Source organism: Salvelinus fontinalis, chromosome 12 (assembly GCF_029448725.1).
Source record: "Salvelinus fontinalis isolate EN_2023a chromosome 12, ASM2944872v1, whole genome shotgun sequence".
Lineage (NCBI taxonomy): Eukaryota > Metazoa > Chordata > Actinopteri > Salmoniformes > Salmonidae > Salvelinus > Salvelinus fontinalis.
Window position 1 is genome coordinate 23,940,983 of NC_074676.1, and position 63,516 is coordinate 24,004,498.

The 63,516-nt window shown below is 45.0% G+C and overlaps 2 protein-coding genes and 1 pseudogene across 3 annotated transcripts; 2 read left to right on the forward strand and 1 right to left on the reverse strand.

Moving 5' to 3' along the window:
* Window positions 1-23,423: 23,423 nt before the first annotated feature.
* On the forward strand, window positions 23,424-28,129 carry LOC129867029 (proteoglycan 4-like). The gene is made up of 2 exons (XM_055940134.1): window positions 23,424-23,586; window positions 26,450-28,129. The coding sequence occupies exon 2, from the start codon at window positions 26,457-26,459 to the stop codon at window positions 27,330-27,332; it is 876 nt and encodes a 291-aa protein (XP_055796109.1). The 5' UTR covers window positions 23,424-23,586; window positions 26,450-26,456; the 3' UTR covers window positions 27,333-28,129.
* A 4,656-nt stretch (window positions 28,130-32,785) lies between these two features.
* terb1 (telomere repeat binding bouquet formation protein 1) lies at window positions 32,786-44,382 on the reverse strand. 2 transcript variants are annotated; one of them, XM_055940117.1, is made up of 22 exons: window positions 43,457-44,382; window positions 43,233-43,343; window positions 42,998-43,126; window positions 42,785-42,916; window positions 42,457-42,517; window positions 40,595-40,713; window positions 40,275-40,403; window positions 39,616-39,768; window positions 39,020-39,151; window positions 38,784-38,909; window positions 38,502-38,644; window positions 37,899-38,270; window positions 37,023-37,516; window positions 36,812-36,882; window positions 36,581-36,676; window positions 36,300-36,506; window positions 36,143-36,199; window positions 35,879-36,001; window positions 35,682-35,723; window positions 33,932-34,011; window positions 33,417-33,559; window positions 32,786-33,258 (listed from the first exon to the last, which is right to left on the reverse strand). In XM_055940117.1, the coding sequence occupies exons 1-21, from the start codon at window positions 43,491-43,493 to the stop codon at window positions 33,446-33,448; spliced, it is 2,928 nt and encodes a 975-aa protein (XP_055796092.1). In that variant the 5' UTR covers window positions 43,494-44,382; the 3' UTR covers window positions 32,786-33,258; window positions 33,417-33,445. The 2 variants fall into 2 exon arrangements, with proteins under 2 accessions (XP_055796092.1, XP_055796091.1); XM_055940116.1 differs by having other exon boundaries at window positions 36,143-36,226; window positions 43,457-44,380.
* A 6,503-nt stretch (window positions 44,383-50,885) lies between these two features.
* On the forward strand, window positions 50,886-57,773 carry LOC129867708 (4-galactosyl-N-acetylglucosaminide 3-alpha-L-fucosyltransferase 9-like; annotated as a pseudogene).
* Window positions 57,774-63,516: the final 5,743 nt, after the last annotated feature.

Consider the following 63,516-nt stretch of genomic DNA (forward strand, 5'->3'; position numbering starts at 1 on the left):
CTCGATGTCTAGAGGAGGCGGAGGAACTTCACGCACTTCAGCCTCCTGGAGCGGGCCAGCCACCACCGGCCTGAGGAGAGACACATGGAACGAGGGGTTAATACGGTAATTAGTGGGCAGTTGTAATCTATAACATACCTCGTTCACTCTCCTCAGGACTTTAAACGGCCCCACAAACCGCGGACACAGCTTCCGGCAGAGCAGGCGGAGGGGCAGGTTTCGGGTCGAGAGCCAGACCCTGTCCCCTGGTACGAACACCGGGGCCTCACTGCGGCGACGGTCTGCGCCAATTTTCTGGCGCCTTATGGCACGCTGAAGGTGGACGTGGGCTGCCTCCCAAGTTTCCTCAACGCGCCGAAACCAATTGTCCACCGCAGGAGCTTCGGTCTGACTCTGATGCCAAGGAGCCAGAACCGGCTGATACCCTAATACACATTGAAAAGGGGTAAGGTTAGTGGAGGAGTGACGTAGCGAGTTCTGGGCCATCTCTGCCCAGGGCACGAACTTCGCCCACTCCCCCGGCCGGTCATGGCAATAGGACCGCAGAAACCTGCCCACATCCTGGTTAACTCTCTCCACCTGCCCATTACTCTCGGGGTGAAAACCTGAGGTAAGACTAACCGAGATCCCCAGACGTTCCATGAACGCCTTCCAGACCCTTGACGTGAACTGGGGACCCCGATCAGACACTATATCCTCAGGCACCCCATAATGCCGGAAAACATGTGTAAACAGGGCCTCCGCAGTTTGTAAGGCCGTAGGGAGACCGGGCAAAGGGAGAAGACGACAGGACTTAGAGAACCGATCCACAACGACCAGGATCGTGGTGTAACCCTGTGAAGGTGGAAGATCAGTCAAAAAATCCACTGACAGGTGCGACCACGGCCGTTGAGGAACGGGTAAAGGTAGAAGCTTACCTCTAGGCAGGTGTCTAGGAGCCTTGCACTGGGCGCACACCGAACAGGAGGAAACATAAATCCTCACGTCCTTAGCTAAAGTGGGCCACCAGTACCTCCCATCAAGACAGCGCATCGTCCGACCTATCCCAGGATGACCAGAGGAGGGTGATGTGTGAGCCCAATAAATCAATCAGTCGCGGACAGCAGACGGAACGTACAGACGACCAGCTGGACACTCAGGAGGAGAGGGCTCTGCACGTGACGCCCGCTCAATGTCTGCGTCCAGCTCCCACACTACTGGCGCCACCAAACACGACTCTGGGAGTATGGGAGTGGGATCCATGGGTCGCTCCTCTGTGTCATACAGCCGAGACAATGCGTCTGCCTTGACGTTCTGGGAGCCTGGTCTGTAAGTAAGCGTAAACACAAAACGAGTGAAAAACATGGCCCACCTTGCCTGGCGAGGATTTAGTCTCTTCGCCTGCCGGATGTACTCCAGATTGCGGTGGTCAGTCCAGATGAGAAAAGGGTGATTAGCCCCCTCAAGCCAATGCCTCCACACCTTCAAGGCTTTTACGACAGCTAACAGCTCTCGGTCCCCCACATCATAGTTACGCTCCGCCGGGCTGAGCTTATTCGAAAAGAAAGCACAGGGGCGAAGCTTCGGTGGCACACCCGAACGCTGAGAGAGCACTGCTCCTATCCCAGCTTCGGATGCGTCCACCTCTACTATGAATGGCAAAGAGGGATCCGGATGAGCCAACACAGGCGCCGAGGTAAACAGAGCCTTCAGTTGTCCAAAATCCCTATTCGCCTCGGCCGACCACTGCAAGCGCACCGGTCTCCCCTTTAGCAGTGAGGTAATGGGAGCTGCAACCTGACCAAAACCCCAGATAAATCTCCGGTAGTAATTGGCAAACCCTAAAAAACGCTGCACCTCCTTTACCGTGGTTGGAGTCGGCCAATTACGCACGGCTGTAATGCGGTCGCTCTCCATTTCCACTCCTGAAGTGGAAATCTGATGCCCTAGGAAGGAGATAGATTGTTGGAAGAACAAGCATTTCTCAGCCTTGACATATAGATCATGCTCCAACAGGCGACCAAGCACCCTGCGCACCAAGGACACATGCTCGGCGCGTGTAGCAGAGTATATCAAAATATCATCGATATACACCACTACACCCTGCCCGTTCAGGTCCCTGAAGATCTCATCTACAAATGATTGGAAGACTGATGGAGCATTCATCAACCCATATGGCATGACCAGGTACTCATAATGACCTGAGGTGGTGCTAAATGCCGTCTTCCACTCATCACCCCTCCTAATACGCACCAGATTGTACGCACTCCTGAGATCCAATTTTGTGAAGAAGCGGGCCCCGCGCATTGACTCCATTACTGTATTGATCAAAGGTAGCGGGTAACTATATTTTACCGTGATTTTATTAAGGTCTCGATAATCAATGCACGGGCATAAACCGCCATCCTTCTTCACAAAAAAGAAACTCGAAGAGGCGGGTGAAATGGATGGCTGAATGAACCCCTGACGCAGGGATTCAGAGATATAATTATCCATAGCCACTGTCTCCGCTTGCGACAGAGGATACACGTGACTCCTGGGATATGCAGCGTCTACCAGGAGATCTATCGCACAATCCCCCTGTCGATGGGGTGGTAATTGAGTCGCCTTCTTTTTACAGAAGGCGAGTGCCAAATCGGCATATTCTGGGGGAATGCGCACGGTGGAAACCTGGTCTGGACTTTCCACCGTAGTAGCACCAACGGAAACCCCTACACACCTACCTGAGCACTCTCGCGACCACCCCGTGAGAGCCCTCTGTGGCCAAGAAACAGTGGGGTTATGAGTAGTTAACCAGGGTAGGCCTAACACCACAGAATACGCAGGGGAATCAATAAGGAAAAGACTAATCTTCTCCTTGTGACCCTCCTGCGTTATCATAGAAAAAGGTGCGGTGACCTCCCTGACCCTATTGGTCGACTATCTAAGGCATGAATAGGGAAAGGCATATCCACAGAAACAATAGGAATCCCTAAACTATAAGCTAAGTTTTTATTAATGAAATTCCCAGCCGCGCCTGAATCTACTAGCGCCTTATACTGGGAATGCAGGGAAAAATCCGGAAAAGTGACAGAGACAAACATAAGTGCAGCAGAGGGCTCTGGATGAGTATGGTGCCTACTCACCTGGGGTGATGCCAGAGTGCCCTGCCTGCCTTCTCTATTCCCAGAGGAACCAACCCGGCACCGATCAGCAGTGTGATCTCTGCGATCATAGATGGTGCTCGAGCGGGTAACCCCTCCGGTCTCCCTGCGCACCATCCCTCCCAATTCCATAGGTTCGGGAGAGAGAGTGCGGGAGGATGGAACAACCAGACCCCGATCTAGACGTCCCCGAGTAGCCAGCATGTTGTCCAGCCTGATGGACATATCCACCAGCTGGTCGAAGTTGAGGGTGGTGTCTCTACAGGCCAGCTCCGGACGGACGTCCTCGCGTAGACTACAACGGTAGTGGTCGATCAGGGCCCTGTCGCTCCATCCAGCGCCGGCAGCCAAAGTCCTAAACTCCAAAGCGAACTCCTGAGCACTCCTCGTCCCCTGCCTCAGATGATAGAGGAGCTCACCTGCTGCTCTGCCTTCGGAAGGGTGGTCGAATACCTTCCGGAAATGGCAGATGAGCTCCTCAAAATGGTCCAACGCCTTATCCTCTCCACACACAGCTGGCCCACTCCAGGGCTTTCCCGGTAAGGCATGAGACGAGGACGGAGCTTTTCTCACGGTCTGATGGTGCTGGAGAGACCGTGGCCAGATACAAGTTCAGTTTTAGGAGAAAACCCTGGCAGCTGGCAGTATCTCCATTATATCCCGTGGGTAGGAATAACTGGATCCTGTTCTGTTCCGGAGGAGAAAAAGCGTTCAAAGGAATTCCAGGTGATGGTGGAGGTGCTGGAAAAGCTCCCTGTCTCTCCCAGCGGTCCATATTCTGGACAATGCGATCCATGGCAGCGCTCAGACTGTCAATCTCCTCCGCTTGTTCCATGACGCGTTCCTCAACCTCCATTAGTGAAGTGCCTCCTCCTGCTGACTTCATTTTTATGGTCAGAGATTCTGTCAACGTCGTGTGTATAGGTGGCAGGGAAGTCAGACGCAGGAGAGTAAATGAAGTGTAGATGGAGACTTTTAATAAATCACCATGACATGCTCCAAACACGAGAAATATATATACATTAAATAAAAATGGGTACGAGGACCCGTTGCGCACCTATACACCAATCAAACAACACTTGACATAAAACAATCTCTGACAAACACATGAAGGGAAACAGAGGGTTAAATACACAACAGGTAATGAATGGGATTGACAACAGGTGTGTGGGAAGACAAGACAAAACCAATGGAAAATGAAAAATGGATCGATGATGGCTAGAAGGCCGGTGAAGTTGACCGCCGAACAACGCCCGGACAAGGAGAGGCAACGACTTCGGCAGAAGTCGTGACAACAATAAAACAATGACTGTGCAAGAATTGGTGGGAGACAACTCAGCGCATTACGGAGAGCTGAGCGCATTCAGGAGCGAGATGAGCCTATATCTTTGCCATACACCCCCATCCTGTTCTTCTTGTCTCAACATTTCAAATTATACTGAAGACACTATCTTTACACATATTTTAGATGCATTGCTTTTCACTGACAGCCACATCTCAATAATCAGCCAGGCCCTTCCCTTATTGCCACGCACGCTGCCCAAACTGTGTATATAGGCCTACACACTTGTGATTTGAAACAATCCACAGGGTAGGAGGGTAGGAGTCCAGCCATAGGGGCCACGACGGCACAACATTCTCAGGATGGTTATTCAGACCTCTGTGGAGCTGGCTCAGATCATAGTCTGGAAAGAGACAGTCTGGTAGATTATAAATTAAAACCCTTTAACCCAAAAAGGCCTGTGATGTTGATAGTATCCTCAATGAAATTATAAAATATACAGACAACAAATTCCAATTGGCTATACTTAAACTCTTTAACATCATCCTTAGCTCTGACATCTTCCCCAATATTTGGAACCAAGGACTGGTCACCCCAATCCACAAAAGTGGAGACAAATTTGACCCCAATAACTACCGTGGGATATGCGTCAACAGCAACCTTGGGAAAATCCTCTGCATTATCATTAACAGCAGACTTGTACATTTCCTCAGTGAAAACAATGTACTGAGCAAATGTAATGCTGGGGAGTCCTCGAGCGCCAGGGGGGAAGAGCGAGAGCAGGCGTGACAACAAGGGTGTTTGTTTTTCACTGATTGCCCCTTTCTTGTGGCAACAGGTCACAAATCTTGCTGCTGTGATGGCACACTGTGTCACGCTCCTGACCTGTTTTCTCTTGTTTTTGTATGTGTTTAGTTGGTCAGGGCGTGAGTTGGGGTGGGCATTCTATGTTATGTGTTTCTATGTTGGGTTTAATGTGTTGCCTGATATGGTTCTCAATTAGAGGCAGGTGTTTGACGTTTCCTCTGATTGAGAACCATATTAAGGTAGGCTGTTCTCACTGTTTGTTTGTGGGTGATTGTCTTCCGTGTCTGTATGTATGTTCGTACCACACGGGACTGTAGCGTTTGTTTCTAGTCTGTACCTGTTCGTGCGTTCTTCGTGTATTTGTAAGTTCTCATGTTTTAGGTCAGTCTACGTCGTTTATTTGTTTTGTAGTTTGTTAAAGAGTTTTCGTGTTTCGTCGTTCTGTTAATAAATATTCATTATGTATTCATCACCCGCTGCGCCTTGGTCCACTCATTCACCACAAGACGACCGTTACACACTGTGGTATTTCACCTAATATATTTGGGAGTATATCAAAATTGGATTTGTTTTCTAATTCTTTGTGGGTCAATGTATGTGCCTCTAATATGATCATACATTTGGCGGGAGGTTACAATGTGCAGCTCAGTTTCCATCTCATTTTGTGGGCAGTGTGAAATAAAAATACATTTTTTATTTAACCTTTATTTAACTAGGCAAGTCAGTTAAGAACAAATTATTATTTACAACAACAGCCTAGGAACAGCGGGTTAACTGCCATGTTCAGAGGCAGAACAACAGATTTTTACCTTGTCAGCTCGGGGATTTGATCTAGCAAGCTTTCGGTTACTGGCCCAACACGGTAAGCTACCTGCCGCCCCAACATAGTCAGATCTGGCTTTCAAGAGAAGACAAGCTATGTCGGCCTCTCTCAATAGTAAGACTATGCTCTCTCCTTTCACCTCTTCCCCGTCCTCTTCTCTCCTTCCCCCTCTCCTCTCTTCTCCTCTCACCTGGTAATCCTCTCCTCCCCCTCCTCATCACAGTAGTAAATGTTGTCTTTGACTTCCTCTTCCTTCAGCAGGACGTTCTTCTTCACTGGTCCCCTCTTCCGCAGGAACAGCAGCAGCAGCAACACTGAGGGGGAGACAGATTACATAAATGACCGAGCACACTGTATAGGCAAACATGAAATCACTACGGTTGTTGAACTGTCAACATAGCCTTCTCTTCCAAAGGGAAAAATTGTATTTTCCAACACCCAATTCTGTTAAATAGACAATAACATGCGTGTAAAAGAACGGAAGCATTACACGGATGTCTACGGTCCCCCTGCACTGACATACCTCTTCCTGGTAGAGCATCTCAGAGATACACACTCAGCAACACCTGGTACTCCCTACGCGACTACAGTCTCTTAGTGCTCAGGGTTACCACATCACCTGACAGGGAGGCGGGGTCAATACACCTGACCACAACTTGTGTGTGTGCGTGTGTGTCCCATATGTGTTTCATCACACTCTGTTTGCGACCTACACTACCGGTCAAACGTTTTAGAACACCTACTCATTCAAGGGTTTTTCTTAATTCTTGCAGTTTTAATAGTGAAGAGATCAAAACTACTAAATAACCCATATGGAATCATGTTATAACCAAAAAAGTGTTAAAATATATTTGAGATTTGAGATTTTTCAAATAGCCACCCTTTGCCTTGATGACAGCTTTGCACACTCTTGGCATTCTCTCAACCAGCTTCAACTGGAATACCTTTCCAACAGTCTTGAAGGAGTTCCAACAATATGCTGATCACTTGTTGGCTGATTTTCCTTCACTCCGCGGTCCGACCCATCCCAAACCATCTCAATTTGGTTGAGGTCGGGGGAATGTGGAGGCCAGATCATCTGATGCAGCACTCCATCACTCTCCTTCTTGGTCAAATAGCCCTTACACAGCCTGGAGTTGTGTTGGGTCATTGTCCTGTTGAAAAACAAATGATAGTCCCACTAAGCCTAAACCAGATGGGATGGCGTATCGCTGCAGAATGCTGTGGTAGCCATGCTGATTAAGTGTGCCTTGATTTTTAAATGAATCACAGACAGTGTCACCAGCAAAGCACCCCCACAACATAACACCTCCTCCTCCATGCTTTACAGTGGGAAATACACATGCGGAGATCATCTGTTCACCCACACCGCATCTCACAAAGACACAGAGGTTGAAACCAAAAATCTCCAATTTGGACTCCAGTCCAAAGGACAAATTTCCACTGGTCTAATGTCCATTGCTCGTGTTTCTTGGCCCAAGCAAGTCTCTTTTTCTTATTGGTGTCCTTTAGTAGTGATTTCTTTCCAGCAATTTGACCATGAAGGCCTGATTCATGCAGTCTCCTCTGAACAGTTGATGTTTAGATGTGTCTATTACTTGAACTCCCGCGAAGCATATATTTGGGCTGTAATTTCTGAGGCTGGTAACTCTAATGAACTTATTCTCTGCAGCAGAAGAAACTCTGGGTCTTCCTTTCCTGTGGCGGTCTTCATGAGAGCCAGTTTCATCATAGCGCTTGATGGTTTTTGTGACTGCACTTTAAGAAACTTTCTAAGTTTGTGACATTTTCCGTATTGACTGACCTTCATGTCTTAAAGTAATGATGGACTGTTGTTCCTCTTTGCTTATTTAAGCTGTTCTTGCGATTATATGGACTTGGTCTTTTACCAAATAGCGCTATATTCTGTATACCACCCCTACCTTGTCACAACACAACCGATTGGCTCAAACGCATTAACAAGGAAAGAAATTCCACAAATGAACTTTTAAGAAGACACACTTGTTAATTGAAATGAAATGCATTGAAATGCATTCCAGGTAACTACCTCATGAAGCTGGTTGAGAGAATGCCAAGGATGTGCAAAGCTGTCATCAAGGCAAAGGGTGGCTATTTGAAGAATCTCAAATATAAAATATATTTTGATTCGTTTAACACTTTTTTGGGTTTCTACATGGTTCCATATATTTCATAGTGTTGATAATGTAGAATGTAGAAAATAGTAAAAATAAAGAAAAACCCTTGAATGAGTAGGTGTTCTAAAACTTTGAACCTGTAGTGTATGTCTGCATCCGCAGCTCTATAGTTGGCTACAGCACTCCTCACAGCCACCAGCACCAACAGACTGAGCAGAGCAACACTCTCATAAGACTGCTGAACAATTAATCAAATGGCCACCGGACTATCTACATTGACACCCCCCCCATTCGTTTTGTACACTGCTGCTACTCGCTGTTTATTATCTATGCATAGTCAATTCACCACTACCTACATGTACAAATTACCTCGACTAACCTGTACCCCCACATATTGACTCGGTACCGGTACCCCCTGTATATAGCCTCGTTATTGTTATTTTATTGTGTTCTTTTTTTACTTTAGTTTATTGGTAAATATTTTCTTAACTCTATTTGAACAGCACTGTTGGTTAAGGGCTTGTTAAGGACTTGTATTCGGCGCATGTGACAAATAAAGTTTGATTTGATTTGATTTGATTGTCCAACTCCTGGAGAGAGGAGAGAGAAAATGTGATATTAGAAGGCGGTGTACAGCTGTTGTCTCTTGCACTCTTACATGGCCAGAAGATGATGACCATTTGCTTACGTTACATATGTGTGTAAGTGTGTGTGTGTGCAAGCATATGTTTGTATGTGTATTAGTCTTGAAGCTAGGTGGACTGGTTGCTCCTCTATCGCCGCATCTTGAAGCTTTGTCGACTTGTAGCTCCTCTATCTCATCAGGAAGCTAGGTCAATTGGTAGCTTCTCTATCTCCTCATCTTGAAGGTAGGTCAACTGGTAGCTCCTCTATCTCCTCATCTTGAAGCTAGGTTGAGTGGTAGCTTCTCTATCTCCTCATCTTGAAGCTAGGTCAATTGGTAGCTTCTCTATCTCCTTATCTTGAAGCTAGGTCGACTGGTAGCTTCTCTATCTCCTCGTCTTGAAGATTAGTTGACTGGTAGCTCCAGTATCTCCTCATCTTGAATCTAGGTCGACTGGTAGCTCCTCTATCTCCTCATCTTGAAGCTTAGTTGACTGGTAGCTCCAGTATCTCCTCATCCTGAAGCTAGGTAAACTGGTAGCTCCTCTATCTCCTCATCGTGAAGCTAGGTTGATTGGTAGCTCCTCTATCTCTTCGTCTTTAAGCTTAGTTGACTGGTAGCTCCAGTATTTACTCATCTCTCAGCTAGATCGATTCGTAGCTCCTCTATCTCCTCATCTTGAAGCTAGGTCAACTGGTAGCTCCTCTCTCTCCTCATCTGGAAACTAGGTCGACTGGTAGCTCTATCTCCTCATCCTGAAGCTAGGTTGACTGGTAGCTCCTCTATCTCCTCATCTGAAAACTAGGTCAACTGGTAGCACCTCTTTCGCCTCATCTTGAAGCTTAGTTGACTGGTAGCTCCTCTATCTCCTCCCCTTGAAGCTAGGTCAACTGGTAGCTCCTCTATCTCCTAATCTTGAAGCTAGGTGGATTGGTAGCTCCTCTATCTCCTCGTCTTGATGCTTAGTTGACTGGTAGCTCCTCTATCTCCTCTCCTTGAAGCTAGGTCGACAGGTAGCACCTCTATCTCCTCATCTTGAAGCTAGGTGGATTGGTAGCTTCTCTATCTCCTCGTCTTGAAGCTTAGTTGACTGATAGCTCCTTTCTCTCCTCATCTTGAAGCTAGGTGGACTGGTAGCTCTTATATCTCCTCATCTGGAAACTAGGTCGACTGGTAGCTCCTCTATCACCTCATCTCCTCAGTTAGGTGGATTGGTAGCTCCAGTATCTACTCGTCTTGAAGCTAGGTCGACTGGTAGCTCCTCTCTCTCCTCATCTGGAAACTAGGTCAACTGGTAGCTCCTCTATCTCCTCATCTTGAAGCTAGGTCAACTGGTAGCTCCTCTATCACCTCATCTTGAAACTAGGTGTATTAGTAGCTCCTCTATCTCCTCGTCTTGAAGCTTAGTTGACTGGTAGCTCCAGTATTTACTCATCTTGCAGCTAGATAGACTCGTAGCTCCTCTATCTCCTCCCCTTGAAGCTAGGTCAACTGGTAGCTCCTCTATCTCCTCATCTTGAAGCTAGGTGGATTGGTAGCTCCTCTATCTCCTCGTCTTGATGCTTAGTTGACTGGAAGCTCCTCTATCTCCTCATCTTGAAGCTAGGTCGACTGGTAACTCCTCTCTCTCCTCATCTTGAAGCTAGGTCGACTGGTAACTCCTCTCTCTCCTCATCTGGAAACTAGGTCAACTGGTAGCTCCTCTATCTCCTCCCCTTGAAGCTAGGTCAACTAGTAGCTCCTCTATCTCCTCATCTTGAAGCTAGGTGGATTGGTAGCTCCTCTATCTCCTCGTCTTGATGCTTAGTTGACTGGTAGCTCCTCTATCTCCTCATCTTGAAGCTAGGTCGACTGGTAACTCCTCTCTCTCCTCATCTTGAAGCTAGGTCGACTGGTAACTCCTCTCTCTCCTCATCTTGAAGCTCGGTCAACTTTTAGCTCCTCTATCACCTCATCTTGAAACTAGGTGTATTGGTAGCTCCTCTATCTCCTCGTCTTGAATCTTAGTTGGGTGGTAGCTCCAGTATATACCTGTATTGAAGCAAGGTCAACTAGTAGCTCCTCTCCCTATGCTGATTCTGTGTTGACTGGTGGTGTTAGATCAAATGAGCGTATAGCTTTTGGGAAACAAAAGAGAAGGTAAAGGTAAAGTAACTGTTATATGCATATCTGGCATTGAGAAATATGTGCTACACTGCATTTATATCGGCAGACCTAGACCCTGATACACTGAACGAGCCAAGACATCCGACAAATGTTTACGACCTAAATATTTGCCCACAATGTGTATATTTGTATGCGTTGGAAAAAATCTTGCCGTAAGATGGCTAAAATCATACAGTCAGCAAAGGCCTTTAGATAACATTGCAGCAATTAAAGAACACTTGCTACACAAGGAAAAACAAACCACATTTACATGCAGACTCAACCTGAATTCCACTAAACACATTTTGAGAACAAAAATTCAAATAAAATAAAATGTTATTGGTCACATACACGTGTTTAGCAGATGTTATCGCAGGTGTAATGAAATGCTTGTGTTTTGAGCGCCAATAGTGCAGTAGTATCTAACAAGTAATATGCTATCTTTATCAAAGTCAGACAGCTTGGTATTCTGTCTTCAAGTACCTTAGCAGTTTTATGCCACTGTTCAATTCTAGGCCTGTTTGTTTACACAGAGTAGTTTCCTGGTTCAAAGTATTCCTTACCCTCACAGTGCACAGAGGACTACTATTTATTTAGTGAGGGATTCACGCATGAAAAATAGCAAGCACATAAAAGGTGCTTTACTGACACCTGCTAGACATTTGCAAAAATGTCCAATTTTTATATTGCTTTGTCATTATGAGGTATTGTGTGTAGATTGATGAGCAGGAAAAATATATATATTTAGTTAATTTTAGAATAAGGCTGTAACGTAACAAGATGTGGAAAAAGTCAAGGGGTCTGAAAACTTTCCGAATGCACTGTATCTTTAAAACCAAATACTTTTAGACTTTTACTCAAATAGTATTTTACTAGGTGACATGTACTTGAGTAATTTTTTATTAAGGTATCTTTACTTTTACATCATCATTGGGTACTTTTTACCACCATACTTCAAATACTTATGACTTGTTCGAATGGGGGGACCAGATACATGAAATGCTTTTATTATTTCTAAATGGTAAGACATATAATGTACAGTTGAAGTCGGATGTTTACATACACTTATGTTGGAGTCATTAAAACTCGTTTTTTCAACCACTCCACACATTTCTTGTTAACAAACTATAGTTTTGGCAAGTCGGTTAGGACATCTACTTTGTGCATGACACAAGTAATTTTTCCAACAATTGTTTACAGACAGATTATTTAACTTAAAATTCACTACATCACAATTCCAGTGGGTCAGAAGTTTACATACAAAAAGTTGACTGTGCCTTTAAACAGCTTGGAAAATTGCAGAAAATGATGTCATGGCATTAGAAGCTGCTGATAGGCTAAGTGAAATCATTTGAGTCAATTGGAGGCGTACCTGTGGATGTATTTCAAGGCCTACCTTTAATCTCAGTGCCTCTTTGCTTGACATCATGGGAAAATCAAAAGAAATCAGCCAAGACCTCAGAAAAAAGATTGTAGACCTCCACAAGTCTGGTTCATCCTTGGGAGCAATTTCCAAATGCCTGAAGGTACCATGTTCATCTGTACAAACAATAGTACGCAAGTATAAACACCATGGGACCACGCAGCCATCATACCACTCAGGAAGGAGACACGTTCTGTCTCCTAGAGATGAACGTACCTTGGTGCGAAAAGTGCAAATCAATCCCAGAACAACAGCAAAGGAACATGTAAAGACGCTGGAGGAAACGGATACAAAAGTATCTATATCCACAGTAAAACGAGTCCTATATCGACATAACCTGAAAGGCCGCTCAGCGAGGAAGAAGCCACTGCTCCAAAACTGCCATAGAAAAGCCAGACTACGGTTTGCAACTGCACATGGGGACAGAGATCGTACTTTTTGGAGAAATGTCCTCTGGTCTGATGAAACAAAAATAGAACTGTTGGCAAAAATGACCATCGTTATCTTTGGAGGAAAAAGGGGGATGCTTGCAAGCCGAAGAACACCATCCCAACCGTGAAGCATGGGGGTGGCAGTATCATTTTGTGGTGGTGCTTTGCTGCAGGAGGGCCTGGTGCACTTCACAAAATAGATGGCATCATGAGGCAGGAACATTATGCGGATATATTGAAGCAACAACTGAAGACATCAGTCCGCAAGTTAAAGCTTGGTGGCAAATGGGTCTTCCAAATGGACAATGAACCCAAGCATACTTCCAAAGTTGTGGCAAAATGGCTTAAGGACAACAAAGTCAAGGTATTGGAGTGGCCATCACTAAGCCCTGACCTCAATCCTATAGAAAATGTGTGGGCAGAACTGAAAAAGCATGTGCGAGCAAGGAGGCCTACACCCCTGACTCAGTTACATCAGCTCTGTCAGGAGGAATGGGCCAAAATTCACCCAACTAATTGTGGGAAGCTTGTGGAAGGCTGCCTGAAACGTTTGACACAAGTTAAACAATTTGAAGGCAATGCTACCAAATACTAATTGAGTGTATGTAAACTTCTGACCCACTGGGAATGTGATGAAAGAAATAAAAGCTGAAATAAATCATTCTCTCTACTATTATTCTTACATTTCACATTCTTAAAATAAAGTGTTGATCCTAACTGACCTAAAACAGGGAATTTTTACTAGGATTAAATGTCAGGAATTGTGAAAACTGAGTTTAAATGTATTTGCCTAAGGTGTATGTAAACTTCCGACTTCAACTGTATGTATGTAAATTCAGTACTGTCACCTTATATAATTTTATAATATAATTTTTTCTCAATTCCAAATTACTGGAGTAGAGAGCTAAAATTTGAATTTTAGCTTCACTGTTCAAATATACTGTACAAAATATATATGCAACATGTAAAGTGTTGCTCCCATAAAATATAAAATATCACAGAAATGTTCCATACACACAAAGCTTATTTCTCTCAAATGTTGTGCACAAATTTGTTTACATCCCTGTTAGTGAGCATTTGTCCTTTGCCAAGATCTTCCTGACTCATAAACCTCAGGGAGGATGCGGCATTAATGAACAGATAGAAGCGTATAGTGTAGAACCAATATAATTGTTTGTAATGTAGAATCGAGATTCAGGTCAGCTCTATTCATTACATTTCTATCTGCAAGTTCTGAACAGTTTACTCACTGAATACACCCTCCACATCGCTCAGTCTCTCCCTTATGACAGTGCAGACTAGGTCAGTGAGGGTATTTTGGTATTTTATTAGGATCCCCATAAGCTATTGCGAAAGCAGCAGCTACTTTTCTTGTGGTCTATACAAGACATGAAACATGACATATTACAGAACATTAAAAGTTTGAGGACATAACTTGTGGCCACACACACATACACTTCCATTGGTCAGTTTTGTGTTTCATCCATGATGATTAAGGATAGGATCTGGAGAGGGTAACATCATCATAGATCTGATCCTAGATCTGCCAGACATAACAAACAGTCAGACCAGCAGCCTGTTCTTCTCCAGATGTGATTCCTATCATTCCACAGGCTCTGAACTCAATAAACAACACTTCATATCTCCACTCAGAGATGTGGTCACCACACAGAATTAGGGGATGGGCTACTGGCCTATTTTTATTTATTTATTTTCACTTTTATTTAACCAGGTAGGCCAGTTGAGAACAAGTTCTCATTTACAACCGCGACCTGGCCAAGATAGAGCAAAGCAGTGCGACACAAACAACAACAGAGTTACACATGGGATAAACAAACATAAAGTCAATAACACAATAGAAAAGTCTATATACAGTGTGTGCAAATGTAGTAAGATTAGAAAGGTAAGGCAATAAATAGGCCATAGTGGCGACATAATTACAGTTTAGCAATTAAACACTAGAGTGATAGATGTGCAGAAGATGAATGTGCAAGTAGAGATACTGGGGTGCAAAGGAGCAAAAAATAAATAACAACATGGGGATGAGGTAGTTGGGTGGGCTATTTACAGATGTGCTATGTACAGGTGCAATGATCAGTAAGCTGCTCTGACAGCTGATGCTTAAAGTTAGTGAGGGAGATATACGTAAGTCTCCAGCATTAGTGATTTTTGCAATTCGTTCCAGTCATTGGCAGCAGAGAAGTGGAAGGAAAGGCGACCAAAGGAGGAATTGGCTTTGGGGGTGACAAGTGAAATATACCTGCTGGAGCGCATGCTACGGGTGGGTGCTGCTATGATGACCAGTGAGCTGAGATAAGGCTGTGGCTTTACCTAGCAAAGACTTATAGATGACCTGGAGCCAGTGGGTATGGCGACGAATATGAAGCGAGGGCCAGCCAATGAGAGCATACAGGTCGCAGTGGTGTAGTATATGGGGCTTTGGTGACAAAACGGATGGCACTGTGATAGACTACATCCAATTTGTTGAGTAGAGTGTTGGAGGCTATTTTGAAAATGACATCGCCGAAGTCAAGGATCGGTAGGATAGTCAGTTTAAGAGGGTATGTTTGGCAGCATGAGCGAAGGAGGCTTGGTTGTGAAATAGGAAGACAATTCTAGATTTAATTTTGGATTAGAGATTCTTAATGTTAGTCTGGAAAAAAGTTTACAGTCTAAACAGACACCTAGGTATTTATAGTTGCCCACATATTCTAAGTCAGAACCGTCCAGAGTAGTGATGCTCGAAGCATTTAGTTTTGCTTGTATTTAATTAAGAGCGGTTGGAGGCCACGGAAGGAGTGTTGTATGGCATTGAAGCTCGTCTGGAGGTTTGTTAACACAGTGTCCAAAGATGGCCCAGAAGTATACAGAATGGTGTCGTCTGCGTAAAGATAGATCAGAGAATCAGAGAATCACCAGCAGCAAAAGCGACATCATTGATGTATACAGAGAAGAGAGTCGGCCCGAGAATTGAACCATGTGGCACCCCCATAGAGCCTGCCAGAGGTCCGGACAACAGGCCCTCCGATTTGACACACTGAACTCTATCTGAGTAGTAGTTGGTGAACCAGGTGAGGCACTCATTTGAGAAACCAAGGCTGTTGAGTCTGCCAATAAGAAGGCATTGATTGACAGAGTCGAAAGCCTTGGATAGGTCGATAAATATGGCTGCACAGTATTGTCTTTTATGATATCGTTTAGGACCTTGAGCGTGGCTGAGGTGCACCCATGACCAGCTCGGAAACCAGATTGCATAGCGGAGAAGGTACGGTGGGATTCGAAATGGTCGGTAATCTGTTTGTTAACTTGGCTTTCGAAGACTTTAGAAAGACATATTGGAATAGGAATAGGAAGACATAGTGAAAGCTAGCTAGAGTCATATGTAGGCTCATGGTATATTAGACTATTAGTTTTCTGAAGTAAAATAAAAAGGGGCAAATCCTGGTTATCAGAAATACTCTAATATGAATATAATTGAAATCATAATTGTAAAACAGTTCTGAGATCAGAAGCCTCCCAGATAGCACAGGAGTGTTTAACGGAAGTTTGACTCGACATGTTCATCTCACTAATGATCAGAACCAAAGTCCAATTGCTGGTAAAGATCCATATAGCTTTGACATTTACAAACTGTCAGTTTCCTCCTTGTAAGAAAAGTATGAGCTCCTGCGGTCGTTTTTACTGTTGTTTTTACTATGCACTTTCATATACCTTTTCTTCTCCCATTCAGTCTCCTATGTTTCATGCATGTTTAAACCACACTCACACACCCATAGTCATGCATTGCATAAAATTGTATCAAACTAATATCTATACTGAACGAAAATATAAACTCAACATGTAAAGTGAAATAAAATAAATGAAATAAAAGTTCCCCCATCCATACTCACAAAAAGATTATTTCTCTCACATGTTGTGCACCAATTTGTTTTCATCCCTCTTACTGAGCATTTCTCCTTTGCCAAGATAATCCATCCACCTAACAGGTGTGGCATATCAAGAAGCTGATTAACCTGTCTGGCTCTGGCGTTCCGCTAGCGGAACTCCTCCCACATTCCACTGAAAAGACAGAGCGCGAAATTCAAAAGATATTTTTTTGAAATATTTAACTTTCACACATTAACAAGTCCAATACAGCAAATGAAAGATACACATCTTGTGAATCCAGTCAACATGTCCGATTTTTAAAATGTTTTACAGCGAAAACACCACATATATTTATGTTAGCTCACCACCAAATACAAAAAAGGACAGACATTTTTCACAGCACAGGTAGCATGCACAAAGCCAACCTAACTAACCAAGAACCAACCAAACTAACCAAGAAACAACTTCATCAGAGGACAGTCTTATAACATGTTATACAATAAATCTATGTTTTGTTCGAAAAATGTGCATATTTGAGGTATAAATCAGTGTTACATTGCAGCTACAATCACAGCTACCATCAGAAATAGAACCGAAGCAGCCGTGGTAATTACAGACACCAACGTCAAATACCTAAATACTCATCATAAAACATTTCTGAAAAAGCTAATTAAAGACAAACATCTTGTGAATCCAGCCAATATTTCCGATTTTTTAAGTGTTTTACAGCGAAAACACAATATAGCATTATATTACGTGCCGTCCTTGGCCAGCTCTCCTGCTATCTCTCTCAGAATGACCTTCTTGATCCAAATCAGTCAGGTTTCAAGACTAGTCATTCAACTGAGACTGCTCTTCTCTGTATCACGGAGGCGCTCCGCACTGCTAAAGCTAACTCTCTCTCCTCTGCTCTCATCCTTCTAGACCTATCGGCTGCCTTCGACACTGTGAACCATCAGATCCTCCTCTCCACCCTCTCCGAGTTGGGCATCTCCGGCGCGGCCCACGCTTGGATTGCGTCCTACCTGACAGGTCGCTCCTACCAGGTGGCGTGGCGAGAATCTGTCTCCTCACCACGTGCTCTCACCACTGGCGTCCCCCAGGGCTCTGTTCTAGGCCCTCTCCTATTCTCGCTATACACCAAGTCACTTGGCTCTGTCATAACCTCACATGGTCTCTCCTATCATTGCTATGCAGACGACACACAATTAATCTTCTCCTTTCCCCCTTCTGATGACCAGGTGGCGAATCGCATCTCTGCATGTCTGGCAGACATATCAGTGTGGATGACGGATCACCACCTCAAGCTGAACCTCGGCAAGACGGAGCTGCTCTTCCTCCCGGGGAAGGACTGCCCGTTCCATGATCTCGCCATCACGGTTGACAACTCCATTGTGTCCTCCTCCCAGAGCGCTAAGAACCTTGGCGTGATCCTGGACAACTCCCTGTCGTTCTCAACTAACATCAAGGCGGTGGCCCGTTCCTGTAGGTTCATGCTCTACAACATCCGCAGAGTACGACCCTGCCTCACACAGGAAGCGGCGCAGGTCCTAATCCAGGCACTTGTCATCTCCCGTCTGGATTACTGCAACTCGCTGTTGGCTGGGCTCCCTGCCTGTGCCATTAAACCCCTACAACTCATCCAGAACGCCGCAGCCCGTCTGGTGTTCAACCTTCCCAAGTTCTCTCACGTCACCCCGCTCCTCCGCTCTCTCCACTGGCTTCCAGTTGAAGCTCGCATCCGCTACAAGACCATGGTGCTTGCCTACGGAGCTGTGAGGGGAATGGCACCTCAGTACCTCCAGGCTCTGATCAGGCCCTACACCCAAACAAGGGCACTGCGTTCATCCACCTCTGGCCTGCTCGCCTCCCTACCACTGAGGAAGTACAGTTCCCGCTCAGCCCAGTCAAAACTGTTCGCTGCTCTGGCCCCCCAATGGTGGAACAAACTCCCTCACGACGCCAGGACAGCGGAGTCAATCACCACCTTCCGGAGACACCTGAAACCCCACCTCTTTAAGGAATACCTAGGATAAGATAAAGTAATCCTTCTGACCCCCCCCCCCCCCCCTTAAAAGATTTAGATGCACTGTTGTAAAGTGGCTGTTCCACTGGATGTCATAAGGTGAATGCACCAATTTGTAAGTCGCTCTGGATAAGAGCGTCTGCTAAATGACTTAAATGTAATATTAGCTTACTACAATAGCCTACCACACTACCACATTCATTCATCAAGGCACGTTAGCGATAGCAATAGGCACGTTAGCGATAGAGAATAAACCAGCAAAATATATATAATTTTTGACTAACCTTGATAAGCTTCATCAGATGACAGTCCTATAACATCAGGTTATACATACACTTATGTTTTGTTCGAAAATGTGCATATTTAGAGCTGAAATCAGTGGTTATACATTGTGCTAACGTAGCATCTTTTTCCCACAACGTCCGGATATTTTTCTGACACTTTTTCTGACACACATATTCTGACCAAATAACTATTCATAAACATAACTAAAAAATACATGTTGTATAGGAAATGATGGATACACTAGTTCTTAATGCAATCACCGTGTTAGAATTCTAAAAATAACTTCATTACGACATCCAGCTTAGGTATAGCGAGAGAGTACCCAAAATCTGGGCGCAAACGACTAGTACAACATGTTCGACAGATATATGAAATAGCATCATAAAATGGGTCCTACTTTTGATGATCTTTCATCAGAATATTGTACAAGGGGTCCTTTGTCGGGAACAATCGTTGTTTGGATTTAGAACGGCCTTTTTCCCTCTCGATTTAGCAAGCACACTTGCCAAGTGGCGCGAATCTCTCCATCGTCAACAAACTCAGAGAACGGAACACAACAAAACTCCCGGATAAATTTCAATAATCTGATTAAACTATATTGAAAAAACATACTTTACAATGATATTGTCACATGTATCAAATAAAATCAAAGCCGGAGATATTAGTCTTCCATAACGACAGCTTATCAGAAGGCAAATCCAGGTCCCTTCACGTGCTCTCCAGAAAACAGGAAACTGGTGACACGTCATGCCGAGAGCTATTATCCGACACCAGATCAAGTTACACACTCCATTTCTTCTCTCACTGCCTGTCGGCATCTAGTGGAAGACGTATGAAGTGCATCTAAACTGTTAAATATCAAGGACTTTAATAGGCAGGCCCTAGAACAGTGCATCGATTTCAGATTTTCCACTTCCTATCAGGAAGTTTGCTGCAAAAGGAGTTCTGTTTTACTCACAGATATAATTCAAACGGTTTTAGAAACTAGAGAGTTTTCTATCCAATAGTAATAATAATATGCATATTGTACGAGCAAGAATTGAGTACAAGGCCGTTTAAATTGGGCACGATTTTCCCCCAAAGTGAAAACAGCGCCCTCTGTCCTCAACAGGTTAAACAGCATGATCATTACACAGGTGCAACTTGTGCTGGGGACAATAAAAGGCCACTCTAAAATGTGCAGTTTTGTCACACAACGCAATGCCACAGATGTCTCAAGTTTTGAGGGAGCATGCAATTGGCATGCTGACTGCAATAATGAACATGAGAACTGTTGCCAGAGAATGTAATGCTCCTTTCTCTACCATAAGCTGCCTCCAACATCTTTTTAGAGAATTTGGCAGTACGTGCAACCGGCATCACAAACGCAGACCACGTAGGCCAGGACCTCTACATCCGGTTTCTTCAGCTGCGGTATCGTCTGAGACCAGCAACCCGGACAGCTGATGAAACTGAGGAGTATTTCTGTCTGTAATAAAGACCTTTTGTGGGGATTGGCTGGCCCAGCTCCCCAGTGGGTGGGCCTGGCTTCAAAGTCCTTCCAGGCCCAGCCCAGTCATGTGCAATCCATAAAGTGGGGCCTAATGAATTTATATGAATTGACTGATTTCCTTATATGAACTGTAACTCAGTAAAATAATTGAAATTGTTGCATGTTGCGTTTATATTTTTGTTCAGCATACATATGGTGAGGACTGTAAGTCATGGATACTGAGTAAAAGGTGTGAGGATGGGAGCTGATGATTACCCTTACTGCAGTAAACACATTATTGCACAAGGAAATAGATATTGCTACCAGTTTCCATGTTTTCATTCAGACATGATAACAGATCTGTATATAATAAGAAGGTGCTCATAATAAAATGAAAAATAAACCGTTTTTTTTTTACACATACTCCGGATAGGTGCAGTGAAATGTATTGCTTTACTGGGTCAGCCATAGTAATATGGCAGCCCTGGAGTCTCTGCCCTAACAATGGTAGTCGTTGTCCTGGCAGGCAGCAAGCCTTATGTTTAAGTCGATAGAAACACATTGGCCTCATTTTGGCAAGAGATAACCCCCTCACTTCACCTCTTCCTCTCTGATAATAAGTTAACCATCTTCTAGAACCAGGAAATAGATACCAGGACAAACAGGAAGTTAGATTGTGATTGAGCGTACTTTGTATCAGGAAGGCAGGCCTCATGCGTTCAGGGCAATCTTCTGGTACGCTCACTTAGAGGCACAGCACTAACATGGAAGTTACAAAACTTACCCACCCTGCAACCAGAACCACTGGTGTCTAACATAGTGTATGTAACAAAGGTGTTTTGGTGAACCACGTCGTATGATGAGTAACATTGTTTCAGACCTGAAGACTTGTGTTAGCTCCCCCAAGGTAATGGTGGCTTAGCTCAGTGAGCTACACAGTGTTGTGGTGCTCAGATGACCTGGGCTTAAACCTGTTGGTCATATTCTGCAAATGTCTCTGATAGTTAGGGCCAACCACACTGGGCCAAACTATAGTAAATACAGCACTGGAGCATTAGTGTTGTCAACTCAGACCAATCATTCCAGGGTATTACAAGTCAGCCCAAATGTTTATGTTTCATTCATTCCATTCGGTGAAAAATCTCCTGCAATAGCTTCACTGCTCGCCAGGAGACAGGCCAAACCAACTTCTGAAACCCATGTCCTAAATGTGTGAGGAGGCTAGAGACAGAAGGCGAGAGGAGCGAGAAAGACAGAGAGAGAGGGGGGCGAGAGAGAGGAGCGAGAGAGAGAGAGACCTACACATAGAGGACCCACGCCGAGAGGACCTACATCCAGACCACAGCACCACCAGCCACATCCACACCCCCACCCCAACCAATCAATACCCCCCAAACCAACCATGCCCACACCTCATATAGGTCCCCTCAGATCAGACCTATGCCCCTACTGCCCACCCCATGCCCCCCACTCCCGCAAAGAGGGCCTCAACATGAAAGTCACACATACACTCAGGCCGTAAACAGGCAAACAGGCCCAACCCCCACTCTTACACTAGCCCAAGCCAATGGCATGTACCAGATGCTAAGCAGGCTCTGCTCACACTTACTGTTCTGAGGCCAAACCACATGACTAACAACATTGGACACATTAAGGAACACAAAGCCTTCACTATCTCATCCTGGAATATCCAAGGCCTGAGATCATCTGCCTTTGGCCTAAAGAGCAGAAACCTGGACATCACCAAATAAATCAGAAATACAGACATTGTCATCCTACACGAAACATGGTATAGAGGAGAGGGACCCACTGGTTGCCCTCTAGGTTACAGAGAGCTGGTAGTCCCATTCCCCAAACTACCAGGTGTGAAACAGGGAAGGGACTCAGGGGGTATGCTAATTTGGACAAGAACCCTCAGCACACAGGGGGACAAACATCTACCTGGAGGTGACAGCATTCCTTCCCCCATATGCCCCCCTAGGCACAACTGTGTCAACATAACCAACAAAAAAGGGTCACAACTCCTGCAGCTCTATCGCATGCTGGGTATAGTCAATGGTAGGCTTCGAGGGGACTCCTACAGTAGGTACACATATAGCTCAACTCTTGGCAGTAGTACTGTAGACTCTCACAGTGTTCACAGTCAACCCAATGACACCCCTATCAGATCATAGTCTGAGCAATACTCAATCATGAGGCATCAAAGCCAAAGGAACTGAATAATATTAAGAAATGCTATAGATGGAAGGAAAGTAGTGTGGAAACCTACCAAAAAACTATTTGCAAAAACAAATTAAATCCCTTTTAGACAACTTCCTGGACAAAATGTTTCACTGTAATAGTGAAGGTGTAAACTTGGTAGTAGAAAACCTAAACAGTATATTTGACCTCTCAGCTTCCCTTTAAAATCTAAACATTTCAAGCAGACAACCTAAGAAAATGAACAACAATGACACATTTTTTCTTGTTTATTTCACTTTTGTTTATTATCTATTTCACTTGCTTTGGCAATGTAAACATATGTTTCCCATGCCAATAAAGCCCCTTAAATTGACAATTGAAAAATTGAGGGAGACAAACATCCCAGTAAATGTATTGATTTTCAATACCCTAAGCTATTTACAGTAAGCCTTCAGCAAAACTAGAGGCTAGAGAGAAAATGCACTGCCTAGTGCCCACTCCATCATATTCATTAGGAGGAGGTTGTCTATTTGAGAGAAAAAACAACATATATCGTTGTTACAATACTTTTATACAGCATCCTTACAACAGCTCCCAGAACAAATCACTGATCTCAAATGATTGGCCAGGTGAAAGGAAAGATTCCACTTTATTGCTTTCATACATCCAGACCAGTGGATCATTCAAGAAGGAGTGGAAGGTAGGGATGAAATAAGGAAGGAAGGATGGAGGGAAGGAAGGATACATTTATCTGTTGGAACATGGTCACAGTCTCCGGGCGTACGAGCGACAGTGGGCGCGCGCACAAATACTGACATCCCAGACAACACCGACTAAACCTCTGTCCAAACTTTCCTCCCCTTCTCTGTCAGTCTGTGCGTGCCTCGCCAAGTCGTGAGAGCGCAAGAAGAACTCCCCGCTCTCTAGCACGGCTTCAATTCGCGTTTTAATTCCGTTACCAAGGTTGGTAAATATCTTCTCTACACTGCACTCTATAATGTCGAAAAGTCATTGTATTTATGTATTTTTTTGTTATTTTTCGATTAGCCTGACGTTTTATGTAAGTGTTTTTCACTCGAGGCTGTTGCAGCTTGTTCAGTAATCGGCGACCCCGCCTACCTCATCAGCTCTCTTTTGTTCTTTCTCTGTTCAATTTCATCTCCCGAGCACTAGGTCCGCTCATTCCCCGTTGATTAATGCTAATTTGTTGTATGATTATGCGCAGCGGTGGATGTCTCAGTGCGGTGTGCGGGTTACTTTGGTGATGAGTGAGTTGAGGGCTGTCTGTGTGTAGACGATGTCGGACTGGGACCCATTTTTGTTCTGCCTAGTAAACAGCAGCTGGAGGAAGGTGTGATTTGGGGGGTAATTAGCTTAATGAGATTACCATAAGAGAAACATTGATGGTCATCAATAACTTTGATTAACTTAAGTGGCTTTTGTGCATGTTCAGTTTAAAAAAATATTTAACGTTATAAACCCCAATTAATCTTACTGCGCGCATTTATTTGAGAATCAATTTCACTGTTTGCGCATCCGTCGTGTACTTTATTTGGAGCGGAAAACAAGTGTGTAACAGTGTGTGAATCGATTGTTTCTTCGTCGCGCATAGTTTGACTCCAACGCGTTTTCGAGGATTGTTTTAAATCGTCGCATGCACCCGCGGTGCCCATGGACATGTAGCCTACATACCACGCACGTGCGCTTGCAGCTCGGCGCGCCCACCCCTGGGGGGGAGACACTATACGCTCCATAGAGCGGACACGTGATCCTGCACGGGAAGGGATCCTACACGGGAAGGAACATTATGTTCCAATGCATCCAGGTCAATAGTGCCTCTTAACCTGTGTAGCACAACTTGGTTGGTGAAATTCCCTAAAGTATGATCCCAATATTTAAACATAGTAGTTTACCATTTTTGTCTCTGCTGAATTGCATCAACCACTTGCAGAATAGGGAAGTTGTTTGAAGTAAATGCACATGGATAATTTGTGAAGGGATTGGATAGGTTAAAGCTAGAATCCTTAATTGAAATAATAAGGGTCACCCCACCTGTGTTTTGGTACGAACCTTAGATGGGCCTGGAGAAATGAAACCACTCTCAAATTCATAGAATGGGCTGGGGATGTAAGGACTGATGACCATCCATGATATCAAAAGGATAGTTTTAACCATGTTTTTAGGCTAAACAGTGTTAGCCTACAAACATTGAAGTAAAACAAGCTTGTGTTTTGGGTTCTGATGGTGTATGACAGTTGAACTAACCTCATGAGGCATTTATAAGTTATGTTCTTTAAGAATCAGTGGGTATATAAAATGAATGATATTTATAAGTCCAAAAATGCATGTAGAAACAAAGGATTCCTCAAAGTTCAGTGACAGTTCACACTAATCATACCACATACAATAGAATGATAATGCAACTGCCAGTGGTGTAAATAATTCTGACGTGGCTGTCACATTACTGGTTCATCAGGGACAAGTCTCACCATGGTTAGATGATAATAAGCAGTTCATTGTTGGTGACAGAGCAGACAAACCACTTTGAGAAGTAGACTAAATGCTGTATCCTCCCAACCCTGGCAGCATAAGACAAGTTGACTCAGATATTACTCTCTACACCTTCTCCTCACTGGTTTAGCTTGTGGCGATGAGAGCGGTGTTCAGTTGGTAACCAAGCACTTATTTCCACTAGGGATGCACAATATATCGGTGAACATATCGGAATCGGCCAATATTAGCTAAAAGTGCCGATGTGAAAAACCGAAGTCAAAGCTGACGTGCATACCTAATATAATGTAGGTACATGCCGTAAAAAAATAACTTTTGGGTCAGTGTGTGTGTGTAACCTCTACTTGGTAAGTCAGTTAAAAACAAATTCTTATTTACAAAGACGGCCTACCGCGGCCAAACCCGGTTGATGCTGGGCCAATTGTGCGTCGCCCTATGGGACTCCCAATCACTGGAATCGAACCAGGGACTGTGGTGTCGCCTCTTGCGCGGAGATGCAGTGCCTTAGACTGCGTCCATGTGTGTTAATTATTTAACAGTACTAGAATGCTTAAAAGGCTGCTAAAATTTTAAATATTGGTTATCGGTATCAGGTTTTTGTTTTGGAAAGGAATATGTCAGATATCGGTATCCCGTGTGGCTCAGTTGGTAGAGCATGGCGCTTGCAACGCCAGGGTTGTGGGTTCAATTCCCACGGGGGGACCAGGGTTCAATTCCCACGGGGGACCAGGATGAATATGTATGAACTTTCCAATTTGTAAGTCGCTCTGGATAAGAGCGTCTGCTAAATGACTTAAATGTAAATGTAAATGTAAATGGTATCGACCAAAAATGTAATATCGGTGCATCACTAATTTCCACAGTTAGTTTACTTGCTCTCACTGATGCCTGTGATTTATGGCGTACTAAGTCAATAAGCACATCCAAACTGGGCACTGGTGCTGGGAAAATCAAACAAGGCACAAGGTCAGGGAAAAGTCCAGCACACACAACCTAATAGCTGTGACTGAAAGGTGAATGTATTTTATCCATTGTTGAGTTCATTAGCTCATGTGCAAGTCCCAAGACAACAAACTAAATATGATTATTTAGATTACTGATTCACCAGACCTGTTAAACCTGTAACATACATGTAAATAGACAGGTGATGATACAGCCACCCTTAGGAAGCAGGACTTGTTGTCCCAGTTGTTTATCTCAGTGCAAAGTTTGGGTGTGCAAATGGCCTTTACCCCCTCTCCTGATATGCTCGCTGTCGGGCCCTCTCCTCATAGTTGAGGTGTCTCTCTCACTCTGCCCGTCTCATTGTCTCCAGGTGCACCATGGGAAACAAGATCAGCAGGAGACGGGATACCGCACCAGCCGAGCAGAAGGCTGCAGAGGAGGCAATCGACACGCAGGAAGCTGTGGTGGAGGCAGTAGCTGATGAGCCAGTGGTGGTTGCAGAGGCGACTGAACCAGTAGTAGAATCAGTGCCAGCACCAGTACAGGAGGCTGAGCCAGAGCCCTCCAAGCAGCCAGAGACGGAGCCCCCATTGGAGGAGCCGGTAAACGCCACACTGGTAGACCTTGCACCAGAGCCGGCCCCAGCACCGCCTGAACCCGAGCCCCTGGTGTCAGTCAGCAAACCAGTGCCAGTCGTCCCAGAGCCAAAGCCAGTCGTCCCAGAGCCAGTCGTCCCAGAGCCAGTCGTCCCAGAGCCAAAGCCAGTCGTCCCAGAGCCAAAGCCAGTCGTCCCAGAGCCAAAGCCAGTCGTCCCAGAGCCAAAGCCAGTCGTCCCAGAGCCAAAGCCAGTCGTCCCAGAGCCAAAGCCAGTCGTCCCAGAGCCAAAGCCAGTCGTCCCAGAGCCAAAGCCAGTCGTCCCAGAGCCAAAGCCAGTCGTCCCAGAGCCAAAGCCAGTCGTCCCAGAGCCAAAGCCAGTCGTCATAGAACAGGAGGCTGTCCCAGAGCCCTTCCTCTCCCCCGCCCCTCTGGACCTGGGTGTCCCTGATGCTCCCCCCTCCCACAGATCTGCCCCAGACCAGCCCACAGACCTGGGGGATGCAGAATGCTATGACGACGTAAAGGCTGCCTGCAATTCTGTCTCCGTCCCAGAAGATTACAAAGAATCCCCGGAGAAGCCAGCGATCATGGCGGAGAAGCTTCTGTGTGATGTCATGGGCAGCGAGCTGAGCAAAGCGGACTCTTCAAGCACTTAGTTAGACCTGACGGCCGATGACATCATGGTCAATGACGTCATAGCAGAGGACATTCTTGAAGGCGACGTGTCCACTGAGCTGATATGAGATGGCCGGAGAAAATAAAAACTAGAAAAAAGAAGAAAAAACAGGACAATGACGTTCTAAAAAAGGCAGAGGCAGCAGAAAAAAAATATTTAAAAAAATAATACAACTTTGATCTGAGAAGGCTAAAGGGAAAACTAAGCAGCTTAAGGAGACCGTGAAGTAGCACTCAGATAATCTGAGACCTGGGATGTATTCACTAGGAACCAAACAGAACCAAGCGTGCGCAAACGGAATGAAACTGGGTGGGACCTACCTGAATTTTCCAAAATAAATTCTAGTTTCCGTTGCGAAACGTTTTGGATTAATGATTAGACCCCAGGTAATACAGACGTGCCTTTCTTTCTGAGTGTAGGTTGACTAAAGGGATGTGGTGATGGGTGGCCAGGGCAGGAGAGTGAGTAACCATCATCGCCCTCTGAGCCATATAGACGTAACGCTGCATAGCAGAACACTTACAGTAACTATATATGGTAACTATGTATGACAAGACGTTTGCCTTGGTGTGTACACCTGATGAATTGTAACAACGTTTGAAATTGGCCTACATGCTATGATGTACATTCATACTTGGACTCTCGCAATCCTTCCTCTTTAACTCTGAAACGGAGGTGACCTTATTATATTTTCTCGATGGTGAGAAGTGGTTTGGAGGAATCTATTAAAGGTGATGGTCTGGTTGTGAAAATAAAATAAGATTTTTCCACCTTGAATATTATTCTTTGTTTTCATTCTTTTCTAATGTGTTTTTTACTCTTTAAATAGGCTGAGGGCTGTGCAATGTTTCCAAGACTGACATTTTATATTAAGGCTGTTTTCAGAGGTTTATGTGCTGCCACTAATGCTGCAGAGATATGGCTCAGCACAACCAAGAACATCAGCAAATAAGATTACCTTAGTGAGTCAATTTCAATCCCTAAACATCAATACAGAGATCAGGAAATCAAGAGGTAAAGGAGTGAAATAATTCTCTATATAATGACAGACCATCAGTTGAGGGCTACATTACATTTCTATTTGAACACTTGCATTTAGATGAATGACTACTTGAGCAGTGCATCAAGTACCTTCTATGCTCCAGTACACTCTTTCACTATGCAAAAAAACATTTCTGCCCCAGAAACAAATAGATAATGGTTTTGCGTGAATAGAGCCCTTGGTTGTTCATAACCATTTCCTTATGGCTCATGTCCCTGTAGGTATGTAGGAGGCGACTACTGCAAGCATAGAACTAGAATTGGTGGAATGAACATTCTTAGTAAAGCAACGCTAGGACAGTATGTGAGTGGGGAGGGAAAAACAGAAAATGTGCTGTTCTTGGCAGAGGTTTAGAACTGTCTTATTGGTCTAACTAATTTACTACTTGGTGATGTCGCCATGGAAGGCCAAAACTAGCTCCCACTTAAAACAGGCTGAAATTTCAGGTGGACTTCACAAACAGCTCATACACTAAAAGGGCATTGTCACAATTTCACAGTATTATTCTAACCTCATAGTGTGGAATTATATGAAACACAGGGAAATCACATTTTTGACTGCCCTGGGCCTTTAAGATCCATGGCCAATACAGCATGTGGGAAGCATGAATGTGTTTCTGCGCTCATGGAACCCCTCTTGCCCCTCCTGCTCATCCTGATCACTGCTCAGGGAGTTCCCACTCTCCCTCAACACACAGTCATTCCAACCCACATACACGCTGCGGAAGCATGTATGCATATAGAGGGAGACCGAGCACTCTCACAGAGTGAACTGGCGGTTGAATGTGGGAGTGGAGAGAGGGAAGGGGAGGGACATGGGAGGAAAGGGCTGATAAAGGGGGGTGGGAGAGAAAGGAAGACACTGACAGAATGGGTAAGACAAGGAAAAGGGGAGAGGAAAGGAAGGATGAAGGTTGGGAGAAAAGTGAAGAGGGAGAGAAGGGAAGAGAGGGGGAAGAAAGGGAGTTTCAGGGGGTCTAGGTCAGTGGTCTCCAGTGTGACTGTGCTAGAGTGCAGCATGGGAAATCTGCTCTCATAAACTCATAGAACTTCCCTACCCCCCCCCCCCCCCCACACACTCTGAGACACAACTCTTCCATCATGGATGTATTCAGTGGGTTGAAATGTTCAGAACGTTTCAGATGCAATATTGTATGAGCTGATTTACCACATGCTCCTCCCAGTGCTTCTATACAGTAGTCATTAGACGACTACGCTAGAAAGGTCAAAGGTGTCAAAACTGATAAGCATGTAGTACATCAGCTGCTTGTTCTGCAGTTAAGGTTTGAGTTTACTGTTCAAATTGTGGTTCAAATGTGCTATACTTCTGTCCTGTCTAGTTTGGCCACATACTGACATACCAGTCCCCTTACTCATAAATCTCAGGGAGGATGTAGTATTACTAATGAAAATGTATAGTGTAGGGGCCTCCCGAGTGGGTCAGCGGTCTAAGACCGTCACTACAGACCCGGGTTTGATCCCAGGCTGTGTTACCACCGGCCATAGGGCCAGCGTTGTCTGGGTTAGGGGAGATTCTGGCCAGGGGGGGCTTTACTTGGCTTGTCATGCAATAACGACTCCTTGTGGCAGGCCGGGCGCCTGCAGGCTGACTGCAGTCGTCAGTTGAGTGGTGTTTCCTCCAACACATTGGTGAAGCTGGCTTCCAGGTTTAGCGGGCGGGTGTTGTTTCGGAGGACGCATGACTTGACCTTGGCCTGTCCCGAGTCCGTTGGGGAGTTGCAGTGACAAGACAAGATTGAAAATGGGGAGAAAAAGGGGGTGAAAAAATAAGACATGTATAGTGTAAAACCAATATAATTGTTTTTAATGTAGAATCAAGAATCTGGTCAGCTCTATTCACAGTACTCACTGAATAAACCCCACATCTCTCCCCCAGTCTCTCCCTTATGACAGTGCAGACTAGGTCAGTGAGGGTATTTTGGTATTTTATTAGGAACCCCATAAGCTGTTGCGAAAGCAGCAGCTATTCTTCCTGGGGTCCACTCAAAACATGAAACATGACATAATACAGAACATTAATAAACAAGAACAGCTCAAGGACAGAATTTGTGGCCACACACACATATACTCCCATTGGTCAGTTTTGTGTTTCATCCATGATGATTAAGGATAGGATTTAGAGAGGATAACATCATCATAGGTCTGATCCTAGATCTGCCAGACATAACAGTCAGACCAGCAGCCTGTTCTTCTCCAGATGTGATTCCTATCATTCCACAGGCTCTGAACTCAAAAAACACTTTATATCTCCACTCAGAGATGTGGTCACCACACAGAATAAGGGGAAGGGCTACTGGCCTATTTTAATAGGAAGACATAGTGAACGCTAGCTAGTCATATGTAGGCTCATGATATAGTCTCTGACTGGTAGTCGCTAATAGCACTTCATTATTCATTTTCTGGAGTAAAAAAAACAAATCAAGATTTCCTGATTATCAGAAATCATAATTTAAGCTAATTTAAATCATAATTGTCAAACATTTCTGAGTTTATAAACCTCCGATATAACACAGGTGTGTTGAACAGAAGTTTGACTCAACAGGTTCTTCTCACTAGTGATCAGAACCAAAGTCCAATTGCTGGTAAAACTCCAAATAGCTTTGACATTTACAAACTGTCAGTTTCATCCATGTAAGAAAAGTATGAGCTTCTGCTATTGTTTTTACTCCTTTGTTTCATGCATGTTTAAACCACACTCACACACCCATAGTCATGGATTGCATAAAATTGTCTCAAACTCTAATATCTATACTGAACAAAAATATAAACGTTAAACGTTGGTCCCATGTTTCATGAGCTGAAATAAAAGATCCCAGAAATGTTCATATGCACAAAAAGCTTATTTCTCTCAAATGTTGTACACTAACTTGTTTACATCCCTGATAGTGAGCATTTCTCCTTTGCCTAGATAATCCATCCACCTGACAGGTGTGACATATCAAGAAGCTGATTAAACAGCATGATCATTACACAGGTGCACCTTGTGCTCGGGACAATAAAATGCCACTCTAAAATGTGCAGTTTTGTCACACAACACAATGATACAGTTGTCTCAAGTTTTGAGGGAGTATGCAATTGGCATGCTGACTGCAGGAATGTTTGTCCACCAGAGCTGTTGTCAGAGAATTGAATGTTAATTTCTCTACCATAAGCCACCCTCAACTTCATTTTAGAGAATTTGGCAGTACGTCCAACCTGCCTCACAACCTCAGACCATGCTTAACTACGCCAGCCCAGAACCTCCACATCTGGCTTCTTCACCTGCGGGATGATCTGAGACGAGCCACCTGGACAGCTGGGTTTGCACAAGTGAAGAATTTCACAAACTGTCAGAAACCGTCTCAGGGAAGCGCATCTGCGTGCTCGTCGTCCCCACCAGGGTCTTGACCGGACTGCAGTTCGGCAGTCTTAACCAACTTCAGTGGGCAAATGATCATCTTCGTTAACCACTGGCACTCTGGAGAAGTGTGCACTTGACAGATGAATCAGTTTCAACTATACTGGACAGATGGCAGACAGTGTGTATGGTGTCGTGTGGGCGAGCGAGCGGTTTGCTGATATCATTGTGAACAGAGTGCCCCATGGTGGCGGTTGGGTTATGATACGGTCAGGCATAAGCTACGGACAATGAACACAATTGCATTTTATCGATGGCAATTTGAATGCAGAGACGATGACAAGATCCTTAGGCCCATTATTGTGACATTCATCCGCAGCCATCAGCTCATGTTTCAGCATGATAGTGCTGGATCTGCACACAATTGCTAGATGCTGAAAATGTCCAAGTTCTTCCATGGCTTGCATACCCAGACACGGTCACCCATTGAGCATGTTTGGGATGCTCTGGATCTACATTACGACAGCATGTTCCAGTTCACGCCAATATCCAGCAACTTCGCACAGCCATTGAAGGAGTGGGACAACATTCCACAGGCCACAATCAACAGCCTGATCAACTCTATGCTAAGGAGATGTGTTGTGCTGCATGAAGCAAATGGTGGTCGCATCAGATACTGACTGGTTTTCTGATCCACGCCCCTACAGATGCCCATCTGTATTCCCAGTCATGTGAAATCCATAGATTAGGGCCTAATGAATTTATTTCAATTCACTGATATCCTTATATGAACTGTAACTCAGTGAAATATTTTAAATTGTTGCATGTTACATTTATATTTGTATTCAGTGTAACAACAAGCTGTAGAAAGCCTTTCTCCCTGAGGGACAAACATGATCAACTCTCTAGAAGTAGAGAAAGCAGTTCTTAAACTCAAGTCAGTAAATAAAAATCATCATTGTTCATTCCCTGAAGCCTCTAGGGTCCCTGAATGAAAAGGCATGGTGTGAGAGTAGCAATGAGACCTTGCTGCATAGAGGACACCCTTCTGTTTAATTCAATAGAAACAACTTCAGGAGATGACAAGTGAACAACCATCTCAGTCTCAAGACATACATGAACAGTGAACAAAATTATGAAAAATGTCAAGTGAGTTACATGAATCATTTCCATTTTTCTATTCCAAATAATATTCAACTACTTCACATAGGCACCACAATACTGCTGCGTAAAAAAACAAGGTTGAGGAATACAGAACAGATCCGTCATTCATCCTCAATGAGTATTAAATTAACGCATTTCAAATATATCTTCATGTGGTTTACTCACAGTAGTACAAAATAGAAGTTAACAATTTCAAACTGGGGATTAAATGTAAGTACTTCAAAACTATTACTGAATATTAAATTAGAGTATTTCAAATATATTACTGTGATGTACAATAGACAAATCAGTGTGTTCTTCTCAGATCTCAGGGAGAGGTTGAATCCATACCCTGGAATTTAGCCTGTAGGGAGAGAAAGAGAGAGGAAGAGAAAATGAGAGGGAACAAGACAGAACGGGACAGAGAGAATGACAGAGAGACAGCAGGCTCAGTCGAATACTCACCAACTGAAATTGAAGGCAATGACAAACATTTGTAAAACCATTGTTGATGCCTGTTACCTGCAGGTGTTTGTATGTCTTGGCCAGATCTACATTGGTGCGCCCCGGCTGGAAGGGATAGGACCACACGATGGTGTTCCAGGATAGACCAAACCTCGACACAGGTAACGCTCCTCGTCACGGCTGAATTTACTCCTCTCCCTCTGTAGATGAAGAGAGGGAGGGAGAGGTAAGAGGGAGAAAGAAAGAGGGCAGGGTTTAAATTGGAAAGACGGAATGTACAAGAATGCAGAGAACAGCAAGAGACAGAGAGAGGACATGAGACAAAACACAAATCGGTCATCATCCTCCTTTCCTTGGTTTTGCGACAGACAGACAGACACCTACCTCTTGGGTAACATTCCCCTACTGAACAGAAGGAGCCACCAACACACACACGCATACTGGCATAGTTGTCTCTGCTGTCACATTGCCTGGTAACTAGAACACTAGCCATCCTATACAGTCCATCCACTATAGATTAACCTCCATTCAACACACACTTCTACAGAGACAAGGCTGGTCTCTCTCCTTACAGTCAGAGAGGGTTTTCCCATGAACAGAGTCTCCTGCTGATCATCAATGGCACCATCTTCCCCATGATCTGTTCTTCTGTCTGTGTGTGTCAACGAGAGAGAGAACATTATTCTGTGTGTGTGTAAGAGAGAAAGAGAGTGAGACAGAAAGCAAAGAACCGATGTCACGCCTCATTGAGAGCAGAGACCAACAGTTGTCAGAGCGTATTGAACTAAACAGACAAATCTAATAAAGACAATCTAATTAAGACTAAATACAATCTCTCCCTCCCTTCTTCATTGGAGTGACATTACATCACTCGTCACACCTAATACAGCTGCCTGCAACCAGAACAATAGAACACAAGGGAGAGATTCACTGGCCAGAGAGGGAGAGAGACTGAGCAAGAGAGAGGGGCAGAGAAAGAACAGAGAAAAGCGATAGAAAAAGACAGAAAGAAGAGGAGGGCAAGGGGGGTAGAGACTCTAGAGCACACGAGAGGGCGACAGACAGCCAGGATGGAAAAAGCGAGAGAAACAGACGGACAGACGGAGAAAAGAGAATGTAGTATTTCAACAAAAAAAAACAAAAAAAAGTGGAGGAGGAGGAAGCATGTGTTCAAAAAGAGAGGGCAAGAGTAAATCTGAATGAAGAGTGAAACACAAAAGACTAGAAGTCAGTGGTCTCCAGTGTGACTGTGCTAGAGTGCAGCATGGGAAATCTGCTCTCAAACTCATAGAACTTCCCTACACCCTCCCACCCCCCCACTCTGAGACACAACTCTTCCATCATGGATGTATTCAGTGGGTTGAAATGTTCAGAACGTTTCAGATGCAATATTGTATGAGCTGATTTACCACATGCTCCTCCCAGTGCTTCTATACAGTAGTCATACGCTAGAAAGGTCAAAGGTGTCAAAACTGATGAGCATGTAGTACATCAGCTGCTTGTTCTGCAGTTAAGGTTTGAGTTTACTGTTCAAATTGTGGTTCAAATGTGCTATACTTCTGTCCTGTCTAGTTTGGCCACATACTGACATACCAGTCCCCTTACTCATAAATCTCAGGGAGGATGTAGTATTACTAATGGAAATGTATAGTGTAGGGGCCGCTAGCTAGTTTAAACTAGCTAGCGTCGTACAGCTGTAGAGCTCAGTAACAGAGTGATGAGTACTGTAGCTCGGAGCTAGTGTTGGACAACTAAGGCCGCTCTGGCCTGTGCTGTGAGAACATTGGCAGTGGTTCAACATTCCTCTGTGCTGCCAGGAATATACTGGACACCAGGAATCTCACGAGAAACACACACAACCACAAATGCGCACACACACAGGCATGCGTATACACACAGACATTCAAGTCGCATATTGGTTATAACCTCAAAGCAACCCGTCACCACCGTCTAACTTATCCCATAACTCAACTATCTCCAATCAACAACTTATCCCATAACTATCCAATCTCCAACACCCATTTCGAATTTAGCCCAAATCTCAGCCTCTTTCTTACCCCATTATGGATCCTGAGCACAAGACTGACCCTAACCTCTGAGCCCTTACAATGACCGAGTGAGATACCCCCAAACATACCAGTGTAATTGTTGCACAACACCAGAATACATGATTATATAACCCTGACAGCTAGGAGGCAGTGCTGCATACATGATCAGAACAGCTTCCAGAAGTAACATTTAAACACACACACACTTCCATCCAAAAAGAAATCGAAACAAAACATACAGTATCACATTTCAACAAAAGCTTAATTTCCTTACCTTCAGAGGGACGAGCCTTCTTCAAGGGAGTGAGACTAACATCTGAGAGAGAGAGACCGACACACAGAGGAGTAAGACAGAGGGAGTCAGATGACACATTAGAAGCAATAAGGCTATCTCATTATGAGCCGGGTTAAATGAAGGCTGAAGTGCCAATGTGCTGTAGTGTGTTGTCATGGTGTCTGAACATCCTGTACCTCCTCTCTCCTGCCTCCTGCTGGTCACAGAGGAGACGCTCCTCATCAGACCACCTCTACGCACAGGAGTCAGGGTGATATCTCCGTATGGACTACGCTTCTTTAGAGGGGTGAGACTCACATCTGACAGAGAACGAGGGGGGTGGGGTGGGGGGGGGGTGGACAGAGAGGGAGGAGAAAGAGCGAGATAGAGACTAATATAATATGTTGTTTTCCAACCCAAAGACAGAGGATAGACATTTTTGGTGAGATGGTGAATCTTACCGTTGTGGTCATTTCTGTGTTGTCCTCTGTGGGTTGAGAAGCTCTTCAGCAGGGTTCCTTTGTGGATAGGAGTTAGACTGGCATCTGTTACAACAGGACACACATCACATCAGATCGTGTCGGTGTGTGTGTGTGTTCAGCACTTCAGGATTCTTACCCCTGCAGTGATCCGAGACGCTCTGCGTCCCTCCCTCTCTCTGCTTGGTCGTGTGTGCGTCTCTCCTCCTGCGTATTTCTCGGAGGTACTTTGTGTAGCTGTGTGTGGCCTGCTGCAGCACCATGTGCAGGTCACAGCTGTGAGGACAGGACCTCTGGAGGACAGGGAATGACCGGCTGGTCACCTCACTGAACCGCAACCTACAGCCTGGGGAGATGGAAACAGCTGGGTTAACAAATACACACTATACTGTATACATACTCACACATACACACACACACCTGAGCACCTATAGGTGGGTTTATATGTGCTGGCTGGAGTCTCCATTATTTTACAGATCTCACTGTCCAGCAGCTCAGAACACACAGAGAGGGCATCTAAGAAAGAGAGAGAGGAAAGAACTATATTACTGTTGGGATTTGGTAAGAGACTGTTCAACTTTCTTTCAGAGCCGTAGATAAAGCGATAAACACAGTTTTGCATTGTCACTTTATCCCATTGACATTTTGTACCTTCATCGTCCAACAGTTTCTTCTGCCTGCCCAAACCTGGCTTGCCTGGAGCTGGGCACTTGAACACTTGGCTAAACACCAAACCACGAGGGAGAGAAAAACAGGTATATACAGAATTCCACTTCATTTCTTACATAACATTAAGATGAAACACTTCACAAGAATCATGTTTCAATAAATATAGCATTTGCATATAGTGCAGAGTGCTGACCTGTGTGTGTGTGTCTGGGAGTGTCCCTCTAGTGGCCTGGAGGAAGAGGTGACCAGTGTTCCCGTCCCCAGACATACAGAACACCTCTCATCCTCTCCACCACTGGGCTGCCCCGGGACACCAGCTGTACCAAGTCCAGCATGGCCCGCGGCTGACACAGTCTGCCGTCTCCTCCCAGGGTGCTCGTCTCGGCGGTTCTCGGTCTGTGTGGGTTTGCCTTTCTCTGCCAGTGTGTTCGTGTAGAGAGGATAAGTGTTTCTCATAGCTGCCGAGCCCCTGTCCCTTTTCTTCTCTCTTTGTGTGTTTCCAAGTGTGTGCACGTGCAGCGTGGTGTGTCTTTCCTGTTCTGCCTGTGTGTTTCTGTATGCTGCCCTGTCGCTCTCCCTCTCTTGATGTGTGAGAGAGTGTGTGCGGGTCCTCTTCTCTCGCTCTCTGCTGCTGCGGCTGTGTTTCTGCGGCTCCTCACTGGCTTGGAATACCAGTCTCCTTACACGCTAGTGGTCAAAACAACCACAACTTTTGACAGCATATCATACAACATGGTGGAGCTACAATATTGCTTGTTATACCTATCCAATCCTTTCAGATGAATATGAAGTGCCTAGAGCAGGCCTGGGCAACTCCAGTCTTCAGGGGCCTGATTGGTGTTACACTTTCCCCCCATCCCTAGAAAACACAGCTGATTTAAACTAATTGCATTTTTAACTGAAGATCATGATTAGTTGATTATTGGAGTCAGGTGTGTTAGCTGGGACAAAAGCGTGACACCAATCAGGCCCCCCCGAGGACTGGAATTGCCCAGGCCTGGCCTAGAGGGTAGGGGCCAGTACAGAACAATTGTGTGGGGAGTGGACTAGAGCTTAGTTAGACCCTCACCGTTAGGTCATGCCCTCTGTTTGTGGGTTGATTCTCCTCTCTCAGGTCTTGCTTCACTCTCTCTCCATCTCTACCCCTCCTCGCTAAGACAGGCAGGACAGGGGTCTCTCTCTCGCCAATCATTGCCCTCTCCTCTCCTTTCTCTCCTCCCTTTCCATATCTTCTCTGTTGGTCCCTCCGCTCTACTCCTCTCCAACTCTCCTCACACCTCTTCTCTCCTCCTCCTCCTCTCCTCTCCTGGTATGGTAAAGAGGTGTGGTGAGGTGTTGGGGGGAGAGGTATGGGTGAGAGTAGCTCTTTCCTCCCCAATCCTGCAGGGTTCTGTTGGTCTGGGGGGTTCGGTGTGTCCTCCTCCCACTCTTCCTCAGCTCCCTGGGCAACAACCCCAACACCACACATGAGATAAAAGGAAGATTTGTGTGTCTATATAAAAACTTGGTGTTTGAGGAGTGTGCATGTGGATGAGGGGCTGAGTGTATATGCCTGTATGTGGGGGAGAAGACTGATGTTTGTAGTGTGTGTGTGTGTGTGTGTGTGTGTGTGTGTGTGTGTGTGTGTGTGTGTGTGTGTGTGTGTGTGTGTGTGTGTGTGTGGTTAGTACACCTGAGTCTGTTGTCTCTCCAGCTGGTTGATCCTGTGCAGCATGTCTCGTGCTGACCTCCAGTACCGCTCCATGTCCACAGGGGGCTCCAGCTCCCCAGTCTGACCCAGGGACATTCCCTGGACTGCACCACGCAGAGACACAGCTGAGAAGAAAGAAGGATGATAGGAGAGACTATGAGAGTGCTATGGACATCAAATGGCTAGACTCACTTTAACAGATTCACTGACCTTTGAACACAGGTCTTTGTGTGTATGTGTGTGTGTGTGTGTGTACACACTCACTAGCCTGTTTGCAGGTCTGCAGTATGAAGGCAGCAGCCTTCCTGAGCTCTTCGCTGGTAGACTCAGTCAGTAGAGTGATGATGAGGGACAGCCCTCCACACTGTAACAACTGAGACTGGTGCTCCTCTGGAGGGGGGGGGGTTCAAATACTCTAGTAGTTATTCCAGTTATTACTGTGCTGTTATCATTGATGTAATATGGTCATTATTTGTTTCCAATTAAGCTGTGCTAGTTACCAGAGGCCTCGGTGCAGTGTCCCAGGGTGAGTATGATAATTAGCCTGCCTTGGGGATCCAGGATGGGGCTGGACAGCAGGGAGATGAGCGGGGGAACCAAACCATAACCTGCCAGACCTGACACCAACACAGCTACGCACAGAGGAGAGAATGGACTGGTTACCTGAGGAGCGCTGGTTTACATGGCTGTATGAGAGTGAATGAGTTCTATACAAGTGCCTAGGCCTATAGCAGGGATGAGCCAAAATCTTCCTGTGAGAAATTTCTTTCCCCCCCCCTAAAGTTTCTAGTAAAGACAAAAAAAAAGTGTGTGTGTTTTTGGCAACACAAAGACTGTAAAATCACCAGGAATTCAGCGCAAAATGATTTAGGATATGTGATTGTGTCTCAATGTAATCAAGGTATGACATTTGTTCTTTTCAAATACCATCTCCTTTTGGGTTTAGTTGTGGTCAATTTGCAGTATACAAATTCTTATAATTATGTTCCAGCCCCCCGACCCTCCGCTTTGACAAAAATCGTCCCGCCGATGAATCTAGTTGCCTAGGGGGTAGGGGAGAGGGGTTGATTTGCGATTCAGGGAGTGAGTCACTCACGGTTGTCAGTGATGCAGGCTGACACGGTTTTGGTCATGATGACAGACAGCTGACAGGCCAATGGGCTGTGGGAGGCATCAGAGGCAAAGCGAATCAGAGTTTGGGTCAGAGTTCCGAGCCCGCCAACTATGGAAAAACTCTCCTGAGCACAATCTGATAGAGAGAGAGGGATCCAGAGGGAGAGATAGATAGTGAGAGACACAGAGAAAGGAGTGAAATGCAAGATAATGGGAGTTCAATATATAAACCAAAACTGTTCTCTCCACTGTAGTATCTACAGACTAAAAGCATCCATCCATGACACGAGAGAGAGAGAGAGAGAGAGAGCGAGACCTTCATTTGAACAGTTAGTGAAAGGTTGTCTAAACCAAAATACTCCAGGACACTGTAACCTCTACAGACTGAAGGTCTGCATCGATCCTTCAGATCAATGTCAGGCCATCATGGAAATAGAACCAACAACACTACACTTATAAAACTAGTCGGATTACAAATACGCATCATCCATTGCAAGAGCAACCTAGGTATTCTGTATGTGACAGACAACTTAAGCAAATCTTTGAAAAAGGCTAACCGACCATTTTAAATCACAAGATATGGATACATATGTAAGTAACAGACTCCAAACAGTGTCAGTGCATCATCCCGGTTTTACTCACGGTTGTTGGCGACCGTCATGGCTATGAAGGAGCAGATGGGCTGAACCATCTCTGCCTGGGGATGAGAGAGCTGCTGCAGCCAGGACTTGACCAGGGGGAAGGCTGACACACAGATACGCTGGCTCTCCTCTAGGGAAAGAAAGGGTTAAGACAGACAAAAAAGTTGTTTTCCCTTCGATTTCCCTTCTGTTCCATCTCTCTAAAACATTAAACTACTGCAAGATACACACATGCATGCGTAACCACAGTTGTTTATTTTATGTACAGCTGCATAGAACACTGTACAAGGACACAAACATATACACGGACACAGGTGTTACCATTCTGGGGGTTGTTGACACAGCCACAGAGAGCACTAGACACAGAGGTCCAGAGTTGGAACAGCTGAGTGATGTTCACAGGTTTCACTGTGGCCTTGCCAGAGAGAGGGAAACTAGTCCTGCGGAGAGAAACATCAATCAACCTGAACTGGAATTGGTGTTGTCCTATATACACTGCTCAAAAAAATAAAGGGAACACTTAAACAACACAATGTAACTCCAAGTCAATCACACTTCTGTGAAATCAAACTGTCCACTTAGGAAGCAACACTGATTGACAATACATTTCACATGCTGTTGTGCAAATGGAATAGACAAAAGGTGGAAATTATAGGCAATTAGCAAGACACCCCCAATAAAGGGGTGGTTCTGCAGGTGGTGACCACAGACCACTTCTCAGTTCCTATGCTTCCTGGCTGATGTTTTGGTCACTTTTGAATGCTGGCGGTGCTTTCACTCTAGTGGTAGCATGAGACGGAGTCTACAACCCACACAAGTGGCTCAGGTAGTGCAGGTCATCCAGGATGGCACATCAATGCGAGCTGTGGCAAGAAGGTTTGCTGTGTCTGTCAGCGTAGTGTCCATAGCATGCAGGCGCTACCAGGAGACAGGCCAGTACATCAAGAGATGTGGAGGAGGCCGTAGGAGGGCAACAACCCAGCAGAAGGACCGCTACCTCCGCCTTTGTGCAAGGAGGATTAGGAGGAGCACTGCCAGAGCCCTGCAAAATGACCTCCAGCAGGCCACAAATGTGCATGTGTCTGCTCAAACGGTCAGAAACAGACTCCATGAGGGTGGTATGAGGGCCCGACGTCCACAGGTGGGGGTTGTGCTTACAGCCCAATACCGTGTAGGACGTTTGGCATTTGCCAGAGAACACAAAGATTGGCAAATTCGCCACTGGCGCCCTGTGCTCTTCACAGATGAAAGCAGGTTCACACGCACATGTGACAGACGTGACAGAGTCTGGAGACGCCGTGGAGAACGTTCTGCTGCCTGCAACATCCTCCAGCATGACCGGTTTGGCGGTGGGTCAGTCATGGTGTGGGGTGGCATTTCTTTGGGGGGCCGCACAGCCCTCCATGTGCTCGCCAGAGGTAGCCTGACTGCCATTAGGTACCGAGATGAGATCCTCAGACCCCTTGTGAGACCATATGCTGGTGCGGTTGGCCCTGGGTTCTTTCTAATGCAGGACAATGCTAGACCTCATGTGGCTGGAGTGTGTCAGCAGTTCCTGCAAGAGGAAGGCATTGATGCTATGGACCGCCCGTTCCCCAGACCTGAATCCAATTGAGCACATCTGGGACATGTCTCGCTCCATCCACCAACGCCACGTTGCACCACAGACTGTCCAGGAGTTGGCGGATGCTTTAGTCCAGGTCTGGGAGGAGATCCCTCAGGAGACCATCCGCCACCTCATCAGGAGCATGCCCAGGCGTTGTAGGGAGGTCATACAGGCACGTGGAGGCCACACACACTACTGAGCCTCATTTTTACTTGTTTTAAGGACATTACATCAAAGTTGGATCAGCCTGTAGTGTGGTTTTCCACTTTAATTTTGAGTGTGACTCCAAATCCAGACCTCCATGGGTTGATAAATTTGATTTCCATTGATAATTTTTGTGTGATTTTGTAGTCAGCACATTCAACTATGTAAAGAAAAAAGTATTTAATAAGAATGTTTCATTCATTCAGATCTAGGATGTGTTATTTTAGTGTTCCCTTTATTTTTTTGAGCAGTGTAGTTTCAGTGCTATTTTTATCTACTGCTCACCTCGAACATCCAAGTCTTTTGTAAACGTAAATTAGTTCTCCATTTGGAAACTTCTGCCTGAAAACCAGTGGTGCTTTTCAGTCTTTACCTGAACAAGTCTAGCAGGATGTCCAGACAGCCAGTGGTCTGAGCGAAAATCTGTCCAGACCCTAAAGCAGCACACACAATTAATCACATTTTATGTACAATATACAGTGAATTTCACATAAACATCACAAAGTGCCTTACAGTAACGTGGCCTAGACCCCAAAGATCAAGCAATAGCACAGTGGCAAGGAAAAACTTCCTGGAAGGAAGTAACCTTGAGAGGCACCAAGAAGGGGCGGTCCATCCTCCTCTGGCTGTACCAGCTAAAACACATGCCTGTCATGACAATCACTCCCAGTCCAAAATCAATTCTCAACCCCAGCGCTTACTGTTGTTGGCAACGAGGACAGAGATCAGGTAGACAGCTACTCTCCTCTGGGTCAGTGGGCTGTCCTGCTGCATCAGACCATCTGTCAGATCACTGAACAGCTCCCTCCTACACAAGGCCTGCTTACAGTACACTACACACACTGCTTGTTTACAATTCACATACAGCATCAGAGAGAACCTGCTTAAAGTACACTACCAGTACACACACACACCATTTGCCTCTGCCAGCATTCCCAGTATGAAGAGAGCAGTCTCCCTGACCTCTGCGTGAGCACTAGATTTGGAGAGGTTGTACACAAACACCACCCCTCCAATCTCTCTGAAGAAGTTCACATTCTCCTCTGAGAAAGAGAGTGAGAAAATCAGTTCCATTGCATAACTGTTAGGTTTATAGACAAATTGGCAAATCTATCTTTAGGGGATTTGCTGTGTGTGTGTGTGTGTGACCTCTCTGTTGACAGATAGAGTAGATGGTAAGAAGAGCTTGTTTCTGTGAATCAGGACATCTCATCTGGTACTTCAGACACTCCAGCAACAAACTCAGATCTGTCTTGGTGGCTGTAAAGTAAAAATAAACTCATGGAGATACAGACAAAACCAACAAATAAACAAAAACCTTTAAGTACTGTAGTGTAACTTATAGAAGTCCATCAACAATGACCAACACTCACCATTATGTTTGCTTACGCTGGAAACATCCTTTTCCATCTTCAATGGAAATGCTTCATGAAATAAGGACGCTAGCTAGCTAGAACCGATGTTTCCAAAGATATCAATCTGTGCAGTTACAGTAACAGCTAGCTAGCATGAAAGCAGTCAGATTGCCGGCGTTGTCACCCAGCTAACGTTAACTCTCCTCATGAGCGACCGCACTGAATTCACTTATCTAACGTTAGCTAGCTAGCTACTTGCCAATTCATCATTTCACTTCATTAATTACAATTCAAAAGTATACACTTTTACATTGTAAATTGTCCTTTGCTGGACACTATACAGATTTTAAGGTGCTGCTGTGTTGCTGGATGGTTAAAATGACAGTGGATGGAAGACGATTAAAATTGCCGATACGATGCCATCGTTTCTGATTGGCCACAGTAAAGGCGTGCTTGATTTGTAGGTGAAGACCGAACGAAGCAAGGTAGTTAATTAGCTAACAACGCCTGCGTTAAAACCTAGTCAATGGTTAAGCATGAGCTAAATACCACACAGATACGAAGGCAGTTTGAGACGCTGCACCGTTTTCTGCTAGAGGAATAGGTAGGATTAGAGCGCTGAGGGAAGAAGCGGGGGACATAAATCGAGCGGTTAGGGAGAGGACGAACAGAGTGATGCCGCCATCTCTGTCATCTAAGATAGAAGTAGGGTTGTCACTAGTTACCACAGCCACAAAGTTATAAATCCCGCCTTTTTATACAATTTCTCATTGGGGATTCCGGATAGACATTGAGAAGTTGTTGTTTTTTTGTGCCGGAAATGGGATGGAGTCCCTGGAGCAGTATTGTCAACTTAGCGACTTTGTCGCTATATTTAGCGAGCATTCAGACCCCTCTAGCGACACATTTTCAAAAGAGCGTCTAGCGACATTTCTGGTGTTATTGGAGACTCTGACGTGAAAGCACGTTCGTTCTTACTCTTCTCAACGAGTAGCGGGTGCTACCGTGGGCCCCGCCCCCGTTCCAAAGCACTCACAGGCGGCCCTGTCCTCGCGCTGCAGTCAGAGCAGGAGATGTTCATCCCTCCTCGTCCAGACTGGCATACATTAAGGGCGGGATGTAAATGTAAAATGTTCTTTGTGTAAAATAAATCACTGCATTTGACTCACACAGCCTCAGTCACTTACTCACCTTGTCCACTGTGTGTGTGCCTCTCTGTGACATAAGCTAAACATCTAGCTGACTAGCTCATCATGTCTCAGTCTAAACTACAGTCGTGGCCAAAAGTTTTGAGAATGACACAAATATTAATTTTCACAAAGTCTGCTGCCTCAGTTTGTATGATGGCAATTTGCATATACTCCAGAATGTTATGAAGAGTGATCAGATGAATTGCAATTAATTGCAATGTCCCTCTTTGCCATGCAAATGAACTGAATCCCCCAAAACACATTTCCACTGCATTTCAGCCTTGCCACAAAAGGACCAGCTGACATCATGTCAGTGATTCTCTCATTAACACAGGTGTGAGTGTTGACGAGGACAAGGCTGGAGATCACTCTGTTATGCTGATTGAGTTCGAATAACAGACTGGAAGCTTCAAAAGTAGGGTGGTGCTTGGAATCATTGTTCTTCCTCTGTCAACCATGGTTACTTGCAAGGAAACACCTTCCGTCATCATTGCTTTGCACAAAAAGGGCTTCACAGGCAAGGATATTGCTGCCAGTAAGATTGCACCTAAATCAACCATTTATCGGACCATCAAGAACTTCATGGAGAGCGGTTCAATTGTTGTGAATAAGGCTTCAGGGCCCCAAGAAAGTCCAGCACGCACCAGAACCATCTCCTAAAGTTGATTCAGTTGCGGGATCGGGGCACTACCAGTACAGAGCTTGCTCAGGAATGGCAGCAGGTAGGTGTGAGTTCATTTGCACGTACAATGATGCAAAGACTTTTGGAGGATGGCCTGGTGTCAAGAAGGGCAGCAAAGAAGCCACTTCTCTCCAGGAAAAACATCAGGGACAGACTGATATTCTGCAAAAGGTACAGGGATTGGACTGCTGAGGACTGGGGTAAAGTCACTTTCTCTGATGAATCCCCTTTCGATTGTTTGGGGCATCCGGATAAAAGCTTGTCCGGAGAAGACAAGGTGAGCTCTACCATCAGTCCTGTGTCATGCCAACAGTAAAGCATCCTGAGACCATTCACGTGTGGGGTTGCTTCTCAGCCAAGGGAGTGGACTCACTCACAGTTTTGCCTAAGAACACAGCCATGAATAAAGAATGGTACCAACACATCCTCCGAGAGCAACTTCTCTCAAGCATCCAGGAACAGTTTGGTGACGAACAATGCCTTTTCCAGCATGATGGAGCAACTTGCCATAAGGCAAAAGTGATAACTAAGTGGCTCGGGGAACAAAACATCGATATTTTGGGTCCATGGCCAGGAAACTCCCCAGACCTTAATCCCATTGAGAACTTGTGGTCAATCCTCAAGAGGCGGGTGGACAAACAAAACCCCACAAATTCTGACAAACTTCAAGCATTGATTATGCAAGAATGGGCTGCCATCAGTCAGGATGTGGCCCAGAAGTTAATTGACTGCAATCCGCCCTGGCATGCTGAGGTCTTGAAAAAGAAGGGTCAACACTGCAAATATTGACTCTTTGCATCAACTTCATGTAATTGTCAATAAAAGCCTTTGACACTTATGAAATGCTTGTAATTATACTTCAGTATTCCTGTCACGATCGTCTTTAGGAGAGAGAGAGGACCAAGGCGCAGCGCGTGAAAATTACATCTTCTCTTTATTATCAGAAGGTAAACGAAACAAAACAACAAACAGACGACCATGAAGCTATAAATCTAGATAGTGCTGACACAAACACTACACATAGACACAGACAATTACCCACAAAAACCTAGTGCCTATGGCTGCCTTAAATATGGCTCCCAATCAGAGACAATTAATGACATCTGTCTCTGATTGAGAACCCTTCAGGCAACCATAGACACAGCTAGACATCTATACTAAACATAAACCCAACTACCCTAATAAACCCCCTAACCTTACAACCACCCTAGACACTACAAAAACACATACATTCACCATGTCACACCCTGACCTAACTAAAATAATAATGAAAACAAAATAACTAAGGCCAGGGTGTGACAATTCCATAGTAACATCTGACAAAAATATCCAAAGACACTGAAGCAGCAAACTTTGTGGAAATTAATATTTGTGTCATTCTCAAAACTTTTGGCCACGACTACACTCAATAATACAGAAAGGAGTGGGAATCAAACCCTGAATTCAAAGGCTGGTTGAAGCTGTTTATTGGAGATGATACACCCACGAGGTGAGATCTTGCATGGAGCCCCAGACTGAGGGTGATTGACTGTCATCTTGAACTTCTTCCATTTTCAAATAATTGCACCAACAGTTGTTGCCTTCTCACCAAGCTGCTTTCCTATTGTCCTGTAGCCCATCCCAGCCTTGTGCAAGTCTACAATTTTATCCCTGATTTCCTTACACAGCTCTCTGGTCTTGGCCATTGTGGAGAGGTCGGTGTCTGTTTGATTGAGTGTGTGGACAGGTGTCTTTTATACAGGTAACGAGTTCAAACAGGTGCAGTTAATACAGGTAATGAGTGGAGAACAGGAGGGCTTCTTAAAGAAAAACCAACAGGTCTGTGAGAGCCGGAATTCTTACTGGTTGGTAGGTGATCAAATACTTATGTCATGCAATAAAATGCAAATTAATTACTTAAAAATCATACAATGTGATTTTCTGGATTTTTGTTTTAGATTCCGTCTCTCACAGTTGAAGTGTACCTATGATAAAAATTACAGACCTTTACATGCTTTGTAAGTAGGAAAACCTGCAAAATCGGCAGTGTATCAAATACTTGTTCTCCCCACTGTAGATACTTTTGTACCTGTTTCCTCCAGCATCTTCACAAGGTCCTTTGCTGTTGTTCAAGGATTGATTTGCACTTTTCGCACCAAAGATCGTTCCTCTTTAGGAGACAGAATGCGTCTCCTTCCTGAGCGGTATGACGGCTGCGTGGTCCCATGGTGTTTATACTTGCGTACTATTGTTTGTACAGATGAACGTGGTACCTTCTGGCATTTGGAAATTACTCCCAAGGATGAACCAGACTTGTGGAGGTCAACAATTTTTTTTCTGACGTCTTGGGTGATTTCTTTTGATTTTCCGATGATGTCTAGAGGCACTGAGTTTGAAGGTAGGACTTGAAATACATCCACATGTACGCCTCCAATTTACTCAATTGATGTCAATTAGCCTATCAGAAGCCTCTAAAGCCATGACATAATTTCCAAACTGTTTAAAGGCCAGTCAACTTAGTGTATGTACATTTCTGACCCACTGGAATTGTGATACAGTGAATTATAAGTGAAATAATCTGTCTGTAAACAATTGTTGGAAAAATGCACAAAGTAGATGTCCTAACCGACTTGGCAAAACTATAGTTTGTTTACAAGAAATTTGTGAAGTGGTTGGAAACGAGTTTTAATGACTCCAACGTAAGTTTATGTGAACTTCCGACTTCAACTGTAACATTTCCAGAGTGGGCTCTGCTAAGCTATGATACATTTTATAAGCACCACCAACACAGGGAATGGGAAAATGTATTAAAAGGGAACTCCCTCTGCTTGTGATTTGTTGAATGTGCAACCCTTAAGGTGGAGCTGTGATGGGTTAATGACCTTTAATAATATCTTCAAAAGTACCAGAGACCAAACTCTGGAAATGTTACATGTTTGAAGATTATTATTGTTCCAAACAATATGTCAAAACATTTGGTGCCATATTATTAGCACACAATGATTACATCAAGGTTGTGACTCCACAAACTTGTTGGATGCATTTGCTGTTTGTTTATAATGTCATACCCCCCAGTTTCTGAACCTCCCATGTAATTGTAATGGTGAGAGGTTAACATGTCTTGGGCCTCTTTTCACCCAACTTTTAATCTAAATCCAACGACATGGTGACATTTTCTGTTGATTTCAAGTTGAATTTACGTTAGTTGAAATCTCAACTAAATGTAAATGAAACTAGACTTTGAATTGACATCTGTGCCCAGTGGGTGGGACCAAATTTGGTTTATATTCAAATTTGGGATAACTAGGTTGCCTAGACTTTTTTAATACAAAATTATTAACTGGAATTTTATTAGGCCTACAGTTGCATAGGGCAGGACTACACGATGCAAACCTGCATAAAGCAAGCTCAGCCCTGTGAGTTTTATTGTCCAATCATGTTGTTTTCTCTGTGTCTGTGCATAGGAAACCCCACTAGTCCTTCATTCAAATATAATTCAAATGAACAAGTTTCTGCGGTTTGACAGGGTCTTCATCCTCCCCATGTCCAGGTGTTTTTCCAGGAGAGTTTTTTTAAACCATCCCAGCTAGCACATACCATTCTGAGAACTCCCCTCACTCCAGCCTCAGCACCTGGCTCCCTGCAGCCCCCCCGAGCTCTCCCTGGCCTGCACCCCATCGTCCCCCTGTTTTTCAATAAATACCTTGGTTACCTTATCCCAGTCTCCTCGTCTGAGTCTGCTCTTGGGTTCACCTGCTCTGCATAACATAATCTCCAATCCAAGAACCTGAAGTAAATCATTAGGCCATGGCTATCCTCTTCCTTTATTAAAAAAAAACGCCTCACATGAAATGAAATCAACTGTCATTATTTTGTCTCCTAACAACTATAGAAAAGCTCAGTGTATTAGTGAGCAGTTATCTACATATTATTCCTATAACTGCATTCTCCCTGTTCTCCTCTTTATCTCAGTGAGACGTGGCTAGTGTTGAGCAAGGGACATCCCACCTTGTTGTTTTTCTCCTCCCCATTCAGCACCAGGTATGTTTCCCTCGCCCTTAATACCTAAGGATATGGACATGACCTGGTGAACAGGACCTTAGTATTTGCCTGGGTTGTATTCATTAAGGCAAAATGGAAAATAACCATTTCTTGTTGGACAACTTCTGTTTGCTGTAGGGTTGCAACACTAACATAACAGGGAGGCTTTGTATGGACATGTCCATGCGTTGCTGAACTTGAATGGCTCCAACTGCCATATTGATGGATTGTGTGTATTAATATGTGTCACGGCCTGACCTTAGTTTGCGTTGTTTGTTTCTATGTTTTGTTTGGTCAGGGTGTGATATGAGTGGGCATTCTATGTTGTATGTCTAGTTTGTCTGTTTCTATGTGTTTGGCCTGATATGGTTCTCAATCAGAGGCAGGTGTTAGTCGTTGTCTCTGATTGGGAACCATATTTAGGTAGCCTGTTTTGTCATTGTGGGTTGTGGGTGATTGTTCCTGTTACTGTGTTTGTGTTGTCACTTTACGGGACTGTGTCGTCTTCGTTCGTTTATTCGTTATTTTGTTTGTTTCAAGTATTCATATTAAAATGGATACTCACCACGCTGCATCTCGGTCCGACATTTCTTACTCCTCGTCAGAGGAGGACGAAGAATTCCGTTACAATATGATGAGATGTAGGGTGTTTTAATGCCGTATAGCAGGGGTGTCAAACTCATTCCATTGAGGGCCTACTGTCTACAGGTTTTAGTTTTTTTCCTTTCAGTTAAGCCCTGGACAACCAGGTGTAGGAGTTCCTTACTAATTAGTGACCTTAATTCATCAATCAAGTACAAGGGAGGAGCGAAAACCTGCAGACACGTGGTCCTCTGTGGAATGACTTTGACTCTTGTGCCGTATAGGATCAGTGAAATGACTGATTATGGACACATTAGGTAAAGTAGGATTACCTACGTCTACTCTATCATGTTGAATGCTGGCCTTGTGCCTTTAACCCCTATTTTACAGTTGCTAATAAAGTTGCATTGCGATTTAGGCATTCATTCTTGAAGAATTGTTACGAATCCCGCCGAGGATGGTGCCTCTTCCCGTTCGGGCGGCGCTCGGCGGTCGTCGTCTCTGGTCTACTAGCTGCCACCGATCCCCTTTTCTGTTTTCCTTTGAGTGTGTCTAATTTGTTTCACCTGTTGTGTGTTTAGGCTAGGGGTTATTTAAACCCAGTTTGCCCGCTGTCTTTTGTGCGGGCTTGTTTTTCTGTTACGTGTTGGTGGTGTTCAGGAGTGGATTTATATGTACATTTTCTCTTGGACAATATTCTTTACGCGCCCTGTGTTTTGTGTGGCGTCGCCGTATTATATGTTATTTCTAGAAGGAAATAAACATCCACTTGTCAAGGATATTCCTGCTCTCTGCACCTGACTCTTTTATTCCACCACTGGAATTGTTACAGAAGCCCGCACCCAAAAATAATGGAGTCAGCAGAAGCAGCAACCACCCCTCTTCCATCGATGGAGGAGCGTGTCCTTCATCACACCGCCGTTCTCCATCGGATAGGGTCGGCGATGGACATGATGATGGAGAGGATGGAACGATGGGAGAGGAGTGGTATCCCGACATCTACGCCAGCTCCTTCCCAGACGGCGCAACCTTCCCCATCAACATCGGCATCTGGTTCGGGCGCATTGCGTCTCGCGCTCCCAAGGGAGTACGACGGAGCGGTGGCTGGGTGCCAGGGGTTTTTGCTCCAGTTGGAGCTCTACTTGGCCACCGTTCATCCGACTCCCTCTGGAGAGGAGAGTGTTAGCCTCCTCATCTCCTGTCTGATGGGTAGAGCCCTGGAATGGGCAAATGCGGTCTGGAACGGCCCAGACTCGGTTCGAGACCACTACCCAGAGTTCACCCGCCGCTTTCGGGCCGTATTTGACCACCCTCAGGAGGGCTGAGCGGTGGGTGAGCGACTGTTCCACCTCAGACAGGAGACGAGGAGTGCGCAAGACTTCGCTTTGGAGTTCCGGACCTTGGCTGCTGGTGCGGGGTGGAATGACAGGGCCCTGATGGACCATTATCGATGTAGCCTTCGGGAGGACGTCCGTCGGGAGCTAGCTTGTCGAGACACTACACTCTCTCTCGATGAGTTAATTGACATGTCTATACGACTGGACAACCTGCTAGCTGCCCGCGGGCGTTCAGAGGGGGTCCTGTCAGTTCCACCTCCCAGCCCTCCCGCTCCAACTCCGATGGAGTTGGGAGGGGCTGCATCTAGGTGGGCCAGAGGAGGTGATTTCTCTTGCACCTATTGTGGCAGGAGAGGACACACTTCAGACCGGTGTTGGAGAGGCGCCTCTGGGAGTAGAGATGGCAGGCGGAATACTTCTCGGTCACCCCAGGTGAGTAGGCACAAGACTCACCCAGAGCTTCCTATCGGTCACATGTTTTTGGTTATTTTTTTCCCTGCGTTTTTCCCTTCTCTCCAGCATAAGGCGCTAGTAGACTCAGGCGCAGCTGGGAGTTTTATGGATCGCGGTCTAGCCCGTAAGTTGGGTATTCCGTTGGTACAGATAGACCCTCCTTTCCCTGTGCACTCCTTAGATAGCCGACCGCTAGGGTCAGGGCTGATCAGGGAGGCCACGATTCCGCTGGACATGGTAACGCAGGGGAATCATAGGGAGCAGATTAGTTTCTACCTTATTGATTCACCTGGGTTTCCGGTGGTGTTGGGGGTTCCTTGGCTAGCCATTCACAATCCCCTCATTTCCTGGAGACAGGGAGCTCTTCAGGGGTGGTCAGAGGAGTGTTCAGGTAGGTGTGTGGGAGTTTCCATCGGTGCCACCTCGGTGGAGTGCGCATTCCCCCAGAATATGCCGATTTGGCAATCGCTTTTAGTAAGAAGAAAGCGACCAAATTACCACCTCATCGACGGTGGGATTGCGTGATAAACCTCCAGGAGAACGCTGCACTTCCCAGGAGTCATGTGTATCCCTTGTCACAGGAGGAGACGTTGGCTATGGAGACATATGTCACGGAAGCTCTGAGACAGGGGTTCATTCGGCCCTCCATGTCACCCGTCTCCTCGAGTTTCTTTTTTTGTGAGAAAGAAGGAGGGAGGTCTGCGTCCGTGCATTGATTATCGAGGTCTAAATTCAATCACAGTGGGATTTAGTTATCCGCTACCTCTCATCGCTACGGCGGTGGAATCATTCCACGGAGCACGTTTCTTCACAAAACTGGATCTCAGGAGTGCGTATAACCTGGTGCGTATTCGGGAAGGAGACGAGTGGAAAACAGCGTTTAGTCCCACATCAGGCCACTATGAGTACCTCGTCATGCCGTATGGGTTAAAGAATGCTCCAGCCGTTTTCCAATCCTTTGTAGATGAGATTCTCAGGGACATGCACGGGCAGGGTGTGGTAGTGTATATTGATGACATCTTGATCTATTCTGCTACACGCGCCGCGCATGTTTCCCTGGTGCGCAGGGTCCTTGGGAGGCTGCTGGAGCATGACCTATACGTCAAGGCTGAGAAATGTGTGTTCTCCAAACAAGCCGTTTCCTTCCTGGGTTATCGCATTTCCACCTCAGGGGTGGTGATGGAGAGTGATCGCGTTAACGCCGTGCGTAATTGGCCGACTCCAACCACGGTAAAGGAGGTGCAGCGGTTTTTAGGGTTTGCCAATTACTACCGGAGGTTTATCCGGGGTTTTGGCCAGGTGGTGGCACCCATTACCTCACTGCTAAAGGGAGGGCCGGTGCGTCTACAGTGGTCAGCCGAGGCAGAGGGAGCTTTCAACCAGTTGAAGGCGCGGTTTACTGAGGCTCCCGTGTTGGCGCATCCGGACCCTTCATTAGCGTTCATGGTGGAGGTGGATGCGTCCGAGGCTGGTGTTGGAGCCGTGCTATCACAGCGCTCGGGTACGCCACCGAAGCTCCGTCCCTGTGCTTTCTTTTCTAAGAAGCTGGGTCCGGCGGAGCGGAACTATGATGTGGGGGACAGGGAGCTACTAGCTATGGTAAAAGCCCTGAAGGTGTGGAGACACTGGCTTGAGGGGGCTAAGTACCCTTTTCTCATCTGGACTGACCATCGCAATCTGGAGTATATCCGAGAGGCGAGGAGACTGAATCCGCGTCAGGCGAGGTGGGCCATGTTCTTTACTCGTTTTAGATTTACGATCTCTTACCGACCAGGTTCCCTCAACACTAAGGCCGACGCGCTGTCTCGTCTCTATGACACGGATGACCGGCCCATCCTTCCCGCCTCTTGTCTGGTGGCTCCGGTGGTATGGGAGGTGGACGCGGACATCGAGCGGGCGTTGAGGGTAGAACCTGCGCCGTCCCAGTGTCCGACTGGCCGTAGGTACGTACCGCTTGATGTCCGTGATCGATTGATTCGGTGGGCTCACACACTACCTGCTTCGGGTCATCCGGGGGTGGAGAGGACAGTGCGTGGTCTTAGAGGGAAATACTGGTGGCCCACCTTGGCTAAGGACGTGAGACTCTATGTCTCCTCCTGCTCGGTATGCGCTCAGAGTAAGGCTCCCAGGCACCTACCGAGGGGGAAGTTACAACCCCTTCCGGTTCCACAACGGCCATGGTCTCATCTATCGGTAGATTTTTTGACGGATCTTCCTCCATCTCAGGGGAACACTACTATTTTGGTCGTTGTGGATCGGTTCTCTAAGTCCTGTCGTCTCCTCCCATTGCCTGGTCTCCCTACGGCCCTACAGACTGCGGAGGCTCTATTTACCCACGTCTTCCGGCATTACGGGGTGCCGGAGGATATCGTATCTGATCGAGGTCCCCAGTTCACGTCCAGGGTATGGAGGGCGTTTATGGAGCGTCTGGGGGTCTCGGTCAGCCTCACCTCTGGGTATCACCCTGAAAGTAATGGGCAGGTGGAAAGAGTGAACCAGGAGGTGGGTAGGTTTCTGAGGTCGTACTGCCAGGACCGGCCAGGAGAATGGGCGAGGTACGTCCCGTGGGCGGAGTTGGCCCAGAACTCACTCCGCCACTCATCAACGAACATGTCGCCCTTCGAGTGTGTACTGGGGTACCAGCCGGTCCTGGCTCCGTGGCATCAGAGCCAGACTGAAGCTCCTGCGGTGGAGGAGTGGGTACAGCGCTCTAGAGAGACCTGGCGAGCGGTCCAGGACTCTCTTAAGCAGGCCAGTGAACGGCAGAAGAGGAGCGCTGACCGCCACCGCAGTGAGGCCCCTGTGTTCGCACCAGGGGACAGGGTCTGGCTCTCGGCCCGAAACCTACCCCTCCGCCTGCCCTGCCGGAAGCTGGGGCCGCAGTGTGTGGGGCCATTTAAAGTCCTGAGGAGGATAAACGAGGTGTGTTATAGGTTACAACTTCCATCTTATTATCGTATTAACCCCTCGTTTCATGTGTTTCTCCTCAGGCCGGTGGTAGCTGGTCCTCTGCAGGAAGGTGAGGTACCGGAGGTCCCTCCTCCCCCTCTTGACATCGAGGGGTCCCCGGCGTATAGGATACGAGCCATTCTGGACTCAAGACGCCGGGTGAGGGGCCTGCAGTACCTCGTGGACTGGGAGGGGTATGGTCCGGAGGAGAGATGCTGGGTACCGGTGGGGGACATTTTGGATCCGTCCCTCTTGAGGGATTTTCACCGCCTCCATCCGGAGCGCCCTGCTCCTCGCCCTCAGGGTCGTCCTCGAGGCCGGAGTCGGCGCGTCGGGAGGGGGGTACTGTTACGAATCCCGCCGAGGATGGTGCCTCTTCCCGTTCGGGCGGCGCTCGGCGGTCGTCGTCTCCGGTCTACTAGCTGCCACCGATCCCCTTTTCTGTTTTCCTTTGAGTGTGTCTAATTTGTTTCACCTGTTGTGTGTTTAGGTTAGGGGTTATTTAAACCCAGTTTGCCCGCTGTCTTTTGTGCGGGCTTGTTTTTCTGTTACGTGTTGGTGGTGTTCAGGATTGGATTTATATGTACATTTTCTCTTGGACAATATTCTTTACGCGCCCTGTGTTTTGTGTGGCGTCGCCGTATTATATGTTATTTCTAGAAGGAAATAAACATCCACTTGTCAAGGATATTCCTGCTCTCTGCACCTGACTCTTTTATTCCACCACTGGAATTGTTACAAGAATATTACTTGTAAAATGTCTCGTGAGCTGAGACCATCATAACTGAAAACATATGCTTTTTTTATACTATTGTTTGTAAACAATGCAAATGCAAAAAAAAAAATAATTACATAATTTGATCATTACACTGCACAGCTTCAAAACATAGTTAAAACTATAATTTTGATTTCATGGCTGGTCCTGAGAGTGGTTACATTTCTCAGCCCCACCGCGTTTAGCTGGTTACCAAACTGCCCTTATTGTGGAACCAGCTGTATCAGCTTAAAAACAAGCACATCTCATTGTGGTGATACAGTACATGAGCGGAGCCTTGTAATTCTGACCACCATTGCTAGGAAATGACATACATTGTCAGGTAAGAGACACAATTGAGGACTGGGCCTATTGTTTCAGTATTTAAGTCATCCTTTTTGTTTTGGTAGTGTATACTGAACTGGCAGAAAATAAATGGTGGACAGCGGTACGCTAAGCCAATATAAATGTTTATGCCTTTTCCTAACCTAACTGAACAATAACCCTCATTCCTAAACCTAACCATAAAATAATTTAAACCCCTAAACCTAACCATAAAATAATTTCAACCCCTAAACCTAACCATAAAATAATTTAGACCCCTATGTGACACATCCTGATCTGTTTCACCTGTCTTTGTGATTGTCTCCACCCCCTTCCAGGTATCGCCCATCTTCCCCATTATCCCCTGTGTATTTATACCTGTGTTCTCTGTTTGTCTGTTGCCAGTTCGTCTTGTTTGTCAAGTCAACCAGCGTTTTGTGTCTCAGCTCCAGCTTTCCCAGTGTCTCTATTTCTTGCCCTCCTGGTTTTGACCCTTGCCTGTCCTGACTCTGAGCCCGCCTGCCTGACCACTCTACCTGAGCCTCCCTGCCGTCCTGTACCTTTCCCCCACCTCTGGTTTACTGACCCCTGCCTGCCTTGACCTGTCTATTGCCTGCCCCTGTTGGATTATTAAACCATTGTTAATTTGACGTTGTCTGCATCTGGGTCTTACCTTCATACCTGATACTATGCCTAACCTTAAATATTTTAGACCGCTATGCCTATCCTTAAGTTTTCATTCTGCTGGTTGAATATGCACTTCCTTTATGTTCGGTTATTAATCTCTTTTATTGCCTTTTGTTTTTTTATCGCTTTCATTTTTTTACTGTGAAGTGTGCTGCGATTTTAAATGCAAGGTTTGATTTAATGCAATTTGAGTTTGTGGTCAAATCCCTTCAAATTCCCGACTGTTGAATTGGACATGGAATTCCTCCATAAGAGTCAAGTCCAATTTGTCCAAAAAGTCCGAATTGATTAGACTGTAGATGGAAGTGACCTTATTTCCTCAGAAGGAAACCCTGAAAGGCTTAGTTTGTATATTTACATTATCTATAAAGTCATCAATGTCTTATTTTATTTTCCAATGTCTGATGAAGCCAACTCTCAACGCACATCATTATATCTTCATCGGCATTGTGCTCGGTTGTGCCCTAACTATGTTCTACCATGGGCTGTCACCATGCCATACAAAGGTACAGTCAGAGGCATCGAAAGATCTCTCTCCAGTTCAACCCAGGTCACAAGACAAAGACACCATACTACTGGTCTGGTTCTGGCACTTCAAATATCACTTCGACCTCACATCCTGCAGGTCAAACGTTCAACATCGAAGGCTGTCATCTGACAGTGGACAGGGAGCTGTACAGTCAAGGGGACGCCGTTCTCATCCAACCACAGAGAGATCGAAGAGGATTTATCCAACCTGCCCCAAGAACCCCAGGCCCACCTTCCACAAATGGGTGTTGATGAATTTTGAGTCGCCAATGAACACACGTAAGACATCTGGACTGAGGAAACCCTTCAACATGACGTTGAACTACTGTTGGAATGCTGACATTAAAGTGTACAAGAGATTAGTCTTCAAGAACAGTGAGATTGAGGAAGACCTACCCATTCAGAAGAAGGTTACAAACTGCTGGATTGTAAGCAACTGGAACGAGAACCACTATAGGGTCAAATTTGACCAACTCCTGAGCAAGTTCATCACTATCAACACATATGGAGCCCACTTTAATAACAAGCAAATGAGTCATGAGGAATACACAAACACAGTGGCCAGCTGTAAGTTCTACTTGTCATTTGACAATAGGAGAGAACATCCTGACTATATGACTGAGAAACTGTTCAATGCCATGAAGTTGGGCTCTGTGCAAGTTGCCCTAGGACCGCCCAGACAGGTTTATGAGAAGTTCATCCCAGGTGATGCCTTGTCCATGTGGATGTTTTCTCCAAACCGAAGAAGTTGGCTCAGTATCTACAGAGCATGAGTGAGGATGAATACTCTAAGTTGTTCAGGTGGAGGAAGTTCTTCAAAGTTAATTGATGTATCTTTCCTATTAACCATGCCTGTAGAGCGTGCCAATTTGTCCATCAGAAACAGCAATACCAGGTCACAACCAATCTGATCCAAATGGTACTAGGGTTAGGTGCATGAATTGTTTCAGCAAATGAGCAGATATCTGCCTGATCCACTTTAGGCTACGGCCTGTGAAGCCTGCGCTAAATTGGAATGAATAATTTCTAACAGACGTATGTAAATAGTGGTGGAAACCCTTGATTCTGCAGTAGACTAGAGCTTATTTTGCTTGGACATTGTAATATGACATAATGTCTATGTTAAACATATCTAGAGCCAAGAAACTCAATATTAGGTCAAAGGTGATTGCCTAGAAATGTTAGGCTATTCTGCCCTACAAAGGCAAAATGCAGTAACTACAAATTCGTCAAATATATTTCATCTGTTGTAATGGCCAGGTATATTATCTGATTAATGTGAAATTTAGTTTCCTGACACAAGAACAAGCAAGTCAATCAGAATATATCATGAAGTACCCGAAATTGCTCTCTGTCTAGACAGAAAAACTTTGAAGTCAGATTTTGCAGTTACTTTTTTACATAGCTACTGCTTTGCCTTTGTAGGGCAGTATTGTGGGTTTGCTTTGTATTGAAATAACATTATTGTGTATACTTTTTTATTTTATGTATGTAACTTTCTTTATTTAAAATGTGTTTGATTGTGGAAATAAGTTGAGAATGTGTTGGGAGCAGGTTTGGGTAGGTTACTTTCTAAATGCAATCCGTTACGGTTGCTAGTTACCTGTCCAAAATTGTAATCAGTGACATAATGTTTGGAATACCCTAACTCAGTAACGTAATCTGATTACTTTCAGTTACTTTTGGATTACTTTCCCTTTAAGCAGCATTAGAAGAAGACCACAACTTCTATTACCAATTGAACAACATCTATTGCAGGATAAATCAATGTTAGAGTTTACATAGATGGCCATTGATGGATGTTGCAGGTGCGTCGGCCGTGTCCGAGGGGGATCAGGGGTTGTCGGTGAACCGGATCTTCCTGCCTCGGTCTCCCAGATCCAGCGCTTGGGTCTGTGCCCAGACGCTGTCGTTTCAAACGCAAATCTTTTTGCTCCATGAACTGTGGCCTCTCGCTCTGGCGAAGGGCGGTGTGGGAAAGGAGGGCAACCTCCCCCTTGTTACCCACGTGGGCCCCCTACCTCCTCTCCTCCCCCCATCTGATGATTAGAAGAGCGGAAGCAGGCTATCTACACTCTACATCAAGGGCCCCCTACGGGCTTGGGCCCCAGGGATTCAGACCCTGTAAGCCCGTGCATTAATCAGGCCCTGGATCCGCACTGTGCAGCCATTGCAAGAGCCATTTTTCCCTGGCTGTCCACTGATTGCATAAACAATGAATGAAAGGCAGTTAAAACTTCTTCAAATCAACCATTATTGGGTTAAAATACACATACAGTACCAGTCAAAACTTAGGACACACCTACTCATTGCAGGGGTTTTCTTTATTTTTATTATTTTCTATATTTTCGCAGATTTCAGCCCAAATAAATGATTCACAGAGTTCAAGTAACAGACATATCTCAACATCAGCTGTTCAGAGGAGATTGCGTTAATCAGGCCTTCATGGTCGAATTGCTGCAAAGAAACCACTACTAAAGGACACCAATAAGAAGAAGCGATTTGTTGGGCCAAAAAACACAAGCATTGGACATTAGACCGGTGGAAATCTGTCCATTGGTCTGAGTTCAAATTTTAGATTTTTGGTTCCAAACGCTGTGTCTTTGTGAGACGCAGAGTAAGTGAACGGATTATCTTGGCATGTGTTGTTCCCACCGTGAAGCATGGAAGAGGAGGTGTAATTGTGTGGGGGTGCTTTGCTGGTGACACTGTCTTGGATTTATTTAGAATTCAAGGCACACTTAACCAGCATGGCTACCACAGCATTCTGCAGCGATACGCCATCCTATCTGGTTAGCGCTTAGTGGGACAATTATTTGTTTTTCAACAGGACAATGACCCAACACACCTTCAGGCTGTGTAAGGGCTATTTGACCAAGAAGGAGAGTGATGGAGTGCTGCATCAGATGACCTGGCCTCCACAATCACCCGACCTCAACCCAATTGAGATGGTTTGGGATGAGTTGGACCGCAGAGTGAAGGAAAACCAGCCAACAAGTGTTCAACATATGTGGGAACTCCTTCAAGACTGTTGGAAAAGCATTCCAGGTGAAGGTGGTTGAGATACCAAGAGTGTGCAAAGCTGTCATCAAGGCAAAGGGTGGCTACTTTGAAAAATCTCAAATCTCAAATATATTTGTATTTGTTTAGCACTTTTTTGGTCACTTCATGATTCAATATGTGTTATTTCATAGTTGTGATGTCTTCACTATTATTCTCCAATGTAGAAAATAGTAAAAATCAAGAAAAACCCTGCAATGAGTAGGTGTGTCCAAATTTTTGACTGGTACTGTATACATTTGTGAGAAGCCATCCACAACAACCACTATCCATAATATGCAATAAGCTAATAGCTAAATAAGAGAGCAGCAGTGTGATTCACATCAATGCTCTAGGTAGATATCAATAATAAGTGATATCTGTACGCCCGTAGGCTACACCACTGCTTTCGTCCTCCAAGCGTTTATTCAAATTGTATCATCTTTGGATGCTGACAACAGTCACACTATTGGAAGACATAGCTTGGACTGTAGCCTATAAAAGCCTGTTCATACTATTTTCTCGCGATCGTTCAAACAAACGCATTATCATAGTGGTCTCTGACTTCAGGTCAGATTCAGGCAGAAAAATGTCAACTCTTTTCAATGCTGATTTAAATGTCATTGAGAATATAGAAAGGTGCAAACATCCTTCTGAATTTAAACGTAATCCAACAAGTAATCGTCTGGTTTTTAAAAGTAGTCTGTAATCTGCTGGTAAGCGATTACACGTATCGTTTTTTGTATTCCGTTGGGAAATGGAAAGATTTTAGGTGAACGAACATAAAGGTGAAAAATGTACAATACTTTATTTTATAAACGCGTTGCAAGACGTCTATGTGTCCACAAGATGTCGCTACATCCCTGTGTAAATCACTCAACACTTCAGATCACAGCTACTGGTATGCTGATAATCTACCTATTTAAATAACACTGTTTGCTAAATGACTGCTTTGATGGTCCTGAAAATTCTTTAATAAAGCGAATGCTAATAGGGTTGATTGTGTTGTGTGTCCTGCCCTCTCCACCGTATCACCCCTGAACCACATATGACCTGGACAACTTTCCCACAGTCTTCAGTCATCGCATTGACTCATTTACACTACAGGACAACAGGAGGAATTTACAAACGACAAGTGGGAACATTGACTATTGTGTACGGCACTTATTTATGGCATCAGATTCAGTAGTAGTAGTACAACGTTTGGGCCAAACTCCCCTCTCTACTTGTACACGGGCAGTAGCATCCTGTGTGAACACCACAGATAAGAGTTTCATACCCTATCTGGAACCTGCTCTCCTCTCTCGGTTACTGCGTTGATTGAAATAAACAATCTGGCCTTCCCAGTTTACAGGCCTGTCACTGCTATAACTGTGCAGGCGACAGTATGAACTGTGCTGTATAGGAGATGGAGCTGGTTGTCACGTGGGTTGGGTGTCATTTAAAACAAGATACTTAAAGTAGTATTTTACTGGGTGACTTTCAGTTTTACTTGAGTCATTTTCTATTAAGGTATCTTTACTTTTACTCAAGTATGACAACTGAGTACTTTTTCCACCACTGTGGAGGTGGGTGTAAATTGAGTTTGACAGATGTTTCATTAGATGGTCATGTTGGGTAACATTAATTACACTGTAACAAGTTTTGTAGTTAACTGAAACAACAAAGTTACACTGTAATAACAACATGTGACTGGCAGTAATTGCAGTCTGTAATTATAGAGGTGTAACAATGAATGCTTGTTACCATGCTTGTTACAAATGGACAGGTTTCCACTAAATTCACCAACTTAGTGTTTTGTTTCTTCTCAGCTGCATCCGATTCTTAACAACTGTCACAAAGGTTGTGACCCCTCGTGGATGCGCTGGGTGTCCGGGAGATTATGCTAAATAGGCTCCAATTACTTACCCATGAATGTGCAACGTTAAAAAAATATCTCCACGCAATGTTATTGCTAGCACTTGCCCCCAAAATAAAGTGTACCAACTGGGTAAACTAACTTGGTCATCCCGGATGAGGAAAAACACTTTTCAAATGTCACTGCATTCTGACAACTTGGCCCTCATTTTAGAGCTTCTGGAAGTTTCACTTAATTTCTGTACCTTATTGTGAAATAAAGTGAAACTACTAGAAGCTTTAAAATGAGGGCCAGGTTGTCAAGATGGGTAATGTACTGTATAGGTGCACATTAATTACAAGTAAGTAACCCTCAAGATACACTTCATTTTAACTAGCTATCTATATCCTGTGTAACAACTACTAATTACATGGTACTTAGGCAAATATTACATGTACTATGCTTTGAAATAGTGTATTTTTCCACATCTGGGATGCCACCCATATTAGATCCGAGTCAGTGAGGTTGACCTACTGATCTGTTCTTGTATGCTCAACCAAGTTAACCCAATTGGTACACTTTATTTTGGGGGCAAGTGCTAGCAACAACACTGTGTGGAGATTTCGTTTGAACAGTGCGCATTCAAGGATAAGTAATTAGAGCCTATTGAGCATAGGCTATAATCTCTCAGACACCCAGCGCTTCCACGAGGGGTCACAACCTTTGTGACAGTTTTAACTGTATGCAGCTGAGAAGAAGCGAAACACTAAGTTGGTGAATTTAGTGGAAACCTACCCATTTGTAACATGCATGGTAACAAGCATTCATTGTTACACCTTGGTAATTACATACCTCAATTACTACCAGTTACATGTTGTTATTACACTGTAACTATGAGTTGTTACAATTAGCAACACTGTTAGTGTAATTACACTGTAACGAGGACCCTTTAAATGGAAGTGTTACCATGTTGTTCATACTGTTGGTGTCGCACAACTTCCAGAGGCAGACAGATTGAGTTATGAGCAAAGAAACATTAAAAGTTCATAACTTATTTTATCTGTAGCCTAATAAACTTCATGCTTTTCCGAGTTGTAGTGGGAGAACCACACTACACATTTACTTCGAGATGGTTATTAAATCAATATTTGCGCATAAAGCCATTTACACTGCCATTTCCCGCATAATTAGTTTTACAGATACAAAAAGATTCCACCTTGTCAGACGAACAAATTGTCACATTATCTGTCGGCATTTATAAAATTGTTCCAGCATTTCATGTTTCCATTAACCCGGTCGTTGGTTATTGGTTTAAATTAACAGAATCTCACACTTAGAGAATTCACATCCTCCCATCAACACCTTCAGAAGGTCAACTTCCTGTAAATTACTGGCCTCTGTTCTGTTGAAGTCCACATAGAAAGTCCCCACACTAGGAAATGTCCTCTAACACTTATTGAGCAGAGAAAAATGAATTCTTAAGGGAGATTAATACTATATTTCATATATGGAGTAATACAGTCAGAATAATACTCAGAATAAAAAAGGACCAACATTACAGATACAAAGCTTAGTGAAATAATGTACAAGAATTCTCAATTACCCACAATCCTAAAGCAAACTTGCTACAATATTGTTTGTTTTACAGAGCATGCTCATCCATAAAACTAGTCAACATTGCAGTCTGAGCTCGGAC

Coding starts and splice junctions, on each gene's coding strand:
- LOC129867029 (XM_055940134.1), top strand. CDS start 26,457: ATGGGAAACAAGATCAGCAGGAGACGGGATACCGCACCAGCCGAGCAG.
- terb1 (XM_055940116.1), bottom strand. CDS start 43,493: ATGGAAAAGGATGTTTCCAGCGTAAGCAAACATAATG. Junction 36,227..36,299: donor CGTCTCGGATCACTGCAGGG/GTAAGAATCCTG, acceptor CTGTTGTAACAG/ATGCCAGTCTAACTCCTATC. Junction 34,012..35,681: donor GAAGGCTCGTCCCTCTGAAG/GTAAGGAAATTA, acceptor TGACACACACAG/ACAGAAGAACAGATCATGGG.